Consider the following 62,202-nt stretch of genomic DNA (forward strand, 5'->3'; position numbering starts at 1 on the left):
AAGATGGGGAGAAAGAACTGTAAGAGCCAGAGAGGTCAAGGACACAAGAAAACCTACAGAATCAACTAACCTGGGCCCATAGGGGACCACAATCTGAATTGCCAATCAGGGAGCATGCATGAGACTGACCTAGACCCTCTGCACATATGTAACCATTGTATAGCCTGGTCTTCATGTAGGGACTCCTAACAGCAGGAGCAGGGCAGGGGCTGTCTCTGACTACATTGTCTGCCTTTGATACCCTTTCACCCCATTGGGCTGCCTCGTCTTACCTCAATAGGAGAAGATGGTCCTAGTCTTACTGCCCATTGATAAGCCAAGGCTGCTTGGTGTCCATGGCAGGCCTCCCCTCTTCTTAAGAGAAAAGGAGGGGGAGGGAATTCGGGAGAGGGCAGATGGAAGGGGAAACTGCCATCAGGATATTAAATAAATAAATAAACAAATAAGAAAATGATTCATAGACCTACTTACCTACAAGCCAACCCAATGAAGGTAATTTCTCAGTTGATGTTTCCTTGTCCTGATGAATCTAGTTTGAGTCAAGCTGACAAAAAATAACCAGAACAACTTCATAGCATGTTCTACAACAGTTTTTCCATTTCCAAGGCCATGGTCATTGGTGACATACTAGTGGGGTGCAGCTTATTTTTAAGTGAGTGGTACCGGGAATTAAGTTTTCAAGAGTAGACTAATCAATAACACACTCACACACACACACACACAGAGAGAGAGAGAGAGAGAGAGAGAGAGAGAGAGAGAGAGAGAGGAGATTGCAACACTGAAATGAAAGAAGCAAGTAGTAGGACTGCATAATCCCTCCCAAAGATGGTAGCTCCTCAACTACTGAACTCAAGGATATTAACATAAATAAAATAACAGATGATTTCAAATGTTTTCTGGCAAAAAATGATCAATGACCTGCAAGGTGGTAAATAGGCAAGTGAATTCAATGCAGGATCTTGAGAGGAAAGTCAGCATTTAGAGAAAAACATCCTCAAAATGTATGATAAAATCATCAAGGTGGAAGGAAAAAGTTAGCAAGGAAATTGAGACTTTTGGAAAAATGTCAAATAGATTGGAAATGAAAAACTCAATGAAGCAAATAATAAATATAGTGGAGAGAGCCACAAATGGCTCAACCAAGCAGAAGAAAGGGTGTCGAGAGAGAACCAGGTTACTGAAATACTTCCTTCAAATATTAACAAGAAAAATAAGGATGGTCACAATGCCCATGATATGGCCAAGAGACAAAGTGTCAAAATCTATAAAATTGAACAAAGCTTAAATAAATGCTAAACCATAGAGAATCTATCTAATTATGGCTGGAATTTCCCCCAAATATAGAGAAAAGAACATTTAAATAAATAGACATGTAGAACCCGAAGTAAAGATGATCAGATAGGAATCCCTGCAGGATGTATCATAGTGAAGATATCAAAAAGCAAAGAGAATATTAAAAAGCATAAGGGAAAATATATTTCCTTTACAAAGACAAAACCATTGGAATAACATAGTATCTTGCATCAGCAACCAAAACCAGAGAAGAATGAGATAATCTACTCAGGACATGAAAATAAATATGGTCATTGCAGAAGACGCTGTGGAAAGATTGTCAGGGCCAGAGGGGGTGAATGACTACAAGGAAACAATGGTTTCTAGACACAGCCACAGCGTTGCACATATGAACCTACAGTGTTTGTGAAAGCACGCACCAATCAAGATCCCAGCATGCAGTGGGAGGTGGTCACAAAGTCTAACTTCTAGCTGAGGAACTGTGGGTAATTCATGTCTTCTGGGGAGGGAGAGTCAGTGTTCTTCAGGGATATGAGAGGTTACTCACACTCAAGTCAGTGGTCCTAAACCCATGCATTTATAAAGAACACTGAGTGGATTCTGTGGGTTTTTTTTTTTCTTTTAAATAGCACATAAAGTTGGGGGCAGGGGGAGAGTGTGAGAGCTTTAGGAGAGGGAATGGTGGGGTAGATTTGATCAAAGCATATTGTATGTCTTAGTGTTCTATTGCTGTGAGGAGACATCATGACCATGGCAGTTCTCACAAAGGAAAACATTTATCTGGGCCTTGCTTACAGTTTCTGAGGCGTAGTACATTATCAGCATGGCAGGAAGTATGGTGGCAGACAGACAGACAGACATGGCACAAGGAAGAAGCTGAGAGTTCTACATCCAGATCTACAAGCAGGGGGAAGAGATACTGAGCCTGGCCTGAGGTTTTGAAACCCTAAAGCTCATCCCCAGTGACACATTTCCCCCAACAAGGTCACACTTACACTAACAAGTCTACACCTCCTAATTCCTGTCACCACTCCTTAGTGACCAAGCATTTAAATACCTGGGCCAATTCTATCCACACCAACACGGTTTGCTCACTGGTCCCCCATGGCTCACAGTCATATCATACTTGAGAAATGCATTCAGTCCAACTTCAAAAGTCTTCATAGTCTTTAGCAGTCTTAATACTATTAAAAAGTCCAAAGTCTTTTCTGAGACTCATGGCAGGCAGAAGGAAGAGAAAGACACTAGACCTTGAGTTTTAGAAACCCCAAAGCCCACCTCGCAGTGACTCCTCCAATAAAGCCATTCCTCCTAAACCTTGTCAAGTAGCATCATTCCCTAATGATGAAGCATTCAAATATATGCGCCTATGGGGCCATTCTTTTCAAACCACCACAGCACGCATGTATGAAATTCTCTAAAAATAAAAAGGGGAGAAAGGTAAATTAAAAGAAAAGACCACATCCAAGTATCTGTTGTTTCCAAAAAAAAAATGTATCTTACTGAGAAAGACATCCACAGACTAAGAGTCAAAGAATAGAAAACAGTAAAGCAAACAGAAACTTAAAACAAACAGGTATAACTATTCTGATATCCAGTGACATAGACCTGAACCAGAAAGTAGAAGCAATAAAAAAAGTCCTACTACATATTAATAAGGAAAACAACTCAACAAGAAGAAATATCTATTGTAAATACACCTGCAGGTCTTGTGCATGTCACAAACACTGTGGGTTCATATGTGCAATGGCCCTGCTGTGCACCAAACATCTGCCCCCACCCCCAGTTTTATAAAATCAAGCACTATTTTTTTTTACTAACAATAAAGGATCAGATAAGCCCAGATAAAACAATAGTGAGTGATTTTGATACCTCTGTCTCTTTTCCAGAGAAGTTATCCAAACTCAAAATCAACAAAGAAACTTCAGATTAGAAAGAGGGGCAATATCCTGGCATGATCTTCTGGTGTTTCCAGAAAACTAATGGGAAAAAATGAATATCATACAATGTAGGTGATGCCCAGATGCTTTATTCTTTAATAGCCAAGTAAATTATGAAATTTTGCAGAGCAAAAAAGTCCAGATTCCACCTCAGGGAGACTGTCTTGGTTTGAGGAGTTCCACGCTCCCAGTGGGAGGAGACATGGACTGACTGAGAGCCACAGCTTAAGACAGAGAAGGTTCAAAAATTTGCCATGAAATTTCAGTAATAGAAACTTTGAGTGAGCAAAAATAATGGAAGACTCAGGGTGGCAAAGTGACGACCAAAGGAGATGCCGGGAAACTCTTTCTTCTCAACACTGAGAAGTTGGCTGGAGAAGAGGCAGGCTGCCATTTCAGAAAGACCCCCGCAGCATTCGCGGCTCAACAACCCAAGATCTGGGTAGTGTACTCTAGAAAACCTCAGAGAGAGTGTCACTGGATGCTATGTGGCTGAATCGCAGCCTATAGAGAATTTCTATACTGAACGAGAGAAGGTTTGAATCAGAAACACGCCTGACATCGGCAAGACAGAAACCTGATCAAAGCCAGAGTCTGCAGGGGGAACCTGGACACAAGCTCCAGCAGCGCACTAGATGGTACAGATAAAATGAAGCCAGCGTTCACAGCAAGACTCCTGCTGTTGTTCACTGGTGAGAGCTGCAGGAGCAATGCTCACAGTGCAGATCGGGCTGTATAACTAATCCATCACTGGAAGACCAGGAGGCCAGAATAGGACTGCCCAAGGGTGCAGTCAGCAACTGGGAGGCAACATTGCCAGGAAGTGCCCACAGATGTGACAGGGAGCTGAAGAAATAACAGAGAGACTGAAGACAGAAGACAGCAATTCAGGACAGATAGGTCCATACACCCCGACCCCCAGCCTCTTCCCTTCATACGTATTCCTCATTTAATGCCGAATTCAATTGCGCAAGCTAGACTACTCCTTACTGTTATCGCCCTCTATCTATTTTTTCACCTTAATTTTTCTTTTTGCATTCCCTTAATGAGTTCAAAGTTAGCCTGAGCTGCTTAAAGCTTGCCATCAGGAAGGAGAAAACTAATTGTAGTACTGCCACCAGAATCACATGCCCATCTCTGTTTCACGCTCAGGAAATCTAACAAAAATTTGAAACTTGTATTATTTTCCCCCTGGCATTTATCACCATATTTCTAAATAATAGATGCATAACCTATCTTGTTTCTCAGTATCCATTAGTACTAATATCCTATTGCAGTAAATAAGGAGTTGTATCTTTTTAAAATTAATTAATCAACTGTTATTTTATTTTATATTCATTGGTGTTTTGACTGCAAGGATGTCTGTGTGAGCATGTTGCATCCCCTGAAACAGGAGTTGGAGACAGTTGTGGGTTGCCATGCGAGTGCTGGGAATTGAACCCAAGCCCTCTAGAAAGCAGCCAGTGCTGATAACTGCTGAACCATCACTCCAGCCCCTAGGTGTATCTTTTATACCATCAATCCTACTATCCTCATGTCTTCCAAGACAGAGGTCTCACAGTTTTTAGTTAAGTAAACATGCAGTATTGATACTTTAAAAAAAAAAAAAAAAAGAGTGAACTTATCAACATGAAATCCCAGATAAAGAATTCCAAGAAATGAGTATACATATGTTTAGAGAAACCAGAGTCTACAAACTCTGGAATGAATTTCAAGAGACTACACACAATACCTGAATGAAACGTAGAAGTCAAAATGGGATGTAAAAATAGAACTCAGTAAAGAGACAGACTTGTTCAAGAAGAACCAAATTGAAATGCTTCTGGAAATGAAAACTTCACAAAGGTAAATTTAAAACTCCGTGGGAAGCCTCTCCAATAAAGTGGACCACAGACTATCAGGGGGCAGAATTAAAACAGACAAGAGCTAAGATCAATTAATTTAAAAGTATGAACAAGACCTGTAAGATTTATAGGCCACCGTGGGAAGAATAAAGCAGAAATCATGGGAATAGATGGGAAAGGACTTCATGCCAAAGGTATAGACATTTTCAACAAAATCATAACAGAAATCTCTCCAAAGTTAGGGAAGAGATGCTCACCCAAGTGCAGGTATCACTCAGAATATCAAAGGGAGAGGACCAGAGAATAAAATTTTCGCATCATATTATAGTTAAAAGACTAGCTATGGAAAACCAGGGAATAATATTAAAAACTACAAGAGAGAAATACTCAATTACATTTAAAGGCAAGCCCATCAGAATAACAGCAGATTTCTCCGCAGGAGGGCTCAGAATGAGGCATCTTAATTTGTGAAAGCACAGCTGTCATCCCAGGCTACTACACTCAGCAAAGCTACACTTGAAGGGGGAAGAAAAACTTTCTGTTGTTAAAAAAAAAGGCTAAACGAGTTTTATAGGAGACACTAGAAGGAACCCTTGGGTCTGAGGAGAAAGACAAACACATCCATGAGAAAAAAAAATCACTGTAGAAAAAAGTGGTCAAACAAATAAGTAGAAAATTCCAAACACTACAAAATAAGCAAAATTATATATATTACTAATTATGTATCTATGTATTATATAATTATACATGTACACACATATATCAATAACTGAATGTTAAATCAAATTCTCAATCAAAAGATAGACTAACTGAGTGGATTGGAAGTAGGATCCATTTATCTGTTGTCTCCAAGAAAAACATTTCATCATATAAGAAAGATGCTACCTTGCGGTAAAAGAAGTTTTGTTGTTGTTGTTGTTGTTGTTGTTGTTGTTGTTGTTGTTGTTGTTGCTGCTGTTGTTGTTGTTTTAAAGTATTCCAAGATAATGGACCTAGAAAACAAGCAGGTGTCACTGTTACAATATCTGACAAAAAGTAGACTTCAAACAAAACTTAGTCAGAAGCAATAAAGGTCATTTCATACTGAAAAAGGAAGCAACTCACCAAGAGGGCATCACAATTCAAACATAAATGCACCCAATTTCATAAAACAAATGCTACTCCAGGTAAGGTCACAGGTCAACCCACACACAATAATAGTGGGTGACTTCAATATCCTATTCATCCAAATAGACAGGTCATCCTGTGGAAAAAAATAAACAGAAAAATCTCAGTTAAATGGCATCATTGATCAAATGGACCAAAGACACATATACAGAACATCACATCCACACACTCTGGAATGAATATCTGAGAGGGTCTCTGCCAGAGGGAAGCACACCACACAGAGAGATAAGAAAGAAAATCCAGTGCAGACTGACTTTGTCAACTAGGATTATACTTTGTGGAGTCTAATGCCAGAGGTTGTCTGTCAGCATATTTAAAACACGGCACAGTTTGAGAAAAGATTTCCAGGCAAAGGTCAGTCCAATTCCAGGTGCACAATAAGGTATGACCACACAGAGACTCCTTTACAAAATGCATGTAGCTAAAAGGTAGCTAAAAGGCCTAGAATCTAGTATGGTCTCTGACCAAGACAGCACAGAGGCCAGCAGGCCATAAAGTACATGTGACATTTCCCCAAAGGACAGGTAACAGTCTAGGGAGGGAAGAGTCTGGAATAATCAGTCTGAGGAATTAGGGTGAGGTCTGCATTGATACAGCAAAATGTGGGTGAAGTTTATCTCTATAGATAGTAAAAAGGTCACTAGGTAGTTAACAAAATCTGCTCTCAGGTGTCTGGATAGAACGCAGAGTTTTGATTTTTTTTATCTCTTCCATCGAGAAGACACTCCTGAGTGATTGACATTCCTTGTTCTTCTGGTGCTTCTCTGAGTACAAGGATCTCTGAGCCCCCAACCATATCCCGTTTTCTCGGGAGCTCATGGAACTGTCTTTGAAATGGATACATCATAGGCTACAAATCGAATCACAACAAATATTGGGAAACGAAAATAACATTTGATTACATTAGAAGAAAGCTAGAAGTCAACAATAGGAGAAATTAGAATACACGCCAACCCCTGGGCATTAAAGCAGGCTCTACTGCATGATGAATAGGTCGCTCAAGAAATCAAGAAGAAAGGAATTAAAAGCTTTCGAGAGTTAAATGAAAAGAAAAGCCCAGCACACCAAACCTATGCAAAACATTAAGAAAACGGGGCCGCAGAGATGGCTCAGTGGTTATCCCATCCTTGTAGAGGTCCTGAGCTCAGGTAGATTCCAGCGCATGAGCCGAGTGACTCAACTGCCTGAAAGTAGGTCTACAGGCGACTGCACTTTCCTGCTTCAATAGGATCAGAGATGCCAAACTGCAGATCAGGAAATGAAAACAAATGATTAAGCTCCTCTAACCACTAAACCGTCTTACCAGCCCTCTGTCAACTTTTTATTTCCCTCTCTGACTTCTTCAGTGAACCACAGGGTCATGTGAGCGTATACTGTTCCATATCCATGTATCTGCATAATTTCTGTAGCTTTTCTTGCTATTGATTTCTAGGTTTCTGTAAAGATTTATTTTATACCCCCACCTCTCTCTCTCTCTCTCTCTCTCTCTCTCTCTCTCTCTCTCTCTCTCTCTCTCTGTGTGTGTGTGTGTGTGTGTCTGTGTGTGTGTTCTGCAAAAAACTAAACAGCCCAGAGCCAAATCATCTCATCAACAAATGGGCCAGTGAACTGAGGAGAGTTCTCAAGGATGGAATGCAAATGACCAAGAAACATGAAAGGAATTGACTAACTTCATTGCTGATTAAAGAAGCACAAATCAGAAACACACTACGGTTCCTTCTCACTACAGCCAGGATAACTGTCATTAAGAAAACAGGGCCGCAGAGATGGCTCAGTGGTTATCCCATCCTTGTAGAGGTTCTGAGCTCAGGCAGATTCCAGCGCATGAGCTGAGTGACTCAATTGCCTGTAACTCCAACTCCAGAGGGTCTGATGCCTCTGACCTCCACAGGCACCAGTACACACACAGGCACCAGTACACACACAGGCACCACCAGTATACACACAGGCACCAGTACACACAGGCACCAGTACACACACAGGCACCAGTACACACATAGGCACCAGTACACACACAGGCACCAGTACACACACAGGCACCACCAGTACACACACAGGCACCAGTACACACACAGGTACCACCAGTACACACACAGGCACCAGTACACACACAGGTACCACCAGTACACACACAGGCACCAGTGCACACACAGGCACCTCTAGTACACACACAGGTATCAGTACACACACAGGCACCAGTACACACACAGGTACTGTACACATCCACCCACAGACACACACACACACACGTGTGTGTGCACATGCACATACCTGGACACATGTACACATGCACACACTCACATGCACACACACAATATCAAATATAATACTTATTTAAAAAAAAACAAAAGAGAGAAAGCAAGTAAGCAACGCTGGATAAGATGTGTGAAAAAGGAAGCCTTGATCGCTGCTGGTGAAAACATTGACTAGCCTGGCCACTGCTGAAATCAGTACTGGGTTCCTCCAAAAAGCCCCCATGCCACAGAGACCCACACCCATCCATGCTTCTTCAGCACTGCTTACAATAGCCGGGAAATTGAACCAGCAAAAATTCCCATCAACCAACGACTGGATAAAGAAATTATAGAGCATACAGACAGTGGAATTTTATGTGGCCAGAAAGGAAAATGATTTAATGATGTTTGCAGGAAATGAATGCAGCTGGGATGTGTGTTAAGTAAAAGAAGACAAATTACGTATGTATATACATACAAATTATATATGGTAGATGTATACAATTTGTGTATGTATATGTATATACAAATTATAAGCTGCTTCCGTGGTTACTGGTTCTTAATCACTTGTTTTCATTTGCTGGAGTTTGACATCTCTTACTTTATTGCAGCCTGAAAGTGCATTATTATTTATGTGATCCCTCTGAATACACACACACACACACACACACACACACACATGCATATATATATATATATATATATATATATATATATATATATATATATATATAAAGAGGGCTTGCTGCCCTTCCAGAGTATCTTAGTTAGGGTATTTATTTATTTATTTATTTATTTATTTTGTGAAGGAACAACATGACCATGACAACTCTTACAAAAGAAACCATTTAATTGGCTTACAGTTCCAGAGGTTCAGTCCATTATCATCATGGCAGGAAGCATGATAGCATCCAGGAAGACATAGTGCCGGAGGTGCCAAAAGTTCTACATCTTAGTCTGCAGGCAGCAGCAGCAGACTCTGTGTGATTAAGTGTATCTTGTGCATGTATATGTATATGTATGTGTATGTGTATGTGTATGTGTATGTGTATGTGTATGTGTATGTGTATGTGTATGTATATGTATATGTATCTTCAAAGCCCACCTTCACAGTGACAAACTTTCTCCAACAAGGCCACACCTACTTCAACAAGGCCACACATCCAAATAGTGCCATCCCTGTGGTCACACATTCAAACATCTATGGGGCCATACCTATTCAAACCACCACACAGAGGACCTCAGTTCAGTTCCCAACACCCATGTTGGGTGGCTCACAACCACCTTCACTCCAGCTCCAGGGGATCCAATACTCTCAACACCCTCTTCTGGCATCTGTGGGCACCTGTGCATAGGCAACACACACACACACACACCCCAAAACCATTTATTATGTATTCTTTCTCTGTGCACGTCATTAAACTAAAAGTGAATACCAGCAAGAAGGAATAGATACTAAGTGGGTAGGAAATGGAAAGAAACGTTGAAACTAACTGGGGGAGAAAGGGAAGCAGCTGGAGGGCAGGGATCAGATGGGAATAAAGTACAGCGACAGTCACATGTATGAAGATGCCGTGGTGAACACATTACTTTGTGTGCTAACCTAAAAATTAATTTTAAAACACTCATAACAATATTCATGGGGCTAGAGAGCTGACTCAGTGGTTAAGAGATCTCACTTCTCTTACAGAAGACCTGAATTCAGTTTCAAAAGCTCATGTCAGGTAGCTCACAATGGTCTGTCACTCCAGTTCCAGTTAACCCAATCTCTCTGGTTTCTATAGGCATTGCACTCATGTGTCCTTCACAAAGACACACGCACCTATACACCTACACAACCACATACCTACATAACCACACATCTACACAGCTACACATCTATACACCTACACAACCACACACCTACACAACCACACACCTACACAACCACACATCTACATACCTACACATCTACACAACCACATGCCTATATAACCACACACCCACACATCTACACAACTACACTACCACGCACCTACACACAACTCACACAACTAAAAGAGAATTACAATACAGCCTAGAAAAATTGCAGTGGAATTTTTAATTTCTCTGAAAAAACACAGGAATGTTATGAGACTATGTTTTCACTTTAATCCCAGGTGTGAGATACGAGGCTGCTTTGGACTGTCTGCAGCAGGTGACTATGATTTGCCTCGTGCTCTAGCAGGGCCATGGTTTTGCCAGCTGCAGATAGTTTCTGTGATTGTGGGACATTTGGAATGCTGGGGAGTTTTGAGAAGGTATATAAATGCTAGGGTTAGTAATTTGTTGTTTGTTTTGGGTCATGGTTTGTTAAGTAGTTGTGCACAAAGGAGAAACAACAAGAAGATGAAATTAGAATATCCTGGTGGCTAAGATCAAAATTTCCCCAAGGAACTCAATGCCCCTAATCAACAGAAAGTAGCCTAACAATAATGTCACCCCCTTTCCAACCAGACTTTATTCAGGGATCTCTTTCCTTTTCTATCAGTTTTTCCTTTCTTATCTAGTGTTAAGGTGTTGAAAGGGTGGAAGAAAGAAGAACCAGCAAAGTAGCCAAAGACTTGCTAATTTCAGTTCCAGGAGATCTGACCTGATAGGCATCCATCCTTCACAGGCACATTCCACCGACTTGAATGCACATACACAGATAGAAGAAAAGAAATATTTTTAAAGTAATAGTCACAGAAATAGAAAAATTTGCAAAGATCACATCGACGCACACATCACAAAACCAAACAAACAAAAGCCAAAAATGGTAACTCAGATCTTTAAATAATCAAAGCAATCTTGAGCATCAAGACCTAGCCTGAGTGTATCATGCTACCTAACTTTAAAATACACACCAAAGTTATAACAATCAAAAGGGTATAGCATGGGGAACAAAACAGAACTCATAGCCCGGTGAGCCAGTAAAGAAAGTCTAGAAAGTAATCCATGAGTGTACAGCCAATGGGTGCTGGAGGTTGCCAAGAGCATCAGGGAATACACCAGGGAATGGGTGATCTTGTCAATAATATTGCTAAGAAGTGGATGTAAAAATTATGTCACATGGCTCCCAGGACACCATCTACTCCTGTTTCGGTCACACTGAGTTGAGGACCAAAGGAGAAAAGTTCAGATATGACCTTCTTCAGTGGAGAAGCATTATTTCCTGAGGACCTTCCGTAGTCCTCAGCCAGGACCTCTAGCTGAAACCCAATGTCTTTGGTCACACCTCCCTGATCCCTGCTGCTCCAGGATAGGTACAGTGTTGGTCTCTGGCAAGCCAGGCTCTCCCTGAAGGCCATCTTCAGATTACATGTCCTCTACCATCCCCAAACATCCATCTTTCATCCTCCATCACCCCTTTCTCTGGTGTTCCTCCTTGCTACCCAACCCCAGTTGAGTATTCAGTAGTCCTAGGCCAAAGAACACTCATGAAACCCTGCCATGTTTCCCTAAGTCCCTTAGTCAGTGGTCACGTTGGCAAGACTTCTGGTCTACACAGATGCACCGCCCTTACTCACCCAGAAAAAAAACCTTCAAGCTTTCCTGGAGAAAACCCCATCAGTCCCTTTCTGACTCCAAGTGTCCAGCAACCTCAGGCCTGAACAGCTCCTTCCCAGCCCAGCTGCTCAGCCAGACTGAAGTCTTTGAAGGGTCTTGTGACTTGACCTTTGCACCATCCCAGTCCAGGGCAGTACCCAGCCGTCACCCCTGCTGGCCGTGGGCAGGTAGCTCCATGTAGAATTGACTTCCTTTAGCAAAGTTGCTAGATGCCAGGGATGAGGAACAAAAAGGTTGTCTTACAGGTAGGTCTGTCTGGGGTGGTGCACAGTCACTTCCTCACTACCCCAAGCTAGACATGGTGTCTCACTGCCAGAAGCCTGCTAAGGCTCACTCCTGCTGTTTCACAGCCTGGTGTTCTGCTGGGAAGCAGCACTTTCTTGTCATTGTGGGGCTCGGGGGAGGGTGGGGTAACTGTGAGAGGAGAGGAGTCCACTAGGTCTACAGTTGGGGTGTGGATCTCACGGATGTGATTGGTGCATAGAACCTTGCAACTGTGTTGGGACCCCATATGGAGTTATGTAACTGAATGGGATGAGGACCAAAAAGAAAAAAGAAAAAAGAAAAGAAAAGGCACCATTAAAAGGCTTATAAATCACAGGGACTGAAAATTAATGCAAACTCAAATCCACAATAATTCCACCTGTTTCTGGCAGCGCTCACCCATGTTGTCCCCCATGACTTCACAGTACCCTTGATCCGAACACACACCAAGCTTGTTCTCAGTATAAGCCATCTTACCACACAACATCAACAAAAGCCTCCCCCTAGGCTCCGGCTCAAGACTATTACATGCAGCGACCTGCAGTGTTTGGCTGCACATACAGAGCGTCCTGCTTTTATGAAAATGTAATGGCTTAATTACAGAAATCGAAGACTTGGAGTATTTTCCTTGCAATGTTTCTCAGTGTGTGTCAAATTAGTGAACCTTTGGAGTCTATTGTGTTACAATATTTGATTTTTAAAGCTGCCATTTGAATGGCTCACTTGATTTTTATTTTATTTTATTTTTTTTTTAAATCTTTAAATGGATTTTTGGCCTGGGATTAGGATAGAACTTGCAACAGTTTCTGAAATGGCTCTAAACACATGTCTGCCATTCTGTACCATGTATTCGTGTGAAGTGGTAGTCTCAGCTTTGATGGTTCTGAGATCAAAACATACTCCAGCTCCAGAGACTGAGCCACCAACCAAAGAGCAAACACAGATTAGATCTAAGCCTCTTGATCATATGTAGCAGATGTGCAGCTTCACGTGGGTTCCGAACAACTGAAGCAGGGGCTACCCCAAAAGCTGGTGCCTGTACGTAGGATACGGTCTTCTAGCTGGGCTGCCTTGTTTAGCTTCAGTGTGGGAGGATGCATCTAGCTTTGCAGAGGCTTGAAGTGCCAGGGTGAGGGGATACCCAGGAGGTGCTCCACCTGCTCAAAGGAGAAGGTGGACAGGGGGTAGGGGAGGGGTTGTGGGAGGGAGTGACCGGGAGAGGGGCAGTGAATGGGATGTAAAGTGAATAAGTAAAAAATGAATTAATTAATTTTAAAAAATTCAACTCCGTTGAAGAGGTTCTTTGTTCTGAAGGTTAAAAAATTCAGCCAGATATTTATATAAAAAATATTTATCTCATGGATATGCACATTTGGAATAATAATTATTGAATTGGCAAAATATTTTTATCAAAGTTTTTTTTTTTTAATTTATGATTTACCTGGGCATGGTGGTACATGCCTTTAACTCCACAATTCAATAAGTGGAGACAGGGATAGCTCTGTGAGTTGGAGGACAGCCTGGTACATTGTGAGTTCCAGGACAGCCTGAGCTATGTAGTGAGACCCTGTCTCAATGAATGTTTGATTTGTGTATCTGTTTTGTATACCTGTTCTAGGTGACATGAAACATTTTCAGGTGAAGGTTGAGGAGGGGGTAAAGTGTTTGCTGTGCAAGTGTGAGGACTTGAGTTCAAATCCCAGTGTCTAAATAATTGCTAGGAAAGGCAGCACACACTGCTCCAGCACACATGCATGTACATATAATATATGTGTGTATGTATGTATGTATGTATGTATATATGTGTGTATGCATATATATATGTATATATGTGTGTATGCATAGATATGTGTGTATGTATATGTGTTTGTGTGCATATATATGTGTGTATGTATATATGTATGTGTGCATATATGTGTGTATGTATATATGTGTGTGCACATATATATGTATGTGTATGTATATATGTGTATATATGCATACACATGTGCATATGTATGTATATATACATGTGTATATGCATATGTATATGTGTATATATATGCATGTATGTGTATATGAAAATGTGTGTATATATTATGTATGTGTATATATGTATATGTAGACATACATATAAACACATATATATGTATGTATGTATATGTATACATATGTATATATAAATGTGTGTATGCATATATGTGTGTATGTATATATGTGTGTGTATGTATACATGTATATGTGTATATATATGTGTGTGTGTGCATATACATGTATGTATATGTGCTTGTATATGTGTGTATGCATATATGTGTGTGTATGTATGTATAAGTATACATATATGTGTGTGCTGTGTACACATAAGACCAGCAAGAGGAACGTGATTAATTTCCCTGAAACAGATACTGAGGGGCGGGCTGCATCAATCATTTTTGCCCCAAGCCCAGGGAAGCAGTAGCCTGAAATTCCAAGCATGCCCCGACTGTGGGATGAGGGTTATCTCTTCCTTTTAGACCTGCCAAGGAAATTGTCAACATAGAAGGAAACTGCAGGGGAGTATGGCAACAATCAGGGGAGAAATAACAGCTCCCTTAGTGGTCAGGCCCTGGGGACTCCATGCCCCTTAAGCTGAGATGGTCTACTCCCCACCTGGGGTTGTGTTAACAATCCTCTTCTTCCATAAGAAGATGTCCATGGCTGCACTCTGATCCTATCTTTGTTCTAGGCACAGTGTTGCTGGTATCTGCACCCGGCATAGGGTAAGTCAGGAAAGCGAAAGAAGGCTAAGAGACCTAGGGGTGAGGGAGCATCTGCTGCTCACTGGACACCACATTCAACATGGTCTATGGTCCCAAGAACCCAGGTCATTTGACAAGGGCAGCATTCAGAGGATTCAAGGGACGGCCCAAAGGTCACAAAGCAGCTATGTGGAAAAGCTGGGTTGGCTGTTTGGATGTGTCAGAGTGTGTGCCAACTTTGAACAGTCCCATCTTGGATTTAGAGCCCAATTGGGGTCAACTACTGGCTGGCATCAATATTTTACCCCTTGGTCCCTTCCCAAGCCCTGGGAGGACACTGACTACTGGAATGTAAACATTGTTTGTGTGGGGGAACCCCCAATGTTATGCTTAGGCAGTGTAATCCCCTCACTCTGTGATCCACTCACAGGGTGGCCTCCCTGACACCCATCACAGCAGGGGCATGGCCAGTTGAACATCCTCAGAGAAGAGTAGGGTCCTCTGAGCACTGGGAACAAACAAGGGAGAACATCAGGAAACCCACGTGCTAGAGGAAGAGATAAGAGACCAACTATCTATGTGAACAGGGCCTCATCACCATAAGGTCAAAGTTGGGGCAGCCTTATTAGCCAGGAGAGGAAAATGAGAGAGACCTTTGGCTCAGTGGCATCATGCCAAATGACCCAGAGACAGCTGCCCAGAGTATCTCTTGTTTTGGTCTCAGAAGGAGCTAGTAAAAGCCATGATTCATAGAGATCTATCTATCTATCTATCTATCTATCTATCTATCTATCTATCTAATCTATCTATCTATCTATCCAATCATCCATTTATCTATCAATTAACTATCTATCTATCTATCTATCTATCTATCCAACCATCCATCTAGCTATCAATTATCTATCTATCTATCATCTATATCTATCTATCATTTATATTTATCTACCTGTCTGTCTGTCTTATCTATCATCTATCTATTTTTTTTCAGCAAGGGTTTCATATAACACCAGCTGGCCTTGAGCTGGCTCTAAAACCATGATGAATCTGGCCTTTCTTCCTTTAGCTTTCAGAGTTCTGGAGTTCTACGTGTTAGCCACACTCCCATTTTATGTGGTGCTAGGGATTGAACCTAGAGCTGCTGCATGCATGCCAGGCAAGCACTCTGACCACGGAACCACATCTCTAATCCCTTCACTTGAACCCCCGTTCCTTTCTTGAAGCCCAGTTTCTGACACAACACACACTTGTCGCCGTTTTTAGAGCTCCTCCTCATTCTTGTCATCACATGTTCTGTCTACATCCTGGGCCCCTCAGTACCCTCCGACCTCATCTAGTGTCCTCTTAGGAATCCTGGTCCTCAGCTGCACATCAACCCTTTTATAAAAGAGATCATGGTTTTGGGGGTTGAACTCAGGGAATTAGGAAGCACTTGGCAGATGTTCTACCACTATCTGCCTGGGAATGTCTCTTGATGGCTCAGGTCTACCCCTGGAGGATCCTCTGCTCCTCCAGAACCCACCAAGGAGGTTTACTTGGAACTCAGATGCCGATTGGAGCACAGCGTCTTTTCTGTTTGAGGGTTTCTGTCAGTTGCTAGGGTACTCCGGAAAGGCATCTTGGGAAGGAAGGCTTGGGAGTGCGTAGTCCCTGGATATGGGCAAGCTTCAAAATGTGACTCTGTGTCCATGAGGAGTCAGGGGATACCGGTGTATGATTCTGGACTGAGGGACAGGAGGGATTGTAACAGTATATGAATTAACCTGAAACACGGGTATCTTAAGTCTCAGTGAGAGATTTGAATGTAACTGCCAAGTCAGTAAGTGCTTTGGAGGGAGCCGCAATTCACTGAGAACCTTAAAGGGAGCCCTCAACTCAAGAGGAGCCTTGGAGGGAGCCCTCAACTCAGAGAAAGCCAAAAGCACTGCAGGGAAAAAAAATCCTCTTGTTTATCCTGCTTATGAGGATGGAGTTGATCCTACTGTGTACATAAGGAAACTGAAGCTGAGAGAGAAAGCCAGAACTACCTGAGGAGGGTAACACAGACAGGATCTGAAACAGCCCTTAGACCACGGAACCTATACAGTCAGGCTTTACTTATTTATTTGTTTATTTTTAAAGATGCATTTTTTTTATTTTATCTTATTTTTATTTATGTCCTTCTGCTGCTTGGGTTATTTTTATTTTATGTGGTTCCTGGGAATCAAACCTGGGTCTTCTGAAATAAGGTATGAGTGTAACCACTGAGCCGTCTACCCAGCCTCAGACACCGTTTTCTTCTCTAGTTGAATATGTGCGTGTTTGTGCACGCTTGTGCACGTGGAGGTCAGAGGTCGACGTGAGGTATCTTCCATCATCCTCAGCTTTCAAAGACCTTCCTTTTACATTTGTTTATTTATCTTGTGTGCATGCATGTCAGAGGACAATGCGCTAGAATCCCTTCTCTGCTTCTACCAGGTGGGTTTCGAGAATTAGACTCTGGCTTAGACATAGGCACTTTCACTTTTGTTTTTGGTTCCCCCCCCCCCCCCCCCGCTATTTTCTTAATTTACATTTCAAATGTTATCCCCCTTCCCGGTTTTCCCTCCACAAACTCCCTATCCCATCGCCCATCCCCCCTGCTTCTATGAGGAAGCTCCCCCCAACCCACTCACCCGCTCCTGCCTCATCTCCCTAGCATTCACCTATGTTGGGTCATCGAGTCTCCAATGGACCAAGGGCCTCCCCCCCACACTGTTGCCAGCCAGATAAGGTCTTATGCAGCTGAAGCCATGTTACTCTGGTTGGTGATTTAGTTCCTGGGAGCTCTGGGGAGTGGGTGTGGGGGTTCTGGTTGGTTGATATTGTTCTTTTTCTATGGGGTTGCAAACCCCTTCAGCTCCTTTAGTTCTTCTCCTCACTCCTCCATTGGGGGTCCCCATGTTCAGTCTGATGGTTGGCTGCGAGCATCTAAGCATCAGTCTGCATCTGCATTGGTCAGGCTCTGGCAAAGCCTCTCAGGGGACAGCCATACCCAGACAGTCAGCAAGCAGTTCTACACTCTATTTTATTTAGTGTGTGTGTGTGTGTGTGTGTGTGTGACATTTTTCTCTCACACAGCCTGGAGCTTCCAGGTTTGGCTAGCTGGCTTCCCAGCATGCTGGGGTTATAGACATTTCACTGTGCAGGTCCAGACTACTGTGACTGACATTTTACATGGGTATTGGGGCTCTGAGTCAGGTCCTTATGCTTGCATGGAAAGCACCTTACTGGTTGAGCTATTTCTCCTAGCTACTGGTGTCCTTCTGCTGGGGAGCCCCCACCCCACCCCACCCTACCCCATGTGGGTTGGAAAGGCCACCTTCTGCCTGTCAAGCGCACCATCATTTTTGAACTGTTTTTCAAAGGTACACTTAGTTTCTACCTAAGGGACTCTGGGGAAAGGGCTAGAAGTCTTTTTATTTTTTTTTTTCCTTTTTAAAAAAATTGGATATTTTCTTTATTTACATTTCAAACGTTATCTCCTTTGCTGTCCCCTCCCCAAAATCCTTTATCCCATACCCCCTGCCCTGCTTCTATGAGGGTGTTCCCCCATCCACCCACCCACTCCCGCCACCCCACCCTCGAATTCCCCTACACTGGGGGAATGTGGGTAGCTGGAGACTTCAAGGTTCTCTTTGCTGGTCTGATCAGCGATGGTACCAAAGCCACCATACAGGGAGGACAGGAGACAGGCTGCCTCCCAAGCCTCAGTTTCCTCCTGTGTCACAAGCAGCCATCTATGAGAAGTACCACCAGGGGGCTGCAGAGGGACGCTAGAGGGGCAGGTGCCCCCACCTAAGCCCTCTCCACAAGACGGGGGCTGCCTGCCTGCCCGCCTGCCTTTGTCTTGACAGGAAGAGGGGGGATGGAGTCCAGGTCCCCCTCCTCCTGCCCATCTAGCCCAGATGAGGTGGCTGTGTGGGTGGGCAGTCAGAGGCTCTGGGGAAAACAGTGAGTCACTACCGGCCAGAGCCTGTGTGGAGCGCGTGTCCCTCCCGGCTGGAGAGAGCGGTGGCGGCAGGTTTCATGGGTAATTATGTAATTTATGAGTCTCCTGCTCCGGGCTCTGTCTGAGTCAACCCTGCTGAGTCGTGACCAAGCTGAGGCCCGGCAATGAGAGGCGCGTGGGCACAGGCTGTATCCCAGGATCTGGCCTCTGCCCTAGGGGGTTCAGCTTGTTCAGGAGGAGCTGGAAGGGGGCGGGGCTCATGTGAGACCCCCAGAAGGATAGGAAAGGGTATCTTTTCATGTCCCTGGTTCTTGAATCAGACTATGGGGCTGGTACTGGGGGTGGGGAGCAAAAATCCAGGTGTGAACCCCTGCTTCATTCTGGATGTTGCTTTCAGCAAAGGGCTTTCAGGACAGAGACCAGAGACATCCCAGGAGGTCCCTCTTGAAAGAGACCAGACCATGCTGTTAACCCCCATCCCCCACTTAACAAAAGTCCCTCTGAATACAGACACACAAGCATATTTACATTTTATGATATATGTTTATTATTCAAAGGGATACATTCACTGAGACTTTGAAAGCCAAAAGCAGAAATCCCTCCTTCCCCTCCCTGCTCAGTCCCCTGGGTCTGTGTACCCACCCCCCACCTCAGGTTCATAAGCAAGGGCTGCTCAGATCTGAAATGCAAGGCTTGGGGTGAGACATGAGGCAGGGGCTATGGGTTGGAGACTCGGTGGATAGCACAGGATGCATTGGGGGCAACAGGGTACTGGATAGTCTTCTCAGGTGGGCAGTGGGGAGCATCTTCTGGGGTCGAAAATCTTTGTTGTCTGTTGTCCTAAGCAGGAGATCCAGGGAGAGGAAAAGGCAACACGCTCAGGCAGAGCAGCTACTGTGAGACAGAAGCAAAGTGACATTAGAGGGAGTTTCTGAGTCACCGTATAATCCCTGAGCTACCTGTGTCCTTCTCTCAGTAAGTGGCCCTGGCACGCCTTCTAGCATAGTCCCTCCATCTGCAAGAAGCCACCCACCGCCCAGGACAGAAAACAGATGAAGACCCCAGGCTTTATGTGGCAAGCCCATCTCCCTATGCCCCTCCCTGCCAGCATTCTCAGTCTCAACTGGCTCATCCCACCAAGCCCTCCCTGTCTCTATTTTTCCTGGCTAAAACCCTCCACAGACACCACCACACCCGGAAAGAGATAAATAAATAAAAGTAAAACAATCTCAACTGTGAAAAGCAGTCCAAATCAGAATTCTTTTCCGGCCTGAGTTAATTACACTTTAAACTGCCATGTTTACTGATGGGGATTTTGAGTTAACAGAGATGCACTCTCCCCCGCCCCGTCCCCCCCCCCCCACCCCAACTGTTTGTACAGTAAACTTTGCAGGCAGGCTGGCGGCTCCCCCAGGCCTTGGCAGCCCCGAAGCTCTGGCTACCCTGCCTGCCAAGGAGAGCGTAGCAGAACCATGTATTTTTGAGTGTTAGTGAAAACGAAGCAGTCACAGATGGCAGGATTGGGGCGGGGCGGGGGGGGGTGCGGGTGTGTGTATGTACAGGGCTGGGACTTGTGCCTTCAACCCCATTCTGTGCATCTTCTACACAACTTCTGCACCCACCCCCCCACCCCCCCACCCCACCCCCCGTGCCCTGGGAAAACCCCAGTCCTGCTCTAAGATATAAAGGGGCTACGTACAAATCCTGAGGGCATACACTCACCTGGGCCACTGATGGCTTCAGGTCAGGCTTTGGGGCTTGTTAATAGCCATAGCTCTCCAATGGAATGTCCCAACCTAGGATGAGCAGCTGGGAGGGAGTGTAGGCAGAGTTCCTGAACTTCGGCACCTGGGGACCAATTCAGCGTCACCTGCCTAAAAATGAAAAGATAAGGCCAGCAAGCATTCAGTGTCTCCGATACACCAAACCCAGGCAAGCAAAGGGACACGTGGGAACAAGTTAGCAAGGGCCCCCTCCTCAGTTGCGTTGATAAAAGATCACATGATGAACATCCGAGGACAAGTGAGATCGTGTGTTGGGCTGGAGCAAGAAGGCTTCCTGGAGGGGGCAGGGCCTGGGGCAGCCTGCCCTCCCTCGGGGTCCCTCGCACTCACAGCCCTGCCGCCTCTGTTGGGAGGCCGCTGTTCTGTGATCCGCTAGCTGCCCTCCGCGTCGCAGGGATAATGAGAAAATGACAGACGAGCCTCCAGCAGGGCCTGTGTCCCTGCCCTTAAGCCTGTCCTCGCCCATGACAAATGACCCCACCACCTCCACAGGGTCTTTTCAGCGGGCCCAGCTGTGGCATTGGTAACGTTGGTAGAGATTTATATTGTCTGCCCTTTCCCTGTTTCTTAATTTCCTCAAAAAAGGGTGTGTTTTTATTTATTCATTCCACAGTCTCTGAGCTTCCCCACAGCTATCCGTCCCTCACCTCCTTGGTGCTGATGCCTAAGACCATTTGATGTAAGGAAGACAGGCATTTTCTGAGCATCTACTCTGAGCAGCTCAAGGGGTACACAGGTTGTCACAGCCCTTTAAGCCTTGACAAAGAAACTTTACTGACTCTATCTCTAGGACTGCCCTAGCCCATTCAGCACACAACCCAGAATAGTGTGCAGCTCTTCAGATGCTATCAGGCACACACACACACACACACACACACACACACACACACACACAATCTCCTTGAAAATAGGAAAAAAAAAAAACTGGCTTAGTCTAACCACATCCCAAGAAACTATGGGATAGGCAAACTGGCTTGATCACCTGCCAGGCACAGAGAAATAGCACGTGTTCTGTGACCATGGCACACTGGGTTAACACGCTATCTTGGAGATGGTGAATTCTCTGACCTCTGAAGGTTCCCCTCCCCCCCCCCCAGGCTTTCTTCTTGTCTGCCTGAGGGATAGACATTTTCACTTGACTCACTGGATGAGAAGAGTCCTTTATTTGTCTTTTCTTCTCCTCAAACAATAGATAAATCTAGTAATTTTGCTTTTAATAAAAGTCTGCACCTAGCATGAGGGATCATCCTCTTTGGGTCTCCAATGAGTTTGGAGTGTGTGTGTGTGTCAGTGATTGCTTGGCACGCCAGCTGACATTCCATCTTGCACATAATACTCCCTGGGTGGGTGAGGTACCTGGGGCTTTCCCTCTCCGTGGTGAAGAGACTTGGGGTAGCCTATCTGCGGTTGCCGTGCTGTGGCTGTGCTTACATTGGAGCAATTATAAATGAAGAGATGGGCAGCCTTCTTGCGCTCGTTTAATATATTCCAAAGATGTGTCATTAACAGCAATTTCCATCTCCAAATGTTCCCATTTACTTAGGTCCATGCATAAAATATTAGCCCTGACAGCAGCTCAGGCCTGCTGCACAAGGGCCTCCAAGGGGCCTCTGGCTCACTGCCACAGAGGCATTCGTGGAGTGGAGTGGAGGGTGGGGGTTGCGCTCAGCTGAATTTGAAGTCTAGCATGAGACCCTAGCTACAAAAGTAAAGAAAAGCCCACAGACATAGCTGACCTGTCCGTCCCCTATTGCAGAAAGTCTCAGAAATCAAGCGACACACTGGGGCGGGAGTCCTCTAACAAATGCAAAAGCTATGCGAAGCCAGCTTCCATATTTATGGAAGCAGTCACCACATCTTATGGAATTCCTGCTTCATGCTCACCACCTTCCTGGGGATTAACTTAATATGGTTTCTGCCTTTGGGGACTCTATTAGTCAATCAGCATGCTCCATTATTCTGTCACTATAGACCTGGCCTGGATCCTAAGGCTTAGAAGACAGCAGAGGATAAGTCAGGGAAGAAAACAGGAAAGGAGGGAGGGGGAGAGGTGGAGGGAGGGAGTGAAAGAGAGGAAGGGAAAAAGATTCATAGGAAAGGTCCAACCCCTGCCTTGAGAAATCTTATAGCTTTTTTTTTTTTTTGGTGGGGGGGGCAGGAAGAGGCTGGGCACATGTAGCCAGTAGTAGGCAGTTTGGGATAGCAGGCACCTGGGGAGCCAGAGCTAACAAGTAGATTGATGGTGGATCACAAAGGAAGGAGCTGGACTGTGATGTCAGGCTGCCTGCAATGGCACTGCTGGGCAGGGGACACTATCCCCCCTTGTAGTCTTGAACTCCTGCGATGGGGGAAGGGGGTACAAGCTTGAGGACTAAGGAAGAGGGTGGGCTGTGCGGAGACAGCAACCAGGATCAACTCCCAGAGGGAGGGGCACAGGCAGACAATCCTGAACAAGAGGAAGAAATCTAAGGGAGCCCATGTGCTAGGTCCAAGCCAGGGTGCACAGCCGCTCTCTCTGTTAGAAGAGCATTTTGCTGCTGAGTAGGCTGAGAAGAGGACAGAAAGCATGCAGGGTGGAGTTGTTGGGGTGAGGGGGCTACTTGCTCCAGTGGGGAGCAGGGATGAGGCATGGGGAGCAAGCTTAATCAGAAAAAAAACTCTTTGGAACCATGGGGATCCTTGCTAAATATCCAAAATCTATAGCCTGCCTTTCAAAGGCTCCTACTGGGCATGACCAGCTACTTTCTGGAGTCCCTGAGTCTCTGGGTCAAGCCTCTATGGTAAGCTCACAGGAGTCTGATAGAACCAGAGTGTCAAATTGGAGAAAAGATGAAGAAGTACAGACCAACCCCTGTTGGGACCCCTGTGTGCTTGAAGCAGGGACAAAGCTTGGGTATCACTGCCTCATAGACTCAGGAGGACACTCTGTGCTGTTTACAAGAGGGTGGAACTGGGGACATGACAGGCCAAGGGATAGTCTCACATACAGACTACAGAGTCAACCTACACAAAGGCTTCCGTTGCTGGTGTCAGCGCCTCAAAGAAATGGTCTAGGTGGGATATGGTACAAGAAAGGGGTAGGCTGTGGAACAGTCATCAAATAAAAAGCAAACATCCCAGAGACAACCTATTTCAGGTACCACCAGCATGGACTCTTTCTTCCTCTAAGATGCCCTCCTAGACTTCCCAACCCCCACCTCAGGAGATTTGATGCTCTGGGCCAGGATGAGTCTGATACATGCCTGACCATCAGCTGTTAGCTAAGTATGTCCCTCCCCTGACACCCAGGCTCACATGGTAAGAGCCACCAATAGAGAGAGGTGACCATGCACTGTATTGCATGGAGATAAAGACAGAAACTCATCATGGGCCATCTCACCTCAGGTACTGCAAGAGTAACCGACTGGCCTGGTTCTTCCCTAAGTATTATGCCATCCCTCCAAGCCCTCATGATACTGGGAGGCACCCAGGGTGCAGGGCATGCAGGTATGCAGCCCTCAGTGAAACGACAGGGACAAACACCCACTCTTGTGGCAGGCGAGAGGCATGGAAAGTGGATAGATCCCAGTCATCCATCGAACATCAGGCCAATGCTTCATGGCCAGCCTACAAGGTTGGTGTGATCCTAGGAGGCTCCTCAGGATGGAGGTGGGACTGAGGTACGGTGAAGAGGGGTGACAAAGCGTCATACAGAGTCCATGCATTTACCTACCGGGCAGCGGTGTGACACCTGGTATGTACTGCCGAGGGACCGGAGTGGCAGGTGGTATTGAAAACAGGCCATCTGTGTTATATTCGTCATTAATAAAGCGAACTCATCACAGACAACCTCTCCTCAAGTACCCAGTGTTGACCACAGCAACCCTGGAGCTGGAATCACCACCTGAAGCTGTCCTGGGGGGGGGGGGATTGCATGTGAATGGTGAGAAGAGCTGAACAAAGACAGTACACAGTCTGTCCCACCCAGCCCAGTTCCCCTGCTTAGGCAGCAACCTAGAAGCACCATGCTGCCCCCACCCCCATGAGGGCTGCAACTCCAAGAGCTTCTCCAAGCTGAGCGTTGATACTGAGAAAAGATCAACCATGTATTATTCGAAGTCAGCCAAGCGAATATAACACGGTCGATCTCCCTTCAAGTACCAGCAGAGGTGTTGAGCTGAGGCAGTGACATCCTGGGCGTGGGCTGCAGCGGGCACCGACGGCTAGTGGACCAGGTGAAGTACATTAGGAACAATTACTTTCCAGCTGGTCGACCATCCGTCCCATACCCCAGAGCAGAGATGAGTCCATGTTCTTCCCTGAGGTGCTGGGACTCCTATCGGCCTCCCTGGAGGGATTTGATACCGAAAAGGGGTTCACCGAGCAACATTCGTCCTCCAGATGCAAAGTTGCTCGGGTAACCTCTCTCCGAGTACCATGGAGAGGCTCGGATGAGCAGAGGCCGATGGCTACGTTTCCAGAAGAACCATCCCAAGCCCCTCAGTGTTTACACCTCCCCATTGAGCAAGAAGCCACCCTGTACCACATGAAGAAATATCCCATCACCTCCCCGGCGCAATCTACCATACTTTTACCTCCCCAGAATGACTATCTAGAACCTTCCCTGAGACCCAGGTAGAGAGGAGCTGATTTGGAGCACAAGGAGCACAGAACTCTGCCCACTCTAACTCTCCCTTGTAAGTCGGGGAGAGTGACGCTCTGAGATCCCGTGGACATACCACACTACCCTCCCAGAGACGATGCCTTCCAGAAGCAAGAAGGCAATGACTGCATCATCCAGAGATGTTCCTCCTTGGGGCCAACCACTGCAGCCTCATAACCCAACATCCCCGCCCTATGCCCCCCCCCACCAGTGATGTCATAGCAAGAGCTGCTTGACCATTCAGCCCCATAAACCAAGCAAATAAAGCTTCAAAGATAAACATGGAGGGAGGAGAGAAAGAACAATCGAAGGAAATCCCACATGGTCCCCTCTTGACAATATGTAGGGCAGCCCCACACAAGCACGTCACAGAGAGGGTTATCCAGTAAGGGTCAGGATCCATTGACTTAGGCCATAAGCAGAGTATGGATTCTGTGTTCGCCACTCGTTTTAAAAATCTTGGAGTGTGACCAACATCAGAATCCCTTCTCTGATTTTGGCAAGAGTTCACACAGGCTTCTAGCCTTGCTGCAGGGCAGCAAGAGACTGGTCACATGCAGTGTGTCATACGGGGAAAAGACGCCACGGGCAGCTTCATCTAGATGTTCTGGAAACTAACCTGTGGAACAGAGGCTCTTCCCCCAGCTGACATCACCTCCTGGAAATGTTCCTAAGAACCACACAGTGACAATGATGGCAGCTAGCAGTAGAGACAAGATCCAGTCAACAGCATGTGGAAGCTTGTCTAGGTTCTTCCTCCAAGTACCTGTCCTGGAGAGAGCTCCAGCCACTGACCAGCTCAAGACAATGATGCAGCCTCTGAGGTTCTTTGAGGTAAAGACCCTTTTGGAAAGAGAGCTACCATGAAACCCCAGGTGCCTATCACACCCCAGACAGTGTATCAGATCCTGAATACATCAACTCTATGACGACCTCCCGTAATTGGCCAGCCTCCAGGACAAAGTGACATTCAGCACCAACAGTGGGCATGTCTTAAAGCCTAGCACTGGAAGGATGGCAACATGGAAACCCAAGGAAAGGCAGGCCCTAAAATGTTCCAGGTACCAACTGCTCTGGAAAAGCAGACTTCATAGACATGAAGTATCCACCCCACCCCAGAGCCAGTGTCTTACCCAGAATGTTTCATGAGGATAGAGGAAAACAAAGAAGACTGTTCATCAGGTATAGGCTCTGGCATTGGTACCCAGTCGCATCCTCCAGACGACCAGTTCTCCAGCCAGCACATCTGTCTAGGAAGATCTCTGTAAAGGTTTGGGATGGAAAAATAAAGTTTAGGCACATAAAGAACCTTCCCTGTGACCATGTCTTGCAACTGTTCCAAAAGCTCTAATCTAAACTCATGGAGTTCCCCATCTGACCAAAAACTGTACCAGCATTGATTTTCATAAAAAAAAAAAAAAAATGCTTTTCTTTTCTTTTCTTTTCTTTTCTTTTCTTTCTCTCTCTCTCTCTCTCTCTCTCTCTCTCTCTCTCTCTCTCTCTCTCTCTCTCTCTTTAAGTAAATTCCATTAAACTAATCCAATTCTCTGCTTAGCTTCCTTGACTGTGCTGTTGGGCCATTTTCATTTCTTTTATTTCCCTTGTTATTTCCTCAAATCACTTTCATTAGGATCAATTCTTTCCCATTTAAAAATCTGAACGAAGATTTGATTCCTCAATGTGTGTTCATCTACCACAAATATTACTGCTCACAGCATCCGCCACTATTGAAGCTGCCCCTTGCGGCTGCCATGTCTACAGAGTACTGTTTCCCCAGGTCAAATGTCATAGCTAAAATGTTGTCAAGAAAATTGGATTCTTCTGCCAATTTGTAGTCAATTGAACACATTTTCCTCCGAGCCATTCTGGTGGTTTGTGGTGTTATTTTGTGATTATTTTATCACTATTATTTAATGTAAACGGGATGAAGTGCTGGTTGCCTCTATTCATTTCCTAACCCATCCAAAAATGGAGATCAAGGTTTGGTGAACGATGAGGAAGAAAGGGAAGCAGGCAGAAGGGGAGAAAACAGATTTGATGTGAGCGCTTTTGACCCAGCGAGTTGGGGAGAGGAAGGGGATGGGGGAGGGAAGACTGCTGTTATCCTTAACACTGTCAAAGGAGAGAGTTTGTTTAGTCAAGGTGTCTTCAGAGTAGAGATAGAACAGCTAGTGTGTCTGCAACTAGGGGGCCTAGGTGCTAGTGTAACAGGATTCAGGCTGAGAAGCTCTGTGGAGCAGACATTGCATCTCTTCATTGGTTCCTGGGACTACACGTCTGGTCAAATGGTATTCCCTTAGCCATGCCCCTTCCTGTCCATACCCTTATCCACACCGTCCATTCTAGCACATGACATACACAGAGACCCAGAACTTTGTATCTTGTCCCCAATGCCACCCAAGCAGGCTTTGATACTCAAACAAAAGTTGCCTTTGTGTGATTCAACATCAATAAAGCGAATTCACCAAGGGCAACCTCTGCTCAAGAATCAAACGTCAGCACAGGCCGAGAGTAGTGCAGAGTGCCTCTTCCCCAGGCAGCACTGCCTCCCTCAGCTCTGGCTCCCTGACTCCCACCCTCTAGGGAGGCTGGCATTACCTCTGATAAGCCCCATGGACTGGCTTGCAGAGCTCGCTCCTGCCTACAGGTGGATAGAGACTTATACAGATGTCCAGGCTTTGGCCAGAAACTGATCACTCACCCAGAAGCACATGGACACCAAGTCTGAATCCCAAAGTGTTTCTCTCCCAGAGAAGTCCTGAGGTAGGTTTGACATAGAAGAAACCATGACTCTCTGTGTAGTAGCATCCATCCTGCCCACCAATGAAGGCTGACCTAAAAGTGAATGACTCCCTTTTCAAAGCAGCATCCTGAGAGGACAGCAAGACCCCCACAGATAAACCAGCAGCATCAGGGCACAAGGCTTCTGGATTGTCCTCCATTCTCTCCAGCTTCCAAGAGGCCTCGAAGAGGGTTCAACAAAGAAAGCATGTCAAACTGCCATTCATTCATTGCCATTCGTACTGTGTGCACCTACAAGCATTAGCTGAGGCTTCTGAGCTCAAGGAACCTGTGTTCCGGAGGGTAGGAAGAGATCGACAGAGTAACAACATTCATGCAACAACCATCATTATAAAAGCCAATGGTTTTCCAACTTTTCTGGGAGAAACCAGACACATTCAGCGTGTATACATACCTTATTAAGTAGCCATTAACACTCTCAGACAGACAAACGGAGGCACAGACAGATGACAGGCTGACTCATTCAAGGTCACACCATTAGCAAGCATCGGGTGGTAATGAATGCTGCTGAGTCCTCTCCTTCCCAAGGGACACTGGAGCAGGGAAAGGACATCAGCATTCTCATGTCACTAAATGTCACTGTGAGGCGTCTCTCCCCATTCACCAGCCTGAGAGCTGGTTCTGCTTCCTTGAGATCACCCCTGGACGGGTGAAACTGGTAATGAATGAGTGACTGAGTGGCTTACAATTAACCCCACCCAATGGGTGAATGAAATTTGTCCTTATCTACAGTATGCCTAAATCTTTGATGTTTTCTCATCTAAATACAGTGCTTGGCACAATGTACTCTGGTCTTTGTAGCCATGGACAGACAACCACAGAGTCACCGAAAAAGTCACTGTCATTTCTGGGAAATCTTACTTTGACAACCACGTGACATAAGTCCCAGGAAAAGGCACTTAGTACAGGGAACAATTTATTTTCTTAACCCGCACGGTTGATGAAGCTCTCCCAGGAAGATTTTAGTGCCGAAAGGAGATTGGCCATGTAATACTCATCATAAATAAAATGAACAAACCATGGACAACCTCCATTCGAACACTTGATTTCGAGAGCTTGTGTTGGTACATCTCAGGCAGCAGGCCTAAAGATGGAGTCCCTGAGAGTTGGGCAGATGGCCATATATTCTAGCCATATGACACATGTCCTGTGGCCTAGGGCCACTTCTTGTCACCTGCCTGTGGTTAGTTAGTGTCACTGTCCAGAAGCCATCATGGAGGGGGCTTGCCATGCCCATATGGGTGTGTCCTAGAGTGAGAAGGTTTCTTTTCAGAACAACACCAGGGAATGCAACTGCCTCTTCTAGTGAGCCCAGACTACATGGTTAGAGGGGCTGATGTAAACACCAGAGTAGATGCTGTGAACACAATTCCTAGTTCCGACCTTGACCTTTCCCTCAGGTGTTTGAGGGCCACATTTTATACCTTAGAAGGTAGACTATATGTGATTTGTCAAAGAAAGAAATTTGTCATTCTTATATAGTGATTTGTCATTCACTAGAGAACACTTCATCTCATTCCAAAGTAGATACCTCCCTCCCTGAGTCCACCAGAGAACCAAGGACACACTGGGTGTGGACAGCATTCCTCTTACTACATCTACCCATGGTGAATGATCCCTTCACTTACCCTGGAGAGACGCTAACACCACAGTCCCACCCCAGAAATTCCTCCAAGGCGGGATTTGGTACTGAAAAATAGGTCAACCGTGTATGATTCGTCACGAATAAAGCGAAGGCAACACGGATAACCTATCTTCAAGCACCGTACATGGGTACCACCATCTCTTCTCTGAAGCTGGCTTCCTCCAGGAAGTCCCCCAAGCACAGTGAACACAGCAGGTTACTGCGTTGACTGAGAGAGGGCTTGAGAAGGCATCACACACCCCAAGTCCAACCCATTCCCCCTGAAGACCATGGTCATCTATAGCCTTGGCCCCATTGCCCAGGCTACAGTGTCTAAAGGTTCTTAAAGGGTCTGGTGATGGAGGACCTAGATGCACAGATTTCATCCTGGTCATCAGAGGAGTGGAGAGTCCCCTAGTTTCACACTGGCACTGAGGTGAAGAGCAATGACTCTCACCTTACACAGGCTTTGTGTCTAGGGATTCCCTACAGAGCTCACAGAGGACCAACTCTGCAAAACTTGTCATAAAAATAAGGTCAGCACTAAATGGCAGTGACTCTTGAATCATGGCCTCATCCCTCAGGGTAAGCAAACTTTCAGGGTGTCTTCCTAATGATACATTGTACTTCTTAGCTAATGGTTCACTGAATGTGAGATAACAAACAAATGAACAAACAGAACTTGCTTGGTTGACAGTAAATTCACATAGCTACCCAATGACAGTGGACCCATGTCCATCCCAGAACCTGCCTGATGATGATGGGTCGAAGTCCATTCCAGAACCTCCCTGATGATGGTGGGTCCATGTCCATCCTAGACCTTGCCCGATGGCAGTGAGTCTCCATTCACCCCAGAAGCTGGCATTTCAATTAGGCATCCTGTCAAGGTGGAAAGTAGAAATGAGAAAGGGGGTCTGATGCCTTTAACTAAACAAATTCATGATGCAAACACCTGAGAGGGCCTCAGTGAAGATGGCAGCAGGGGGCGGGCAGAGGACTAACTAAAGACTAACTAAACTAAAGAACAGTACAGAAAACTTGGATTTTTTAAGCCAAGAAGAACTCAAGAGAACATCTTTTAAACGATACAACTCTAATAAAGAAGGAATAAAAATTACTATTGAGAAAAAAAATATACAGGGAAATACTGGCAGGGTTATCATCTGGTAAAGTTAACAGTGTTCAATAGGAAAGTCTTAGAACACCAAGAAAATGGGAAAAAATGTAGTTTGGATATCAGGTATCCAGCAGGCTAGCCTAAGGCTATGACCAGCAGACAGCAGGAACCCATGGATGTTTCCCAGTTTAATCCACCGTTCAGCTAAAGGCCCAGCCCAGTAACAAGAATACATAGAAAAACCTCCACAAATGTGTAAAACTCCTGGGGAGACATTCACCCACAGCTCAAGTCAGTGGGTGTTTAATGTACAGCTACAAATGAAAGAAAGGAAGACCCTTGTGTGTTAAGGAAGAGAGAACTTAACTCCGAACAGGGCTCTCACCCTGCCCTGCAGGGACCTATGTGAACCACACTGGAGGCTATGCAAGTTGCAGGTTCCCAGGATATAGAGTCAAAAGGTCAAAAATGCCATCAAGAACAGAGGCTGGCTTGGTTATGCCTCAGTGAGTGAGTTTTCTCTGTGCATGTGTGAAGGGTTCCACCCCCCATTTTGGAGAAAAGAAAAAAAGAAGAGGGAAGGGAGCATCAGGGAGGGGACAGAAAGGGGAGGAACGGTAGTGTCTAGGAGACACTCTTGGAGAAATGACAAAAATCCTCCTTGCATTGAGAGATGAATTAAGAGCTGAGAAATAGAAGCCCCCCTTTCAAGTCAATGGCAAAGCTATCTGTAATACTGAGGACCCATCTTAAACAGTTGCAAGACTTACATTCACATTTTTCTCCAATAGAAAAATGAAAATGCATTACAACGGTAAAGAAAGCAAAGTGGGGGCATCTTCATGTCTGCAGCAGGCAGAAGCAGCAGAGACTCTGATCCCAACTACTTAATGCTTTCAACTTCATCTTTCTCAGCTGTGTTGGGATATCTTTTAGGAGACATCTCTTAAGTCTTCCTGTCATTGCTCCTTAGGTTAAGCACAAGTGAAATGATAATTTATATTTTAAATAAAATGATTAGACACAGGGTAGATTTATCCTGTGAAATATTTTTCTCTTTACCGCTTTTTCCATTTGTATATGAGTCTCAGAAAGGAGTTAGAAATTCTTGAAGTTATTTATGTGTGGGTAGAAACTTTTCTAATTTCTTTAATTTAATTGCTTCATATTGCTTTTATTTTTATCGCAAGCATACATCTTTTTAATAAATATAGTAATAAGTAGAATAAATTCTCTTTTGACAAAGAAAATGAAGAAATGGAAAATAGTTCCTCCACTGTCCTCAAATTTTTTTTTTTTTTTTTTTTTGATATCTCAGCTGACGGGCATGGAAAATCACCCAGTCACTTACATCCCCACCTCTAAAAATGTCGACCCCTGGACCCCATTCCAGAATTTCTCAACATGTCTAAGAAGTCCTCCCTCTAAGACAAGATTTGCTAGTAGTTATTTTTCTTTACAAATAGATAAAAAAGAGGTACCATGAGCGCCACCACATCCATGCCTTAAGTTTGTAACATGGGTATCTTCCTCTGTGCTGGCAATGCCCTCTATGAAGGGACTGGATGAAGTCAGGAAGCTCTGGAGGTAACCACATGTTCAAGGATGAGAGTACAAAGGCCAACATGAACGTGGCTTCCTCACAGTTGGTATCAGGTCCAAGGAAACACCTGGTGAGATGTGATACAGAAAAGAGGTCCACCCTATATTGGGCATCATTAAATAATGTGAACTCACTATGGACAGCCTCCCTCCAAGTACCAGGAGATGGCACTTCTCATAGCACTCTTGCATCTTCTTTTCAGTGGGGCACCTTGGGAGTAGCCTTTGAGAGTGGACAGGACCCTGAGTGGCTTAAGTCCCAATCAGACCCCATGCTCTCTGGACAACCTCTGGTTTATCGGCTCAAATAAGTGTCAAGAGGGAGGTGATTTTGACTTGTCATGCAATGGTTACTAAGTGAAAGGTGGCAGAGCCATACCCACAGCAAACCACAAGTTTGCAAAGCAGGTTGTCCTGGGGATGCTGGGTAAAGATGAGCTCACCTTCAAAGACTTCACTTCAGGGTATAGAATGGCTATAGATAACTCAACATAGGCTCACAATGTCCCAGTTCCCATTCTATTCTGTATCCTAACCAAGGCTGCTTCTAGTTGTTCTTCCATGGTAGAATTAGGTACTAATAAAAACAGAAGCTAGCCAGTGTATTTCAACATTTCAACAGAATCTCCCAATAGAGTCTCTGGTCTTTCTAAAAATCAGAAATATCCTAGGAAGTCATGTGAGGGTCAGCTCAGACACTGGGATTAATGTGTGAAATAAGCAATTGGATGAAGGCACTTGTCACTGAGTCAGCCATTGAGAAACCCACCTTAAGAACAGTACTGGCTCAAGAAGACATCTGAGGTAGAGTTTGACACTAGAAGAGAGGAGAGCCGTGTATGACTCGTTTAGATGAATCGAATTCATCACGGCCAGCCTCTCTCCAAGTATCACACATGATCATTGGCGAAGAACACTGGTGAAGAACACACCGACTCTCTTGAAAAGGTGAACGCTTCCACTGTCCTGTGAAGAAGGGGTGGGACAGCATTGGGTAGTGGGCCGAGCCGAGTGACATACACCTACATTAAGTGCATGCTCACCCGAGGCACACTTACCTGAAGAGGGATGCTGATGGCATTGAATCTGGCTAATCCTTCTGGACCAGAGGGGTTGCCATTCCACAGTTTCCATGAAGGGAAGGGATTCTGAAAGCTCCTGTAGTAGTGTGGTGATACCAGGACAACCAGAACTGCTTCTCAGGGTTGGTTTCATCTCACAGACTCTTCTGCAGAGAGACAGGATATTGAGGTTAGACAACTGGAAGATAGATTCATCAGGTAAGTAAGGCACATGCTTAGTAAAGTACAATTCAGTCACACACCCAGGAGAGAAGGGACTTCAGGTCCCTCATGGGAAGTCAACATCATGTCCACATCTGAAGTCAACATTTCAAGTAGGTTGTGATAGTGATGCAGCGGCTACCACGAATGCCTCATGGCATCTTACGTAAACATACACCCCTAAGACCACAGTTCATCCTGGTCCACTGAGCAGGCATAGCCATCAAGTCCATTGACATCCCCAAACTTGGCCGGATCTCTCGAAAGTCTTCTTTGAGTGGAATTGATGCTGAGGGTTGGTGACTAGGTGGCCCACAGGGTGAACAGAGTGCACGCCCCTCTGGTCAACCAGTCACACACCCTGAATGGTGCTGGCACCAACATCTCTTCCGGAAGGTGACCTCTTTTCAAAGTCTTGTAAGCTGATACTGGGGGCAGAGCCACAGCTGCCTTACCAAGGTTGGCACGGACCACTGATGAGAGGCCTACAGGTGGATCAGTTGCTCAGGTAACCCGACCAGGTGACTTACAGCTAGCACAAGCATACTGTCCGTGGCCAAACATCCATACTTGGCTTCTCTACCAGCTTGACTGAACCGCCATCTTTCTGCAAGTTGCCATCATGTCCAGGAGGTCCTTAGAGGTAGCATTTGGTACTGAAAAAAGTGTTGTCCGTGAATGATTCGTCACAAGTAAAGCGAATCCACCACGAACAACTTCTCTTCAAGTACCACAGAAAAGCAGAGACAAGACAGACAAAGGGCCCCTTCCATTTCTCCAAGGGCTATGGTTTCCAACCACCAACCTGCAGGCAGATTGGATGCTGAGTGTTAGTGAGGTGGGGGACAAGTGCTCTAGAAACACACTGGAGTGGGGCAGGGGTGGCCACTCACCTCTCTTGTGATGATGCTGACATCGTCCCCTTTCTCTGTCTTCCTTGATTCTAGAGTCCACACTGGGAGGTTTTCAAGATGAGAAGGGGAGCCCACTTGCTGAAGGTCAGGAGTCCTCTGCAGGTATATAGACCCTGGGGTGTGTGAATGACGACTTGGATTTCTCAATGGTGCACATATGGTTGGCCACCAGCCACATCAAGCTCCTGAGGGGACTACAAAAGTCCCACTGCAGAAAAGCCCAACCGAGGCTACTAGAATCCTCATATGGATCAAGAGAAGGTTCACTGAGCTCTTCATGATCCCAGGAGATCCTCCATTCCCACTTCTAGTGTGCCACCACTGTCTCATCTCTAAGAAATCATTTTTCAAGAACACCATCACAAATGGCTTACCCAACTCCTAGAAGCAACCTTGTACAAGTAGGATCAGGTACCATTTCCAGATTCTAGGGGCTAGCTTCTGGGAAGCTAACTATTCCTTAGGGTAGCTTTCCAAAGCTCTTGTAAGAACCTATCCCCCACCCTTCCATGCCCCACCTGCCCCTGGGTTCCATCAGACATACACAAGCCAAGTCCCTTGAGGCTTCACTTCTTTTCCCTAGCTCCGCCATCCACCTTGATGGAAACCTGGCTCTCTCCTGAGGACATGGAAATTGTTCATCTTATTTCCTACAGTTCTAGCTAGGAGTGGGTGGTGCCCCACCTCTTTTTGGCTTCCCAGTGTAACAACCCACTTGTTGATGTGTTATCAAGCTCCTGAACAGTGATCTTATGATACCCTTACTTCCATCTTACCCAGCCTTCAGACCTCCCAGGGTCATTGCGTTAGCTGACATAGCCATGATGTCACCAAGGATGCTCCCTGCAGCCCACTGAGTCCCTTGAGGACCTTGGCTCCACAATATCACACTTGTACTACCTCCTCTTCCTACATGCTCAAATCTGATGTTGGCTCATCCAATCCCTAGGTTCACCTGCTAGCTCTACTTTGAAGGTGCCCCAGAGTCTCCACATTGGGAAGATCTCTCATCTTGGTGATAGCTTTATCAGCTCTCTCCAATCTGCACAACACCCCACATGGATTCTCTTGTCACTGTCCTTGACCAATTTGTGGAGCATGAAGACGGGATATTAATGAAAATTTAATTAAAAAAAAACACCAAAATACCCGAAGAGGGTGATGGGAAGGCATCAGCCTTTCCCAGCCTCAGTCAGGATAACAACCCTCCCATAGATAAGCAAGGCAAGTGCTAGGCAACAGAAACAAAACTTGGGTATTTCCCAGCGAACATCCCACTATGAAACAAGACAGCCAGAAATCCTTTTTCAGCAAGACATGTCAAAGAATCTTCTCTGGAGCAAGAGCAATGAGAGTGAGCACTGAAGTGCCAACTGATATGGCTCTACCAGGGAAACACCAGGACATCCTCACACTGGCCTGTCTCTGTAAACTCATTCAAATCACCGAAGAGCAAGGTTCACCAAAATCAGGAAACAGACATTATCTGTGGTGTGAGTCTCTCCCTCCCATGATGGTTGGTACGGACACCAGCACCCTCTAGAATATCACAACACTTTCCTCAGTGCTTAGACTCTTGTCAGGAAGCACAGGTACTGCTATGCATCATAAAGGAAGTGTGTGACTGTCATTGTACATACCTGGACTAGCTACCGAAGCTAAGTTCTTCTCATGGAAGGTGCCATGCAGTCCGGAGAGGCCTCTACAGCAGCAGTGAGAACTGGTTTATCATTGTATGACAAGTATAAATGAAGCTAAAAGCACAGGGATTACCACTCTGCAAGCACCAAGCACGACCAATCTGTGGGCCCCACCTTCTCACGGCCATCCACCATCCAGGAAATCTTCCTAAGAATGGATTGAGGACCAAGTGTTAGGGGAAATGGTCACACTCCTTGCTTTTCCCTCTAGCCAAGTGAACAGCTAACTGTCCCTAAGCTGGCTGAGGTCACTGGTCCTTCTTCAATAAGATCAATATTCCCTTAAAGGACTCAGTATCAAGAAAGCTAACCATGGATTTGGGGGTTGGAGGCTGAGAGTGCTGAATAGATGGTTCAGGGGTTAATGCTCTTTCGGAAGAACTGGGTTCAGTTCCCAGAACCCACAAGGCTACCTTACAACCATCTATGAGTCTAGTTCCAGAGGACTGAATGTCCTCCTCTGACTGCAGGATCCCCCATACACATGTTGCACACACATATGTTCAGGTATACATACAAAAGCAAAATAAAAAGATTCAAAAGGAAAGAGAGCAAAACTCTAAGCTCAGCCTAGCCCATTCCCAAAGTCTGAGGCAGGGGGATTGTCATGTGTTCAATTATGGGGGCCCTACTAGGGTAGCTTGGGTGCTGAGAGCCTAGAACAAAGAAGCCTATGGCCTTCAGCAGCATGTCCTGTGGCTTCTACTCCATCATGTCTTCCTTGGCTTCCGGCTTCCTTCTGAGAATCTCTTACACAGACAGGCCATTTAGTATGCACTTTTGGTAGCTGATAGCAATTCTCTCTGGCAAAAAGAAGATGCAAGAGTAAGAGAGCTGAAGCATCCTGGCCTCAGAAATGCCCTAAACATGGAGCTTATAGGTTATAGGCTGTCAGATATCCCTAGCGCCTGGGTTTACCTGGGCCCAATATAATCTCACATACCTCAAGACAAGCCCGATAGGGCTCTAGCATGAAGCTGGCATCCATCTTGAACTGATTCCATCCAGGACTGATCATCACAAAGGGAAGAATCATTCAGGGGACAGGATCTGGGCTTCCTGTCCCCCACCACCATCATCCCTGAAGATGAGAGGCCCAGAGAACAGCATCTTTCCTTATAGTGAGGATATAGGGCAACCTCCCTCTTCCAGAATCCAAAAAGGCTAGGTTCTCCTTACCTTCTTCGTGCGATCTCCACCGGCACAAAAAGGAAGGAATCAAGTCTCTTCCAGAGCCGAACAGCAGGACAGGAAGCTTCATCAGGGTCGTCACTAGACTTTGCTGGAGGAAGTGGATGCCAAGGACAGGACCTCAGTGAGAACAAAGGAACAGGGTCAAGTTGGCTTGTCTTTTACAAGCCCGAATTCCTAGAGTATTTTTGAATGGATGTAACCCTGAAAAACCAGACTGTCCCCAGGGGAGATGTGACTACTTTTTAAGCATCTCATGGCTTCTTCCCTTTGCCTACCCATCCAGAAAGGATTTGGCCCACATGCTCTGGTTGGAGAAGGCTATAGTCCTGGCATCAGCTCACCCTTCAAGTGCATCCTTGCATTGTTGAAAATTGATAGAAGAAACGAAGGGTATTTGGAAAAGCACAGCGAGTTCACTGTATACAGGACCAAGCTTCTCTGGGGTCTGCTTTATCCGCAATATCCAAATAGCATCCTAAAGGAGCTGAAGAGGTCATCTGAGGCGCATACATGGCACACAGTCTCACACCTCTTGTACAGGAAGCCCTTCAAAAAAGCAGGGTTTGATATTCAAAAGGAGGCTAACTTTGTCTCATTCGCAATAAGCAAACAAAACATGAATGACCTCAAATATCCTCCGAGAGCTCCAAAAGAAAAACCAGGGCCTCTTGTCGACTGTCATCTTTGCCTCCAGAAGATTCTTCCCAGGACAAATCGAATCCCTTGTCTAAGAGATGAATACCCATAGTCTGTAAGAAAGCACATGAGCTGACATCAACCACTTACAGCTACACATTGGTCTTGGGGACAAAATATGGTCTTAGAAAAAAAACCATACCCACAAGAGCCAGGTTCAGGAATCTTCATAAAGTAGATAAATTTAGAAAAGAAATGGAAATCTATTCTGGTCCCCCCCAAGAGGTAAGCTGGATAACAAGAAGCTGGCGGAATATCATAGAAGGGCAATGGCATCATGGGTATTACCTCTTTCAATGACATGGAGTGTTGTTGGTAGATACAACAGATAGGAATCTTCCTGCCCCAGAAGCTGTGGTTCCAGGCACTGCTCCTTAGAATCGACTGGAAATGGAGGGTTACAGAGTCAGATTGCCTCAATCATCAATAACCTGATGCTGACAAGTCCTGCAGGGAGCTGACATAGGCTGCCCCTCCTTGAAGTAGCTCTTACATCTGGGAAGCCCACGGAGGCATGATTTGATTTGAAAGAATAATCACATGTCATTTGTACAGAAGGTAGCCTTTCGCAACTGACCACAGTTCGATCATCAAAAGGTAGCATATTGACTCAATGCTCACTCATGATGGATGATGCAGTGGAGATGGAGGAGATGGAGCACACACACTACAAGTAACATGCAACATCACCTCCAGCCCCCAGTGGCTACACGTGTTGTCCACGGGCCGGCAGCATCAGCATCACTTGAGAGCTTGCTAAAAATGCAGAATCTTGGTCCCTCAATCAGAATCTGCTTTTTAACAAGATCCCTAGGTGACGAATATCTTAGCAGCATTGAGCAGTTTGAAAGCCCCTACTCTAGCCAACAATTTCTATAAGCATGCATGCATGTACACACACATAGACACACACACACACACACACACACACACACACACACACCAGGTTATGGAATGAGCTGAAATGGTACGCTATTGACCAGATATGTCTAAGAACAGGTCAGCCCAAAAGAAGCCATACCGTGCCTAACATGAATAAGCCATAGGAACATATAGAGAGTGACATAAAGCAGTGGCGGCGGCAGGAAATATCCTTATCAACACCTGTATTAACCACAGGAAGTCCATGCTCAGAATGGATGCTGAGGAGAGTGGGTGCTGGACCTAGAAGACCCTGGCCACATTCTATCTACCTAAAGAGATGCTTGACCCAGAACCTTCCCAAGGAGTTCCTCTGAACTAAGACTTAACAGCAACAACAGACAGGTGAGTTGCTCTCAGTGTCCTCCAGACCAAGCACAAAGAACCAAGTCACCAAAGCTGTTGCCACCTCAAAGCTGTCAATGTGAGAGCACATGGGGAGGGGGGTGCGTCCTGAGGTCACCGCATATGTTAAGAGGAAGTCTCAATAAATTCTTCCTCTTCTGAAGCAGGTACCAATATCCATTAGCTGAAGTCACCACTGTGCTTCTAGAACCTTCTGAAGCAAATACAGACATGGGACAAACAATGGTTGCCCCATATTGCTCGTCATAAATGTGAAGAGCACACTACAGACATCCGGAGAACCACAGAATTGAGAAAACCTCAGCATCTTCTCCAAAGGGAGGGGCTCCTCTAGATTTCTCATGGTCCGGATCACATGATTAGCAGGCCACTGTCATTTAGTGAGAGTGAAGCACATGCTTGTGGAGCCAGCTGTACTCAGGGGTCTGACCCCAGTGACTATCTCTGAGACTGGCTTCCCATTCAAAAAGCATGCTTTGCTGAGGCATGAAAACTGTGCTATCTCACCATGACCAAGCCAAATAGGAACCCCTGGACTCTTTAGACAAGGTCCTGAGGTGAGATCAGAGTGCACCTCCTACATGTCAGCCCTGTGCTCTCTTGCCTTGTGGCCAGGTAAGGCTAATCCATGCACCATGCGGCATGCACCTCTTTCCATAACCGTCTTGTCATCCAGGAAGTCCACCAGGGCAGTATTTGATACTCAAAAAGAAATTATCCTTGTATGATTCATCCAAAAGAGCAAACACACCAAGGATAATTTCTCCTCAAGTATGAAACAGTAGCACAGCAGGAATACCGGCATCCATAGGCCTCTTGGGAGTGACCACCACTCCTCACACCTGGCTGTACCCAACACATACATGCACTATGCATGCACTACTACTGATGGCTATTCTAAGCACCAGGGAGGTGGGATGCTATAAAAACGACTCCCCATTCAGCATGGCAACCTCACATTAGCACCTTCTAAGGGTGATGGTGGCTGGAGTCAGGAAGCAAGGCAGTGTCCATCTTAAGTGGAGCAAGCATCGTGGGTGGTCTTGCTGACCCCACTGCATGGGGTCTCCTGTTCTAGAAGCCACTACAGAAATGATGTCACTGCCGAGCACCACAAGCTTCACTAGTCTCCTTGTAAGTCCAGCACAAACTCTAAGCTCTAACACCCACTCACATATCTGACAGAGAATGTCTGTCTCAACACTGGCTCCCAAATCCAAGGAGAGGTTGCCACCACCACAGCTGCCAGCAGTCAGCTCACAGCACACAAGAGTCTGGGCTGGCGCATGGTCAGTGATGAGCCTAGTCCCTAGGAGAACCTGATGGCACCCATCCCCGGGAGACGGATTCACTGAACCCCAATATGACCCCTTTGTGACACACGAGACAGGGAGCATAACACGGCGACGCCCTTGTCCAAGGATGTGTGATGGGAAGTGTCAGTGGTAGGATCCAGGCGCGGGAAGCCAGGCTGCAGAGTCTGCGCACTTGATACTGAAAAAGTGGATGACCCTGTACGATTCGGCATGAGTGAAGCGAAGAGAACAGGGGTAACCACTCTTCAAGTACCAAAGCTCGGCCTGGAAAGGAAAGCCACTGCCTCAGGTAGATGTGCTACATCTTCCAGGTGGGGTCCTGGGGGACGAATTAGACGCTGAGCGTTAGCAGACCAGGTCACACGCACCAAGCAAGAACATGCACACTTGGGTACCATGTCACGACAGAACATCAAAAAAAACCACGGCCCACACCAGCACAGACCTGACCATCGGCATGGGAAAAGCAGGGACCCAGGCTACACACAGCGCATGCGTTGGGACCCACCCATACTGAACAAAGAGAGGGGATGTACCCAAAGGTCTTTCCTGAAGTCATCTTGCACCCACGAAGTCACTGGTGCATAAAGGAAAACCCAGGAAGCAGTTTGTCACACACAAGATGGGCACACACGGTCATGCACACACATACCACATCCCTCGCTGAGTGTGGACAGGATCCAAGATAAGGTTTGATACTCACAGAGAGCTTGCCCTTGTATATTCCATGTCAATAAACCGAATATACAAAGGGCAACCTCGCTTTAAGTACCAAACAATAGCATGGGGCAGGCTCCACTCTAGCATTCACTTGGTCAGCCTCCTCGCCTGGGACTTAGCCTGGGGAGGGATGGGAGATTTGGAATCAGCCAAACTGGGTGGAAACACCACCTGCCAGATGTGTGCCCATGGTCAGCTCTCCATCCAAGGAGCTTGGTCTGGGACAGACACTGGGGGGGAGGGGGATGGGTAGGGACCCTTTCCTGATATTACTGGCAGGTGTTACAACAGATTGAGATTTTTTCACTCTCTTGGGAGATACAGAACTCAGATTTCATGCTTTTTGAAGGAAGACCCTGGCTAGGACCATAATCCTTTCCTTAGCACTTCCTCCATGACGCCCACTTGGTTATACACAGCACACAGAGGGTGAGAGGACCCAACGAATTTATAGAAGAGAAAGAGCCAATCCTTCCATCCTCCCTAAGAGGGTATCAGTGTCACTCCCAGGACTGGACCCTGCCCCGTTATTACTGCCCAATACTGAATGGGACAAAAATGGGACAAAACTAGAAGAAACTAGATGCTGTAGAGGAGTCAAACTCCACACACTACTGAATGATGGAACCATCTCCCCCTTTTGGGACCATTTCCCCAGAAAAGAGCAGGCAGGGGTGGCCACAGGTGAGCAGTGAATCATAGCAAAAAGAAACACTCACCTTTTTTGACAGGATGGTTTGCCTCCAAGCAGCAGGTAATAGCAAACTTCAGCCTCCTCCCAAACACACCACTTCCAGGAAGTCCTCACTTGCAGATTGGTGGACCAGGCCTGAAATCATTATAAATAAAGATGTATAAACCATTACCTGTATCAAAGCTGGGGTAGTCTAACATACAGTTTCTCTTCTAAAGTTCACACTGTGAGCAACAAGGCTCTGGAGATGGCTTGGTACAAACAGACAGCAGGTCTGTGGGCCACTGTCTTTTAAGAAGCAAGCCACTGTTGGGTGATTATATTCAATGCAAGTACAACAGGCACTACAGTACCCAACCCACCACAAATGAAAAATATTGGGCATCAAGGGGACAAGGAAGACCAGAGACTAGTAGCTTAGCAAGAGGTCCCATCCTCGAACCAAGAATTGGTACATACCTGAGAAGGTCAGAAGTCACATTGTAGCTAGAGACCTGTCCCAAAGATGGAGCAGGGCTGGAGAGCTTCCCAGATAGAGTTAGATGTGAGGGCAAGTGTCTCTCACTGTACAACATCATCAATAAAGAGAACATACCGAGGCTATTTTTTTACATGTACCAAAAGTCGGAATAGGTCATAGTGAAGCACCTGTGGGCCTTGGGCCGAGCATAGGGCTGGTAGAGCCTCAGCTGATTGCCTCTGGAATTCACCGGACACTGGTACCCAGCCCAGAGGTTAGTTTACTTCTCAGTATCCCTCCAAAATAGGATGATCTTCCAAAGGACTAGGGGGTAGGAAGGTAGGGGGTGGGAGTGAGGTGAGGGGTAGGGGGTAAATCCTGTGTGGCTTAACAAAAAGTGACAGAGAATGGTTGGCATTCCTTTTGAGCCTACAAGGCCACCCTATGCCCACAGCTGCAGCCTCCCGGAAGTCCTCCAGATGGTCGTGGAAAGAGCAGGATTAGAACCAACAGCAACATGCATCGTTCAAGAAAGAAGTAAAAAACAAAAAACTAACTCTCTGAGAGCCCCCAACCTCCTCCCCAGTGTGGAGCAGTGTGGAGACCCCTGGCCCTTCCTTCTGCCATTCCCGGGGAGTTCAGAGGACTACAGGGGCAGTGACTTATATAAACACCCACCCAGTGCAAGGCTCACCAAAGGGAGGTGAGATATCCCACCCCCACCCCCAGAACCAATGTTCTTTTACATAATCTCATAAGTAATTCATGCGGTGACACAAAAGGCATCTAGGGGCAGAGGCTAAATGGTCTTGGTAGCCTCTGGGGCCATCTTTATTTTTGACTTCCACCAACCCCCTTTAAAGCCCTTAAGTGAATGGGAAGCCTTGAGGTGATTGTAAGGACAGGTTGGCTATGGAGGGCAGAAAACCCACATCTAAATGGGCACTGGCTTGCTGCTGACACTCTTTTGGTCTTAGAAGGTGGGCTGACATGCACATCACACTGTGAAGAGCAGTCAGAAGGGGAGGCACAGTTTCCTTGGCACTGCCAAGAAAAGCCCATATGCTCTCCCTAGTCAGCATCTTTTCTAGAAAGTTCTCAGAAACATGCATGAGATCTGGAAGGTCAGACGCAGGAGCCCGTGCTTAGTGGCCCATCATGCACTTACTTACCCTGGAGTGACCACACCCTTCTGCTAGGCCCAGGCCACCAGCCTTGCTTCCAGGCAGCATTTGCTCCTCGAAGAGAGCTTGCCCTTGCATATTAATTTCGCGTAAAGCAAACACACAAAGGATAACCTCTCTTCAAGTAGCAAACGATAAGGAACGCTGGGGAGAGCTGGTCCGGCGAGATGACGGGGTGTGATGACGGTCCGGAGGCGAGCCTGAGGGGGACACATTTGGAGGTTACATTTCAAGATGGCTCACATGCCCCTTCTCCCCACACCCCCCAAAGGATTACCCAAGGTGCCCTTACCCAAAATGATGGCCTACCATGACGGCGGTCTCCAAGACATATCGCTACAGAGAAAGAAGCTGATTCCAGAAAACATATCATACACATGGCGAACACACAGAGAAACAACTTCATTTGAGGTCAGGGAAGGGATACTAAGAACACGGTGGTCTCAGAACACATCACTGGGAGAGGCTGCTATATAGGTACACATCACACAAATTACAAGTCTATCTATCCCCCACCAAACCCAGGAGAACGACGGATAGCATGCTTTCTTCCGTGATGACGTCGTGTCTTCGGTGGTTTCCCAAGCAGCATTTGATACTGAAAACGTGGATTTTCCTCTACGATTAGTCATTAATATTGTACTCATAGAAGGAGAATCTACCTTTTAAATATCAAAGAACAACTCGATCCAGGAGACCGCGAACTTGTGCTTGCGTCGATAGAAACAGAAGTCCCGAAGAGGCAGTACATCAGACCCACATTATACTAACACTTAGTTGGCTCCTTAGGACCATTTTTGGCCGCGCTCCACCCATTATAACATGATCTTCCCTCCCACCCCACCCCCAGACCCTACAGCATCTTCCAGAAATAGTTCCAGAGCGACATTTGGTACTGAAAAAGTGGATGTTCCTCTATGATTATCCAGGAAGCACGTAACCATAGAAGGAATATCCACCTTTTAAATACCAAAGAAGGACTGAGTTCTGGGAAGGACCAGTCTTGCTGCTTGGCTCATCTGAAACAGATTACAAGACAGAAGAATTTCCCTCCCCTTGTCAGGCCCAGACACCACTGTCGGAAGGTGCCACGGCCTCTGTGCCAGGCTGGCTGCAGAGGCAGAGACCCTTAGAGGTAATGGTCAGCAGACATGTGTGTGACATGAGAAACACACATGGTCTGCAGCTCACCATCTTTCCACTTACCGGGGAGGGCGCTGAACTCAGCTTCATCTCCCTGGTGGATCATGGCTCCCATGGGGCACACGAGACTGAAAACACAGATGAACCTCTCTGATTAACCAGCAAGATACAACCAAAGAAGGAAAATCTACCTTTTAGATATCAAATGAGACTTACTCTTGGAAATCCCAATAGGACAGTCCTATCTGAGACCAAAGGGACACAATGGCAAAGACTAGTTATGGTATATCCAGAACGAGACCCCCTAGCCTCTGGATGAGTTGGCAGCTCATCAGAGAATATCTTCAAGATCTCTCAGTGGTCCTCAGGCACCTGTGAGCCTGGCACATGCTCTGTGGATCAGTGACCTCCCACTTACCCAAGAGGGGACAACTGTCCTGTTACTGCCCTGACGTTGACTTCAGTTCAGGCCCATTTCCCAGTTGCATTTGACACTGAAAACGTGAAATTTCCTCTATGTTTAATCATAAATACCATAAACATAGAAGGAATATCCACCTTTTAAATACCAAAAGATTTAGTCCTGAAGAGAAAGAGCCGAGGCCTGATCCGTCAGAAATGAAGAAGACATCGGACAGGCGCCCTCGGCACAGCCCCCAGAGGACACAGATTCCAGGAGCAACCTTGCTGTGGAGAGCACAGGTTGTGGGATCCTTCTCACCCTTGTTCCCTGGGTGGGGGAAGAGGGGATAACCTGCTTTTTCCTAGGGTACACTTTGCATTCAGAAACATCCCAGAACAACTTGAGATATTGAAAATGTGGGTGCTACCTCTATGATTAATCAGAAGCATAGAAGAGCACTCACCTTTTGAATATCAAAAACTGTTAAAGTATGACATCAACAGAAGTGTATCTAGAGCCCACCTTATAGTTAAACATTGTTGTCACACAACCTAGTAGGGAGTCACTGTAACCCCTGTAACCCTGCCCCCCTTAAGAGTTCATGATGATGAATCTGTTCCCTTGTGGTTTGCTAAACCAGTCCCACTTCTGTACAGCCCATCTCGGGCACCCTTGGGAGAGATTCCATCTAGGTGTCTGCTGGAGCGTCTACATACGTGCCAAGAAGCACTGGAGACAACAAGGAAGGTTCCTAGGAAATGGAATAAGTCCTGAAGGCTCCAACATACATGGCCGATGCATCATTGGGGCAGACTGTTGAGGATAGATACAAAGGACAGCTTCAGACAAGGCTGAGCAGGACATTCATAACTCACTAACACCACACTACCAGGTCCTGCCAAGATTAGCTCAACTTCCTGAAAAAATCTTTTTTAGGTAGATCAGACACAGAGGCATACCAATACAGACTCTGTAAATCTTTGATTAAATAAAATCATGCCTCCTCAAGGCAAAGAAGAAGGGCTGAGAACCCTAACTCAGATAATCACCCCCAACAGCTTCCCCAGCTTAGCCTCAATGCTAAGGATAAGTGGACCAGGTGACGGTCCCCACACATAGAACATGTGCTCTGCTAACCAGCCTACCTATATCTGTCCAGAGAGAGGCGCTTTCATGGGTCACGTTTTAATAAAGTAGGAACTGGTCCCAGAGTTTGACCCTTAAAAACAGTTGCTGCTCATAAAAATCAAGAGATCATGGGTTCCGGAAAGATGGGTAACCAAAGGTAAGAGGGCTGGAGGACCCCTAATGGTTGCTAAGAGCCGAGGCCCCACCCCCTAAGAGTCAAGGCCCCACCCCTAAGAGCCAAGGCCCCACCCCCTAAGAGCCGAGGCCCCACCCCTAAGAGCCGAGGCCCCACCCCTAAGAGCCGAGGCCCCACCCCTATATCTATAGCATGTTAAAGGAAAAAGCCTGAATCTTCACAGACACTTTCAGGTCACTTACCAGTAGACTATAGCTGCATCCCTTCATAGCATTCTCCCTGTGAAGCCAGGAGACCCTAGGAAGAAGCATGACATAATTGGTTAGGGGATCTGGTGGTTGGTTACTACCGCAAATGTGTTCATCTCTCCTGACCCCAGGAGCAGCTGATGCAAATATAGCTGTGTGTGAGCTGAGTGTGCTCTCGAGGAATAATTTCCAAGTAGGTTTAGGCTCATGTGTGTGTGTACGCATATGCACGTGTGTTTTTATCAGTGCACTTGTTGTGCTTGTGTGTGGAGGTAGGAGATCAATGTCTGTTGTCTTCTGTAGTCTCTCTCTCTCTCTCTCTCTCTCTCTCTCTCTCTTTCTCTCTCTCTCTCTGTGTGTGTGTGTGTTTGTGCACGCGCGCGCGCGTGCGCACATGCACACGCACCCAAGGAGGCTTGAAGAGTACGTTAGATTCCCTAAAACTAAACTTGCAGGCAATTGTGAGTGATCCAATATAGGTGCTGGGAACTGAACTCAGGTCCTGCAAGAGCAACAGTTTTGAATTGGTTATAGTAACATACCTTTGATGCCAGTATTTGGCAGGCAGAGGCAGGCGGGAGTTCAAAGTCAGCCTCAGCTACACAGTAAATTCAGAGCTAGCCTGGGTTACAATGAGAACTTGCTGTAAAAAAAAAAAAAAAGAGTTATAGAAAAAAATGTTATATTAAATGAGTTCTACAATAAACATCAGTATGACGACCACATACGCATAAAGATTCTCGCCTTCATCTTGTTCTCATTGTCATTTTCCACTGGGCATTTGTGCTTGTCCGTTTGTACAGATCTAGGCGAACCTGGGAAGGGCACAGTATATTCTTTAAAATTCTCAAAATCTGAAATGCATGCTGGACATGTTTTTGCTCACATCTGTCAATCAATTAAGAAGGAAGCGATGTGATAGAAACTAGATTTTTATGTACAGATTTGCCTTGGGAAATTGGATTATAGGATGATTCACTCAATAAACTCTCAAGTCTCAAAATAAGAAAATAAATAAACAAAAACACTTGCCATCTGGCCTGCCATCTGCTCACATACCATCAGCAAGGGGCTGTCACCCACATCATGTTCCTGAACCTGACAATGGATACAGAGAGCCCTTCAAGGAGGGATTTTGTGCTCAGAAGAGGTCAGTGTTTAATATCTTCGATGAACAAACACCATGATGTGGACACTGTCCCTTGGGGCCTCTCGGGACAGCTGCGGCGGGTCCTCCCAAGACTTCTCCTGTGAAAAAGACAGCTGGTGAGGTATTGTGCCCAGAGAATATTCTACCCTCAAATATGGAAGGCTCCCTCTGAGCCTATACGTACCTGGGATGCAGTGGTGAGTAGCAGCACTTAGAAGCCTGCCAATAAAGCACAAAGCTAAATGTGAAATGGAACTGAACAAGTCGGGTTACCTTGGATGACAACCAGAGGCATTTCTGGCCAAGTGTCCTTTGCATTCTTTCGGTGAATCCGAGGCAAACTCCCCTCCAGAAGTATGTGGGCCTATGGGCCTTGGGCTGGGTGGCAGGTGTCACAGATAAAATGTATGGCGTGCTCACTGCTCCTCCAGCACCGAGGCCAGTACCCACTAGGTGGAAAGGGATTTTCAACCTAGGAAAATAGGCTGACCATGCCTGTTCCATGCCCCATAGCCTTTCTCCATGGGTATAAAGGGAGAGTAGTTGCTTTTTCCAAGGTGTTTCCATCCTTTGCAGGACAGACTTCTGCTTCCCCCCCCCCAAAAAAAAAAACAGGAAAAGCCTCAGCCCAAAGCCAACAGATACTAAGAGATGAGTGTGTGGCTAATACTGGTATCTCTTTGATGAAGTCAGTGCTGGGTTTTGATGAGCTATGACAGCAGTCATGGAAGTGTAGACAAAGCTTTTATTATAATGAGCAAAGAAAGACATAGTTTGTATCCTAGCAAAGGGTGGCCCAAGAGTGATCCCATATCTCGTACTGACTAAGCTTCAGGAAACCATCCAGGAGAGATGGATAGATGAGGTGTTCCTACAAACTCTGGATAGTATCCTCTCTCTCACTCTCACAAGAGAGCCACCAAGGGTCCCTGCTTAAACAGCCACACTCAAAGGCAACTTTGATGATATGAGGAGGTCACCAGAGGACATTAGCCATAAAGATAAATCCACTGGGAAGAAGGGGTCTTTGAAAGTGCCTCAGACCCATTCAGGGGGAAGCTTACGAGGCTGGGACTAACGTTGAGAATCAGAAACAGACATAGCCAATACCCACAGTCCTCAAGGCTTTGTTGATGGCATCAAAGAACAGAAGCAATGGAGTCCTAAGAAGCTGGAAAATAGCTGCTCTGGGGGCCCAGTCTTTTCTAGAGTCATAGTGTATGTGACACTCACCAACTGACATGTCTTGGTGAAGACACCTGCAGCTGACATCTAGACACTTGTCTCCAGAACGAATTGGTGGTTGGCTTGTATTGGCTGCTCGATTAAATTGCTCTTGTTTGAATTTTATAATTTTCTGGGCTTCTCTTATCTGAACTCCTACAAGAGAGCCTAGAAGCGTGCTTCCTGTTTTCCCTTACTGACTATGCCTGTCCCAGGAGGTGGCCATTCTGGACCTAGCAACACACAAAGCTAAGAGGGGCAGGGGAAATTATGCTTCTTTGAAGAAAACGCTCCCGTGCACATGGAGAAAAGTAACAGGTGAGCCAGCCCGCTTGACCCCGTCCCTCCCTCTGGTCCACGGGGAGCTCTCCAAGGTGAGATTTGATATCGAAAAAGAAGTGCACCATGTTTGTTTCGTCACAAATAAAAGCGAAAAATAACATGGGCAACTTCTTTTCAGGTACCACGGGTGAGCTCTTGCTTGTTCCAGCCGTGTGCCTGAGTGTGAAGGGATGCTGAGGGGCGGGGAGGAAGGGTGGAGGGTGAGGCAGATACTTGGCTGGGAGAAAGACAAGAAGGCGGGGGGGGGGGGTCCCAAGGAGAGAGGAATAGTTCAGTACTCATCACTGCCATAGCAAAACAGCCCAAACCCCCTCTACCTCAGTATCCTAGGAAGTCCTGATGCAGAGAAGTTGGTCATCCAGGTTGAAGACTCTGGGATGTTGGTTACCATCCTTGCTAGTAGTCCTAGAGTGTCACGTGGGGGAATGTGAAGGTGCCTGACTCCAAGGCATAATCTCCTTCCTCAGATCCAGGATCCTCTTCTGGAGCTGAGAAAAAAAAAAAAAAAAAAAAAAAAAGACAAAGAACCAGGTGGCAAAATCCGGGGCAGCCTAAAACAGCTGTGATTGCCTGGTGGCATTCTGATTTCCCAGGTCTCCTCAATAAGGTGACCCCTCCCTGGGTCCCCTGTAGGTAAGCTTCCCCCCACCCCGACCCAGAAGTGACTTGTGACTTGGACAAACACAACAAACAACTCACAAGAGTACTGGGAAGCAGCAGAAGAGGCTAAAACAGCAGATTCCAAGATTCTGAGGGTGTGAGGGGTCTGGGGATGTAATGCCCATCCATCGTACCGAACTGGACATATGACCCTTCCCTGAAAACAAAACAGATTGATTAGTGTGTGTTACAGCCATTGGCATGTTAAAACAGTACAGCAATGCATCTGAACCGCACACTGCCAGTAAATCCACAAAAGAAAGTGACTTGATACCAACAACCTACCTCAGACTGGACAATGGGAATAGTCAGCAAGAGAACATACCATCCAAACAATGTCAGTTACACTCATTGGAGACTCAACGAGCCATCCGTTCCTCTCACAGTAATGAAATGCCCACCTCAAGCTGACTTACACAGAAAGGAAGCTTCCAGGCTAACATAACTTAAAGGTACAGAGACGTGTTGAGCTTCAAGGAACATTGGATGCAGATCCCAGGTTGCACTCTGTTACCCAAATGTCTCTTGGTTTCTTGCTACCTCTCCAATCTGTTCCCCATGACAGGTGCCAACCCCCCTCTGTGTCTACAGAGCCCTGGGTACTGTGCTTTTGAATTCTAGTTGGCCTTCAAACTCACATTCACTACCATATCAAGTGGATGAAGGGAACAGTGACATCTACTCAGGTATCTCCCACAGAAATGAAGACCCATTTACTCTCCTAGAAGCCTCAGTGAACATTACCCTGAGGGATAAGATCTCATCTAGAAATCAGTAGTAGCTGCTCTACTGGTCCCTTAGAAGTTGTATTGTGGAGGAGCAGGGAGGGGACAACCAACCCAAACCCACTCTTGATAAGAAAGGTCAGAGGACCATTCAAGAAGGAAGATAAACTCCCAACCCAGGCTTACTACATAGACTAACTTCTTAGACTAACATGGCTTCCCTGAAGTCAGTAGTTGAACTAGCCCCCCCACCTCCCGGAAGTCTTCAACGTAGAATAGGATGCTGAAAAAGAAGTGCACCGCGAATGTTTCGTCACATATAAAGCGAAAAACACGCGGGCAACTTCTCATTAAGCACCGTACGTCAGCAGCATGGAACCCTGTGGCTTGTGTACCGCTGTCGTCACTTCCTGTGCGTGAGCAGGCGATCACGCTGCAGCCCCGCTGTACCTAGGGGGCTCTCACAGCTGTGCCCGCTCCACGCAGGCAGAATCACGATCTTGTAGACAGGCTTTGGACTGGTCATCCTTTGGGGAAGTCTTTGGAATACCCTCAAACATCAGAGAATGATGATACAGTAATACTGACATTGCTTCCCAAAGTCCACCTGTGGATCCATGACAAGAAAGGAAGCATGTCCCATGACCTCTTAGTTGAGGTCACCATACTTCTGCTAGAGAGGAGGACACCAACCTCTATATAATGGTGGAGCCCCTAAGCCAAAGAGCTCTTTACAAAATGGGAAACAAAAAGATATCTGAGCTTTGGTCAGAACCAGGCAATATCTCCTGTACAAAAATATATGGAAATGGCATGGGGCATTCTGAGAACAGATTCTGTTGAGCCTCAGCTGGCCAGGGATGAATGAGAATTGAACACTGAGGTATGAAAGGACATGAAGGATAGACTTCCTAGATGTTCTAGGCAGATGTTTGGTTGCCTATGTCTGTACACATGCTCCCTCGTGATGTCATGGGTGCAAGACACCTCCCCACCCTCCATTGGCTCGACCAAAGAAACATGAGCAGAACCACAATAGTCCCCAATCTCAGGCTGAGAGTTCTACTTACTTTCTGTGTCTCTGCCATGGCTGTAAGAACCACTTGCCAGGAATCTGGGGAAGAGGCAAGGAAGCCACCTTCACCCCTGGGGTGGGACACATCAGGAGGTCCTCCTAGGTATGGAAGGCATACTCAGTATTAGTAGAGAAAGGACACACATGAAAATACAATAATATTCTTTCCGACAAAACACCTTGACATACCTTTTCCATTGATGGGGACTCTGGTATCCTTCCCCAAGGAAGATGTCACATCTGAAATATATCTCCTAGGCAGGAACTTGTGCTGGGAAGCAGTCAATGGGTGGAATCCTCAGAAGACAAGCAAAATTGAACAGACATGAAGGTGAGCAAGAAAGGAAAAGCCTATGCCAGAGTGACAGATGTGGGATTGAGGCTAAGTTAGAGACACCTGCCACTCACCCACAGGGAGTAATGCACGCCTGCGTGGGTTATAGCTTCACATTCAGGAGACCCTGCAGGATGGTGTTCTTTACTGTAAAGATATGCATCATAAAATGCCAGTCACACCCATGGTAAGCTTAAGACATGGTACCAAAGAGCTGAGGTGGAATTGGGTTCGCAGGTGCTGGCTCACACAGACCACCCAGGGCCCAACCAAGGATTCAATGAACTCATAGCAGGTACCTCACATATTGTACGTTAGCATAGATTAGGGCATGGTCTCCCTAGGGATGCTGGGATGAGCAGCTCTTCTCATAATCTGTCTGTGGTCAGCCTTAGACTCACCTATGGCAGGATGTGACATTACAGATTAAAAAGTGGGAGGAAGGGGAGTTGAGGAGAAGAGATGGCTCTTGCCACAAGCACGAGGATGTGGATTGAATGTTCAAAGGACAAGCACTGTGTATATACCTGTAATCCGAGAACTAGCAGGTCCCTGAGCTTCTCTGGCCACCCAGTAAATTGGTGTGCTACAGGTTCAATAAGAGATCCTATCTCCAAAAACAGAAGAGAACAAAACAAAACAAAACACCAAAGAAACCAGGATGGAGGACACCTGACACATCTGCGCGAGCACACACACACACACACACACACACACACACACACACACACACACACGCTCACACACACATACACACTCAAAAAAGGATCCCCTTAAAAGCTAATACCGATTGAAATATTTTAGCTTTACATGAACCCCAACCCCACCCATATCTTCTTCATGGCTGCCGTGTGCACCAAGGTGTCATCCCACAGATGTTCTGGGTGCTGGTGGATAGTAAAACGGGTGACCTACAGCATAAATGAAGTGTACGTCACCGGTCTACCATCCACACAGTTACCCTGAGAGCAGTGGGCACAACTGTCCCTTCAGTCACGTTGCTGGCATGTCCTTATAGCTACTGTGAGGAGGACCTTGCTGAAAGCCATCACACACCAAGAGTCACCTCACAGTCCAAAGCCATAGGGAGCAGCCTCGGGTCACCACAGAGACCCCGGCCCTTCTTCAAATGACTTTCCTTCTGGGGCTGAGTCCTGAGGCCATACCCCCATGGTCCATGTCACAGAGTCCAGGGAACAGCAGTCCAGGTCCCTTCCCTGAAGACTTCATCAGGGACAGGGAGTGCCTCCCAGGTAGGATTTGATACTAAAAAAGAGGTTTCCCGTGTATGTTTCATCATAAATAAAGAGAAGACAACACGGACAACCTCTCCTTCAAGTATCAATTAACACTGGTCAGAAAGCAAACAAGGGCGGACGCCTTGTCGGGAGGATCTGCCTTAAGCATCTGGTTCAGTGGGCCCTGGAGATCAACCAATACCCCTTTAAAATTTGACAGTCAACAGAATTGCCTGAGAAGATTTCTCACCAACACAGACCATTTGCATTCCTTATCTCTCCAGGTTTAGGGGGGTCACTAAAGGGAACCAGGGCCCCCCAGAAATTATGCCTCAGGAGATACCCTGGGAATAGCAGCTCAGTACATTTTGGGTGTTCCGGAATGATCCTTAGATTCTGGGTCCAAGAGGTGGGTCGATGCTCAGAAGTAAGCCAGTCCTCTGGGTGTGAGTCTGGGGGAGTTTCCAGGGAAGGAAAGATTCTAAAAACAGACACATTATAAAGTTAGTAGGAAGAGACATGAGTTCCAGGGAACCCTGCAGCATGAAGAAGCAGCAGGCAGGAACTGTTAGGTTCCACCCCCTACACTAGTGGTTCTCAACCTTTCTAATGCGGTGACCCTTTAAGACAGTTCCTTATGCTGGGTAATCCCCCAAGTGTAAAACTATTTTTGATGCTACTTCATAACTGTGACTTTGCTACTGTTATAAATCATAATGTGAATATCTGATATGCAACTCCCGTGAAAGGGTAGTTTGACACCCCCCCCCCCAAAGGTGTCACAATCCACAGGTTGAGAAACACTGTCCTAGCTGGAACACCACAGAAAGTTCTACTGCTGACCACAGAACTGGGTGAAAGTAAGGGGTTAAAACAAATTTCATGTCCTAAAGCTCACTGGGCAAACGTGTGTGCCAACTTCAGGTTGGCTTTTCTATTGTTAGAACACTGTTGATCGCAAGTCTTTTATTGCATGGGTGTCAGGGTGTATAGAAGGCATGGATCTAGGCACCATTTGACCTGGTGGGTGTTCGGTACAATAGACAGTCCTGTCTGTGGCAGGGATTGGCTGATTGAAAGAAAGCCCATCACCATGCCTCCAAAGCACTCTGGGTATGTGTGGGGGTGGCTGTGTCTAACCTGTTAGAAGCAAAGAGGGTGTAACATACCTGTGAGATCTGGAGTAGAGTTGTCTTAGTGGCCGCCATCTTCCCCAGCTTTGGAACACCACATTGGTTGAGAAGTCCTCCTGAGAATGGACAAGATATTGAAGGTTAGCGGCACAGGCAACCAAAATCTGATGTATGGGATGGGTTTTGTCCGTCACTCACTTGTTCATATCTATTAGTCTGTCCTCAGTTGAGGCTGAGGTATGGACCAGAAGGCCTCCAGAGTGTGTTTCAAACACAGAAACCCCTCTTCCACTTCCTTAGTTAACAATAACAATGACACCTTCCCAAGTGGGACCTTCAGACCTGGCAGGCCTGGGAGGGTTAGGAGAACAAAAGACACCATTCGAAACGATAATCCGCTCGCTGGCTTTGTGGCGAACCAGTTATTCCTGTCCCCTGGCTGGATGCTGACAGGACCATCCTTCCCTGAGACTGGGATCTGGACCACGAAGCCTCCAAGATGGGATTTGATACTGAAAAAAAGGTTAGCTGGGTGTGTTTCATTCTCATCAAAGAAACAGAGACCCAGAAAACCTCTCTTCCAGTACCAGACAGAAGTGAACACTGACAAGACTACCTCGGTACTTTCCCAACGTGACCTTCAGACCTGGCAGGCCTGTTGAATGCAGGGTTGCACACTGGATGTTAGTCAAAGTGCTCACGCAAGCCATTAGTTGACGTATATCTGACAGCAATCCCTTCACATGCCCAGTACAGCAGACCTCCATAGCATAATCCGGAAGTTATCTCACAACCAAAGAGCAGTGGCACCATAGAGACTGGCCATAGGACTTGTCACCATTTTGGGCAACCACAGAAAGGCACAGATGTCCCCAAACCAAAGCCGATTCCTCCCACAGATTTAGCATGCAAGTGTGCTAGGTGACCTGCAACCAGCGCCATATGTAAAATAGCATACACACACTCTGGTCAACTGACAACATGGGATTTTAACTTGGATGGTCATAACATATCAAGGAAGGCATCCAAGTAAAGTGACAGCATTGGATGTTTGTCCAGCAAAACACGTGTGTCTCAAGTGCTGAGGATGCTGTCTCCAAGCCTAGCAGAGTGCAGCTGACTTATTGCCTCTGTCCCCAAAAAGTTGAAATCCGTTCTAGGAGGTTCTCCAAGGTTAGATACTAAGGGTTAGTGGACCAGGTCACAGACGGCACAAATACAGCGTGTGCTCTCTGGTCAACCACCTCATGCACCAACACGTGTGTCACATGTCGATGCCACTTTCCTGGTCTGCAAGTCACCCTGCCCACGAAAGCTGACAAGCCAGAGAAGTTTGCTGAGAAGAAGGCGGCCACACAAAAGTTATTGTCAGACACGAGAAAAGACAAACCCGCTGGGTTGCGCTAGCACAGACTTAGTCTCCCCACCCCACAGCTGGTGTTAGCTCCAGGAAAGCTGGCAAGGCGGGATTAGATACCGCAAAGAGGTCGACCGTGTAATGTGCGCCATAAAAGAAGCGAACGCGCCACGGACCACCTCTCTCCAAGTACCAAGCAGCAGCAGTAGGGAGACCGGGACACTGGCTCTTCCTCAAAGCAGATGTCACCTCCTGGAAGTCTTCTAAGGCGAGATGTGATATTGAGAAGAAGTAGACCATGTGTCCTACGTCATAAATAAAGCGTACACACCATGGTCAACCGCATTTTCAAATCCAATGAGGTAACTCATGCTGGCTGATTCCAGCTTTCTTTCTTTAATTTAGTGTTACCTCCAAAAGGCCCTCACAATGTGCGTCACAAACTACCAGCAATGGGCATGTGTGACAATGGCCACAAACTCATGTTTAATGCCACTATGACTTCCAGGATGCCCTGTAAGGCTGGGCTGGGTGCCAAGTATTGGCTTTGGATCAAATGGCCAGGGTCGTACATAATGAACACGGCCTGTAGCCAAGCACTAGGTTATCTGTGCTGGATAAAGTCTGCTGCCTGAGTCCTAATATCAATTGGTATGACTTTCAGAAAACCCCTGCTGACTGGCTGATACTGAGATGTGGTGGACCATGTTGTACATGCTGAAAGTAACGCACACACTCGACAATCTACCATCTCCCCAAGTACTGCGCTGATGCCAGGACATGATATCTCCCATGAAGTTGGCTCGGCCTCTGGAAAACCCTCCACGAATGACATTGATAACGAGAAGATGTGGACCATACTACATACGACACAGAAGTAGCGCATGTTCTATGGTCAACCATCTTTTCAGGTACCATGGAGAGAGGGTGGTGCAGGAGCTGGCTTCTTTCCTCATGAATATCAGTTCCAGGAAACCCTAGATGCAATGTTGAAAAGAGACCACCATGCATTGCCTGCTGCAGATGCAGAGAACATAGCCGAGAGAAAGTTTGCAAGGACGCAAAGAGAAGACCCGTAACTAGCACTATGCCCTTAAGGAAATATTGCCCACAGGAAGCCCCCAAGGCGCATTCACTGTTATGGGAAGGTGGACCAAATTAACATGCGCTGTAAGTAAAGCAAGAAGCATGGTCAACTTCTACCCCAAGGCATTTGTCCTGCTGCCTTGTACCCCCCAAGGTTAATGTGACCTCTTTGGAAAACTTCACCGCTGAAGTTGATATTGAAAAGAGTAGGCCAGGTTACACACGGTGTTAATAATACACATGCAGTTTGGCTGATCCCTCTTCAGGTACCGTGAGGTCATTGCTGATGCAAGAACCAGAGCCCTGTCTCTGAGGCTGGCAGCATCTTCAGCAAGTTCTCCGAGGCTGAGCTGGAGGTAAGGAGAAGTAAGCCAAGAAGCCACTGTGATCTGTAAGCTCACATAGTAAGCCCAGTAGGTTATTCGTGGAGGAGCCAGGTTGGTTCATCTTCCTCTAGAAGGCTAGACTTGATATGAAAAAAAGATACTGTACACGAAGCATCAGTGGAAACAGTGAATGTGTCCTCATGCATCTGGCTTGGCACTGTATCATGCAGCCCTATCTGCCCTTCCATGGGCATAATGTCTTGAAGGCGTCTGAGGATAACTTTGCAGATGATGAAAACGTGCAGCATCCCTTGATCATGAGCATCTGTGGAGCTAACTGTCATATCTTCCAGTCCTGTGGAGGGAGGGGGGCATGCCCAGGTAGGATGTAGGACACCTTACTGGAGGTAGTCATCTTCCTGAAGGAGCCCTTAGAGGCTGCATTGAAGCCGAGAGGACCACCATGCCGCGTGAATTAACAGAGAAAGCACACAAAAAAGCAGGGATGTTTGGCAAAGCAGCCCAATATAGGGCAAGCCACAAAAGCGTCTCTTCTCTCACTTCAGGCTTGCTCCAGGATGGTATGGACTGGATGGCTGGGCTGGATACCAAGAAGCGGTTTACCGTCCCACATACATACTCAAAATGTATGTGGGACGGTAAACCATTTCTTCAAGTACCGCATGACAGCAGGGACAGCTGCAAGAAGGCTCGTGTCTGCCAGGTTGCCTCAGGACATCTCTTCAGGAATGGTGTTCAAAAGAAGCAGCTCATGGACTTTACTAACTAAGAGTTGCCTAGACAGCCATGTCACTGAGGCCATGAAGAGCATGGATCTCAGAAAGCATTATGGTCTCCTCCCCAGAGATGGCAAGAGTGCCCAAGGCAGAGCTCAGCAGAGGAAGAGGGAGATTTCCCATCATGCAGCAAAAACCACATGCCATATTGAAAACCATCTCTTCCAATGTCACGAAGAAGCCCTGATGATGAGTCTACTGGCGTCTCCCCGAAGACAGCATCTTCTCCAGGGGCCTCGGGGATGGATTTGATACTGAGGGTTAGTGGACCGTGTTACATACGTCACAGATAAAGCGTACGCTATACGGTCTACTATCTCTCCAAGTACCACACAGAGACGCCGAGGACAAAGGCTGAGGGCACGTCCAGAAAGCCCTCTGGGCCATTGAGCTGATGAAATCTTGAATCTGGCTGGGCACAAAGCATGCATCATGCGGCAGGCACACAAAAGCCAAGAGTCTCATCTTCATGTCAGGTTTGACACCAGCAATTCATCCGGAAATGAGCAACTCTTCGAGAAACCTCATAAACGTTGCAGACAAATGGTGCTGTGGGTGTTGCTACTCCACAAATGCTGCTTAGGGGCCCACTGTGTGCTGAAGGTTAACTACCCACTGTCCACTGGAGGAATGGGCATTTGGGTACAGTAGGCATAAGGGCATGCACGGCAGGGAGCTAACATGGAAGAGTGGTACAAAATTAGGAAAGTCAAATGGCTGGTATGCAAAAAACAAAGATGACCTAGCTAGTTAAAGCAGGCCAAGCAAATGTATCAGGGTATCTGAAGCCCTGTCCTATCACCTCCTGAGACCCAATCATAACCATAGGGAAAGGATGCCACCAGAAGAAGACAACGGCACATCTGTTCCAATCAAAGGCAGTTCCAGGAGGCCTTCGAAGGCATTGTGAACTTTTTATAAAAAAAAGTATTGTTTGCGTAAACTATCTTCCTAAACTGAAAACTACTATTTCATCCCCACTTGGTATTGCCACTAAAAACCAGAGAGGCTGGACTTGAACTTGAGAAGAGGTGGACATTAGCATAAAATAACAGCTTCACCAGGCAAAGGGAGCATTTCCTCAATGCTCAGAGCAGGGTAGATGCTAAACAGGTAGGTCTCCCTTAAGGGAGAATGGGCTCCATGAAGCCTTCATAGCTGGCTGGTTTGGAGATGTCCCACAGACATCTCATACATTTCACATGAAGAACCATGTCTTCTGGTCCTAGGACTGAAGCTCCCAGAAGTCCCCCAGAGGGCTCACTGGGGGCCCAGAAGATGGTGGTCTTGCTGTAGGTCAGATATCAGCCATAGCAACTGAAATTACACGGAGCGGTGTGAGGATGAACCGATTCTCTTCCTCGATGTTGGTAACACCTCCGGGGTGCCCTCCGAGGATGGATTGGATACTGAGAGTTAGTGGACCATGTTACATAGGTCAAAAACATAACGCCTACGTTCCATAGTCTACCATCTCTTCAGGAACCATGGAACGGTGTTGACCCCTAGAAACCCGGGCCTCGTCCCTGAAGCTGGCGTCACTTCCAGAAAGCTTTTTCTGAGGCCTGATTTGGCAGTGGGAAGCAGATGTGGTGAACAACACACCCTCCTGGAATGATCACATGGTGCTGAAAGAGAGGCAGCACCTCCCCCCCTGAGGTAGTGCATCAGATGAAGGCCAAACTTGGAAAGGTGAACCACTGTGCTGACTATATTCTGAGCTTCATGATCTTAGCCTCTGGTCCAACTGAAAGGCCAATGGTCACCTTGTCTGAGCAAAGGAGACACCACAACAGCACAGATGATCATGTGAAAGACCTCTAGTTGGTACCCACCAGGGCCACCCACAAGGCGGTCATTCTTCCTATGTAACACCCATGTAGACATAACCTCGAGGCTCAGAGGACAAGTACTTCCCCAGTTCATAGTGAAAACCCTCCCCTCTGATGGTACCTCTGTCTATACAATACCCCCATAATAAGTGTAAGACCATGAGACACAATAGTCTCAAGGGAAGGCCAAGGGAGATTTCTGGCTTTGCCTGATGAAGAGTATGTGCATCTATCCAGGACCTGGAGACCACTGTCTCCTGGGCCACATCCCTGCATCATTAGAATGGAATTCAGGGCTCCAGTTTACTTCCTGTTCCCAAATGGGTGAGACAATTCTCTACCCTATGTGGTGCTTTGCTCAGTCCACACCTCCACACTGGCCAGAGCATTGTGGCTTGTATCATTCTCAAATCCAACAAGTAGCTGCTCCTTCCAAAGCTCTGCATTATCTCATCAAGTGCCTGCCTAGCCTGAACCTAGCTAGCCTTACTCTCATACACCTATGCTTCTCTTCTAGCCCAATGACATTCCAGGGGCTCTGTCTTGACCACGAACCATTGACAAGGCACACAGTGGGAGCAAAGAGTCACTGAACTATCTATGCCTTCCAGGAGACTCCAGTTTATCAGGGAAAACACACATGAAAATGCATTCTACAGAAGATGACCTCCAAGAGTTCTGAAGAAGTCCAAAAGAACAAAGTGTACTTGCAAGATCTGGGAAATGTCTCCCAAGTTTTGAGGAGAAGAGGAGGAATGAAAGGATTCAGAGAGTTGGGGAAGATGAGAGTAAGCAATGTTCCGAGAGAAGAGAAGAGGGGAGGAGAGGGAAAGGGAGGGGAGGGGAGGGGAGGGGAGGGGAGGGGAGGGGAGGGGAGGGGAGGGGAGGAGAGGAGAGGAGAGGAGAGGAGAGGAGAGGAGAGGAGAGGAGAGGAGAGGAGAGGAGGAAAGTAGAGGGGAAGGGAGGGGAGGGGAAGGGAGAAAGGAGGGCTAGGGGAGGGGAATGGTAGGGGAGGAGAGAGCAGAGAAAAGTCTGGGCAGAGCATGGGGATCATGACAGTCAAGAACATTTCTGTGATGGAGATGAAGAAGGTGGAACCAGAAGCCACACTGAGGGAGCACAGGTCATACAAGGCCTTATAACAATGGCGAAAGACCTTGGACTTTACCTTGAGATCAAAAGGAAGATATGGTAATCCAGTTGATAAAAGTCCATAGTGAGTTGCATTTCAGGAGGGAGGGAGCACAGGTGCAGAGAGCAAGAGTTCAAGAAAGAAAAATGAAACCCAGGTAGCAAAGAGGTCTCAGAGGTAGAGCAGAGAGGACAGGCTTCAGGACCCATAAGCAAAAGCCAGAAAGAACTTGGTGGTACCTCAATGTAGGTGTCAGATGGCAGGCGGTAATTAAGTATTCAGGGAAACACACACACACACACACACACACACAGAGGGGGGGGAGGAGAGAAAGAGAGAGGGGCAGGAAGGAGGGAAGGAGGGAAGAAGGGAGGAAGGGAAGAAGGGAGGTATGTTTGGCATGAGGGGGGGCACTTGGTAGCTCGCCAAGTCAAGTTGAGATTGACTTCACAGTGGCGGAGGCTAAAGCACAGGTGAGCACTCAGAACAGAGCTGTTAAGCTGCTCCCATGCAGAGGGGTCCATTTAATGGAAGTGGTGGCAGGAAGCCAGACACGTGTGTTCTGCAAAGCTGCCAAGAGGGAAGGGAGCTAGAATAGGTTGTTGAAAGATCTAAGTGTGAAGGCACTCGCTGGAGCACTGTAAGAAGTGAAGGGTAGTTGACACCAGGATAGAGAAGTGGACAACGGTGCGTCAGATTCTAGAAAATATACACAGGTGGG

The 62,202-nt window shown here is 46.5% G+C and overlaps 1 protein-coding gene across 9 annotated transcripts; it reads right to left on the bottom strand.

The window, feature by feature from the left end:
- Positions 1-19,525: 19,525 nt before the first annotated feature.
- On the bottom strand, positions 19,526-37,734 carry LOC143436775 (uncharacterized). Of its 9 annotated transcripts, XM_076921170.1 has the most exons (14): positions 37,405-37,632; positions 36,402-37,264; positions 34,741-34,874; positions 33,889-34,652; positions 33,623-33,792; positions 33,334-33,530; positions 32,444-32,632; positions 30,597-30,724; positions 28,121-28,754; positions 26,553-26,681; positions 26,039-26,262; positions 24,918-24,979; positions 20,716-24,671; positions 19,526-19,887 (listed from the first exon to the last, which is right to left on the bottom strand). In XM_076921170.1, exons 9-13 carry the CDS (start codon positions 28,225-28,227, stop codon positions 24,654-24,656), a joined length of 540 nt encoding a protein of 179 aa, XP_076777285.1. In that variant the 5' UTR covers positions 28,228-28,754; positions 30,597-30,724; positions 32,444-32,632; positions 33,334-33,530; positions 33,623-33,792; positions 33,889-34,652; positions 34,741-34,874; positions 36,402-37,264; positions 37,405-37,632; the 3' UTR covers positions 19,526-19,887; positions 20,716-24,653. The 9 variants fall into 9 exon arrangements, 1 of the variants encoding a protein (XP_076777285.1); XR_013106581.1 differs by lacking the exon at positions 24,918-24,979 and having other exon boundaries at positions 26,039-26,089; positions 26,186-26,262; positions 26,553-28,754; XR_013106580.1 differs by having other exon boundaries at positions 20,716-24,979; positions 26,039-26,089; positions 26,186-26,262; positions 26,553-28,754.
- Between the last annotated feature and the right edge of the window lie 24,468 nt (positions 37,735-62,202).

This window comes from Arvicanthis niloticus, chromosome 23, assembly GCF_011762505.2.
Source record: "Arvicanthis niloticus isolate mArvNil1 chromosome 23, mArvNil1.pat.X, whole genome shotgun sequence".
Taxonomy (NCBI): Eukaryota; Metazoa; Chordata; class Mammalia; order Rodentia; family Muridae; genus Arvicanthis; species Arvicanthis niloticus.

Coding starts and splice junctions, on each gene's coding strand:
- LOC143436775 (XM_076921170.1), bottom strand. CDS start 28,227: ATGCTACTACACAGAGAGTCATGGTTTCTTCTATGTCAAACCTACCTC. Junction 26,263..26,552: donor ATCCTCATGAAACATTCTGG/GTAAGACACTGG, acceptor TCTTTCCAAAAG/GGTCTTTACCTCAAAGAACC. Junction 24,980..26,038: donor GAAGAGCCTCTGTTCCACAG/GTTAGTTTCCAG, acceptor CTGGTCCACTAG/CCGTCGGTGCCCGCTGCAGC.